The 72089-nt window shown below is 34.4% G+C and overlaps 1 long non-coding RNA gene across 1 annotated transcript; it reads right to left on the bottom strand.

The window, feature by feature from the left end:
• Positions 1 to 33302: 33302 nt before the first annotated feature.
• Positions 33303 to 38271, bottom strand: LOC116640482. Its single transcript, XR_004301031.1, has 3 exons — positions 38014 to 38271; positions 36732 to 37007; positions 33303 to 33391 (listed from the first exon to the last, which is right to left on the bottom strand). It is a non-coding gene; the product is annotated as an uncharacterized LOC116640482 (long non-coding RNA).
• Positions 38272 to 72089: the final 33818 nt, after the last annotated feature.

Here is a 72089-nt window from a genome sequence, read left to right as displayed (position 1 = left end):
AGATAAAAATAAACCGGAATGAAGGAAGGGTTCAGTATAATAGAGAACTTGAAGATTGATCAACAGAAACTTCTCATTCTGAACAAGAGAAAAAAAAATAAAAGTTTAAAAGGAACAGAACCTCAGTGATCCCAGGGAAATAATCAAAAGGTCAATATTCATGTCTTTGGAGTACCAGAAAGTTAGGAAAAGGTGATTGGTGCAGGAAAATATTTGAGAAAATAGTGACAACTGTCCAAATTTAATGAGATATAAATATGATCACCCCAGAAGTGTAATGAACCCCAAACATATAAATCAAATAAAACTGCCTTCAGACACACAATATAGAGAGCATTATTTAAATTAATGTGAATTTCTCATCAGAAATGACAAGAGGCCAAAAGAAAGTAGTAAACCAAAAGAAAAAAACTGTCAACCCAGAATTCTTTGTTCAACAAAAATATCTTTCAGAAATGAATGAAGGAACATTAAGGGAATGTGACTTTTTAAAAAAAATGCCAAAAGAAGTTCTTCAAGTAAAAAAAGTGATAGGAATTTGGAACATCAGAAATGAAGAGCTACTTAAGTGATATCCTTTTAAAATTTATAATTACATATATGTTTTGTATTATAGATATCATTACCTTTGTGTAATAAAAAATATACCTAAGGGGCACCTGGGTGGCTCAGATGGTTAAGTGTCTGTCTTCCACTCAGGTCATGATCCCAGGGTGCTGGAATCGAGTCCCCACATCGGGCTCCCTCCTCAGCAGGGAGCCTGCTTCTGCCTCTCCCCCTGCTCATTCTCTCTCTCTCTGTCTCAAATGAATAATAATAATTATATATATATATATATATATATATATATATATATATATATATATATAAAATTCATGTTGACATGACCATCCAGGCAGGGAATGCAGGGCAAAAACAAACAAACAAAACACAGAATTGATTTTTTTCAAGAAAAATCAAAACCTATCAGAGTAATGTTATGCTTCTTCATTACATGAGAGTAGTACTTAAGTAGACAAAAGAATATATCCACTTAAGGGGCGCCTGGGTGGCTCAGTCGTTAAGCGTCTGCCTTCGGCTCAGGTCATGATCCCAGTGTCCTGGGATCAAGCCCCGCATCGGGCTCCCTGCTCCGCGGGAAGCCTGCTTCTCCCTCTCCCTCTCCCTCTGCTTGTGTTCCTTCTCTCTCTGTCTCTCTGTCAAATAAATAAAAATTAAAAAATCTTTAAAAAAAAAAAAAAGAATATATCCACTTAAAACAATTTGAAAACTGAAACTATACTTAAATACTGTATTTATAGAAGGAGAACATGAGTCTATCTTTTCCTCCACTCTTATCTGTTCTTAGCTGTGCTTTGGATGCCTATGTGTGCCCAGCAGAACCAAACAGGAAGGAGGGGAAACGACCATGCATGTAAGTATACAGACTACTGCTATCTAACTGAAGGGAAATAAAGTTAGTGTCTGTACGTAAAACATTTAGATATTAGAAACAAAAAAAGACTTCCCAAAATAGTTAAAAGTGTAATAGAAGATAGAACTGGAAATACACAGGAGAAAAGGGACTCAAAATAAGTATCAATATGAGACAAATAAGGGATTTTAGTGCAGTCTGGTTCATACTGTGCCAAAAGGTTTTGTTTTTTTAACTTCACCAAGAAAAATAATCTTGATGAGACGACTTTGCAAACTAAAATCCTCTGAAAGTAAAAATTAGTATTGTTATTACTATGCTCCTAAATTTAATTCTATTTTTTATGTTTGTGTTTTTAAGTGGAAACTGTAGATGGGAAATAAAATTATTATATTGTTACATTGCAAATGTACTTAGGTTACGGTAACAAAATAGTATAATGGTCATTAAAACTCTAGCTTATAGTATTTCCTTATCTGAGAGAAAAAATACAAATTTCATATAGTACATTGAGAATGAATAAATGCTTCTTTTTATTCAAGGCTATGTTTTTGCTTTTTTAAAGACAAAACATTATTTTATTTAAAAACCAGGAAGCGTATCCCACTTGATTAGCAGGCAACTTTTAATCTTTCTTCTTTCACATTTTAACTGAAATGCTTTGAATGAGGATTGAGAATAGATATTTGTTATCATTTATCACATTGGGCTCATAATGCCAATGCTCAGAACTCTATTTTCTCATTTTCTTTTTAAATCTTCAATTAGGGTATGATGCCTACAAGTAATAGATAGTAAAAGTCTCATGATTTGAACAGCTAGACAAGTTTTTTTTATTATTATTATGTTATGTTAATCACCATACATTACATCATTAGTTTTTGCTCATGGATTGGTAGACATGTTTAATTAAACCAAAGAAGAAATAATAATTTTATATTTAGTTTGGCTGCTTTCCATTAAAGTAAATAACTTTATTAAAAGTATTAAAATCTAAATTTAAATACTATAAACTAATTAGTCCATCAATCATAAGATTATAGATGCGATTAATACATCCATTATTAATGTGATAGCAATCAAAGTTCATTCAAATGTTTTAGATGACATTTGGACTGTTTTTCACCTTTATAAGAGGCAGATAATATTATATACTTTTTTCCCAGATAATTATAAAGGTTGTAGTGGTGTCAACCCACCAGAAGTCTTAGCAACTCCCATACTGAGCCTTGTTAGTGTCTGTGGCTAATGTGTTACATTTCCCCATTTTCTGGCCAACTGGTTCTAACCAAGAACAAAAATCAGTGCTAACACTAGCACCTTCAACCCTGCATAGCAGAAAGAATGGACTAGATTTTAAATTCACTACTTTTGAGGGGCACCTGGGTGGCTCAGTTGGTTAAGCATCTGCCTATGCTCAGGTCATGATCCCAGGGTCCTGGGATCGAGTCCTGCATCAGGCTCCCTGCTCAGCGGGGAGTCTGCTTCTCTCCCTCTGCCACTCCCCCTGCTTGTGATCTCTCTAATAAAATCTTAAAAAAAAAAAAAGATTTAAAAAAATAATTTCACTACTTTTGAAACATTTCTTGTCACTATCCTATTTTTCTCTGATTTTACCTAGTCTTGAGAGTTACATTTCTATCCAAATTATCTTAAGTGATTTTGGGCTTATACCTATCAGAATGTCCACATGTGTCAGCTAAAAGTATAAAACAAGAAAAAAATAAAAATCTAATAGGGATTTTTCACACTAGTTTGCCAAAATGTGTCTTTCAGGGACATATTACTCACGTTGTTAGAAAGGAAAAATTCCTTGTTCCTTGTCTTTGTAGAACATCCTGTTGTTTCTTGCTGAGGCTATTCTTTCTTTCACCTTCATGTCAAATAGTGAAAGGCAAAAAAAACCCCACAATGATACAGCAAGTGAACCTTAAATATATCAGACCTATTCATGAATGCTTTCTTCCAGCTACCAAGTGTCTTTTTTACTGAGTAAAAAGTTAGTATTTTGACCTAATTACTGATGGCAGTAATGGTTACCATTAGCCTATTTTTAATATTTAAAAATATCACACCAAAATTGTTTTGTTTTGTTTTTTGTGGGGGAAGGAGAGGGAGAGAGAGTGAGTGACAGAGAGAGGGAGAGAGAATCTTAAACAGGCTCCACACCCAGTGCAGAGCTTGATCTCACAACCCTGAGATCATGATCTGAGCTGAAATCAAGAGTTGGATACTTAACCGACTCAGCCACCAGGCACCCCCCACAATTGTGCTTTTATTACTAATATGGTTGTGGTTGGCAGATATTTAAAATAATTACATTTTCAACATTTCTTTTTTCTTCAGGGAAGTCTCTAGTATTCTTCCAGCTTATAATCAAATATGACTATGTAGCAGTATGCTTATATTGGATTTTTCCATTTAGAGTTGAAAACATCAAGTTTTAAGCAAACCAAAAGAAAAATTATAAAAAATTCTAAATTTTTATCCTTATATAACAATAATATATTACTATACCTGCCATATTTAAAGCTTTTATTTAAAGATGATTGCATAGACTCAGTCCTCTTCGTATGGCTCCTCCTCTCCTCCAACATAAACAACAGTATCGCAAGCATTATTTGGTAGCAAATATCCTTATTATGCATTAAATATAAGAAAATCATAAGATTTTAGATTTTGAAGAAAATGTAGAGAACACCAAGTCTCATAGTCCTTGATATTTTTTTGGCTAATATATTCCTTTATGAATCTGATTAATCTTCTGGACCCACTCTATAGAGCAATGCAAATATGGACATTCTTTTAGCTGGTATTAATTAACTGATATTATATACCAGGGACTCTACTGGGCACTGGTGAACAAACAAATACAAACTTTCCTAGTGAAATTTATAATCTGCGAGAATTACATTAATCAAATAATCACACACACGTAATTTTACAAACAGATAAGTACTCTCAACTAAATATTACAAGAAGCTTCGATGTCTGTTAAATCTGTCCAGTGCAATATTAATACCTGTAAACAATTAGTAATTTTGTGAAATCCAGGCACAGGGGGGACTTATGATTGTGTCCTCCCAAAAGCCATGTTTAAAGTACCAGTAGAAGTACCAAATAGAAGTACTTGGAGGTAAGACCTTTGGGAAATAATTAGGCGATAATGATGGAAATCCTCATGAATGGGATTAATGCCTTTATAGAGACATGAGAGAAATGATCTCTTACTCTCTACCCTATGAGGACATAATAAGATCGCTATCTACAGACCAGGAAGAGGGCTCTCATCTGACATCGAATCTGCTGGCACCTTGAACTTGCACTTCCCAGTCTCCAGAACTGTGAGAAATAAATGTTTGTTGTTTAAGTCATCCAATCTGTGGTATTTAGTTATGGCAGACTGAGACAGGTGGCTAATAATAAGTTAATAAGGGGAAGAGGCATTGTAAAACCTTTCAGGCAAAATCTGTAGAAGCACTAAGGTAATAGAAAGCATGAAAAAGCAAGAAATGAAAGAAGAAGTTCAGTGTGATGGAAATGCTGACCTCAAAGAGAAAACTGCATGAAGAGAGGTCTGAAGGTGTGCGTGTGGGTTGCTGCTAAAGAACTTAAGTCCTTAAAAGCCATTTAAAAAATCTTCAGCTTCATTTTGATTATAATGGGAAGTCATTTTTTTTATGTTTAGAGATGTGAAATGATCAATTTAATGTTAAAATAACACTGTGGCAAGAAGAGTTTAAAATGTTAAGAGGAGACAATCACACTTGTGCAAAAGTTTTTATATTCCTTCCCACCCCAAACTCTGTTACAAACTCTTGTCTTTTTACAGGTCTCATTTATAGATGAGGAAACTAAAGGAATAGTAATGAGTGAGGACAGGACTGTTGCTTGCTGAGGCTAAGCAGGAAGAAGAGGCTAATTAGGAAAAGCTTTGTATAGCAGGAAAAGGGGTTTGAGATTTATTCACAAAGGAAAAGAAAACTACACGGTGACTTAAAATTGGTGAGTCAGTCAAACCTTCACTATGCTTACTCAATATTTTCATTTGGTGCTTATGTAACAGACACTATGCTAGATTACAGAACATAATTGTGACTAAGATAGGCAAAGATTATAAAAATAACCAGAATGCAGAAAGATCAGTCTGTCATCAATATGAATAATTAATTGTATTTCAATACTCCAGATGAATGGATGTCTGGGTGGCTCAGTCAGTTAAGCGTCTGCCTTCAGCTCAAGTCATGATCCCAGGGTGCTGGGATTGAGCCCCACATCAGGCTCTTTGCTCAGCATCTCCCTCTCCCTCTGCCCCTCTCCCCAACTCATGCTCACAGGCTTGCTCTCTCTCTCTCAAATAAATATAATCCTAAAAAAAATAAAAAACATTGCATTTGAAATGTCTATGGAGCACATAAGTGAAGATACAGAGGTAGTAGTTAGAAATGTTGGTTAAAAATTCAGTAAAGATATGGATAAAAATCAAGAATGTTAAAGATATATGTAATGTGGGCACCTGGGTGGCTCAGTTGGTTAAGCAACTGCCTTTGGCTCAGGTCATGATCCTGGAGTCCCTGGATCGAGTCCCGCATCAGGTTCCCTGTTCGGCAGGGAGTCTGCTTCTCCCTCTGGCCCTAACCCCTCTCATGTGCTCTCTCTCATTCTCTCTCTCTCAAATAAATAAATAAAATCTTTAAAAAAATAAAAAATAAAAAATATATGTAATGAGATGCAAATCTAAGACAGAGGGAAAAGAACCAATATTTATGTGTTGCTCAGAGTGCTGACAATCTCATACTGTCTCAATCCCATAAACTGGAATTTTGAAGACAGTTTTATGTTACAACAACAGGCAGGAAGTGTTGAGGCACTGGGAGAATCACAATAGTGGTAAGCTCTTCCAATTGCTAGTCCTAAATGGCTAAGGGTTACAGGTGAGCGGGTAGTACTAGAGCCATGGAAACACAGGTGCCTGATTGGTCGTGCACTGAATAGAGGGAGGATCCCCTGCAGGGAGCCTGGATGACGCAGGTGACAGCCTTCAGGTCAGCGCAGCGGGCAAGGGCAGGGCAGGGGACAGTGAACAGGTTGAGTAGGAACCAACCTGACAATTCCCAGGTTGAGACTAGAACTCTCATATTTAAAAACTGATAAAGGGTTAAAAGAATGAGAATCACTAACTATTGAGGTAGAAGAAGTAACAAAAGAAAGTCTTTGGCAATAAGTGGAAGGTAACTTTTAAGCGGAAGGGGGTAAGAAGGAGTGCCAAATGCTTTTGAAAAGGAGTCAAATAAGAGAAGAGTTGCTTATATAAAAGGAAGAGGCTGGGGATAGGGGAATACTGGAAGTAGTTCAAAGCTAAACTAGGCAAGAGTTAAAGTGGAGAGTTTAGGATACATTCAAGAGGTTTTTCTTGGTTAGAATCTGCAAGACTTGGTAACAATTTGAATATATAAGAAAAAGGTGACAAGAAGTGGAATATATCTCTTACGATTTTAACTCAGAAATATAACAAAATAAGAAACACTGAAAGAAGATGGTTACGAGGGGAAATATAATTTCCTCTGTATTTCATTTTTAAATACACATTACACTTATTGAATATGCAACATGTTCATTGGCGTTGCAAGTGAGCAAAGGAAAATGAGACCTAGAATGCAAGGGACTGGACTGTGTTCAATGACAGACAGTAGAGTGTCATTATTATATTGGATAATATTTGGAAAATACAGCCACCTGTTTGTAATTACTTGGATTTACCATAAACCACTGAGAAAAAGAAAAGCACCCCTGGTAACCACGTGCTGGCCTGGCAATGTTAGCTAAGACTTGTTGCTGGCCTGACATTCATGACTAGGCCATGGTATTCTTCTGATGAACATAAATAATTTTATATTAGACAACGCTCATCTGTGGCCCTGATGGGTTAAGATAAAACCAAGACCAGTACATAATTGTGTCTGAGCACAAATCAAATATGATCATTGTCTAAGCCACAGAAAGGACCAAAATCCCCCCTATCCTGCTAATATGACTGCTACTTTTTTCTCAATTACTGATTTAGCCTAGGGTACACTTCACTGTAGATAAGATCTATTAAGATACCCAATCAAAGAATTAGCCCTGCCCCTAGAACAAAGTGCAGCTTCCTTAAACCTACCCTAAAAATCACCTAACAAAAGCCCCAATCCTACAAGTCCCTTATAACACCTTCTTCATGAGGGGTCTCACAGACCCTCAAGAGGCATTCCTCTGCTGCAAGGAGTATTGTCGAGTGGTACCACTGGTGGTCTTTTACTAGAAAAAACTGGCAAAACTTTAATACCCTTCATGTCTCCCAGTCCTAACCCCAAACCATCCCCCAACACAGACAGACAGACAGACAGACACACACACACACACACACACACACACACACACACACACACACAAAGTAAGAGTAAAAAAAATGCAATGTTCTGGGGGAAATGAGACACAGGGAAAATGTCATAATAGAATTTTGGTTTCATCAGTTGAAAACAAAAATGAGAAGTCTGGATCTTTTCAAAACTCCTTCAAGCAATTCTACACCTTTTTCTTCTTTCTTTCTTTCTTTTCTTTTCTTTTTTTTAAAGCCTGGGGTTTCAGATATTGATCAAACTCATAATAATGCAAGGTATTTATTCTTCATACATACTGGATCACTATTAGATATGTATTCAGTGTATTCAGTGTCTAGAAATGTGATTACCCACACTATGACAATCAAGTTATCTTTATAAATCATTATAAACTTTTTCAATTTGCACTCAATGGCCTTGGTAATCAGTGAAATCCAAGTAGCAGATCTGATTGGGTTATCTCATCAGATAAAACAGAAATATTCTCTCTCTCCCTCTCTCTCAATTTATTCTTCTTGGACCGCCAGGCTGCCTTTCTTTGTAGGCAGTCTCCAACACGCCGCATCCTAACATTTCCGCAAGGGAACAAGGATGTTCAGTAGCTCTTCTCACTTTTGCGCCGAGCTGGTGAGAGGACGTGTTATGTAGATGGATTTGTCCTGGTCTGCGGTCGGTCCCTTGTTTCCCGTTTGCCCACTGACAGGTTTTATGAAGGACACTAAGTGCACAGTGGCCACCTCGTTTAGGAGTTCATCCTGTAACATGGTGCCGTGCGCCTTTCCCAGTTTGAGCTTGTTTGCTGCAGCTTCCTTCTCTGCCAGGAAAGCTGAAGATTATTTTATGGCTGTGCGAATGACTGCCTCTCACTTGGTACCGTCCATATAGTCCCTTAGTGCCTCGTCTAGCTTCTTGAATTATACTTTCCAGTGGTTTTGGACGTCTTCCTCTGCTGTGAGCATTTTGCCATCTGCTGTCCTGGGGCCACTGCAGTCTCTGGGTAAAATTCAATGTTTATAAATCCCTTTGTAGTGTTTCTATTTACCTCTTGTTTTCAGTATTTTTTTATGACACTGATTTTTTTTTTTCATCTCTCATACTTGGGTTTAAATTTTTCCCCAAGCATTTTCTGGCATTTCAGAGGACAGAAATAATTCTGTTAAATGCATCATGCTTACATATGTAGCCAATGCTCTAAGGAATGATGTTCAAAAGTACTACAAATATTTATTGAAAGGAAAGTGATAGCTGGTTTTTATCCACTGGCCTTAAAAGTTCATCGGTCTCCTAAAATTTTATATATTCAGCTCATAAGTAAGCTCTAGGCATCTAAGTCGTCATGCTTTCAGATTTTTTTTTTTAATGCTTTATTTTTCAAATCTTGAATCCATCCCAGGCTACACTGACCATTTTCCTTGTTGCTGTTGTTTTTATTTAGAATGATGTTCAGTGAACATATACTATCAATATCCTCTACATTTTAAAGTATTTAATCATTAAACTACTACCAAAGGAACATAAACGTCTACAAATCTTTGAAAGTAATTATCACTTTATTTACAGTTTTTTCCTCTCCTACTATCACCACTGACAGCTCCCTGGAACATATTTAGACATGCCTGCCAGTTTCATCAGAAAAATCTATTGCTTCAAAATTGGACAAAAATATATTTCTGCTCCTGACAAGATGAATTTATATGCTACCCTTCCCCACATCAGAGTTACACAAAATAAATGTCTTCGTGATTTTTATTACCATCACCTTTACGTATTCTTCTTTTTTCAAGGAGAGGAACCGGTTGTGATGGGGAAAATTCACAGTCATAAATAAAAGTGATGTGGTGACACATGTTACCAAGTATCGTAGAAGTAGTTCACAGAACCCAAGGGAAACTTTCTAAAAGCTCTCAAAATTGCAAGTGATGACAAAACCATCTGGATGAAAATGATCAGATAGTCACTATAAACTAATTTTGTTGTTGCTACAGAAAAGCACTAATTCATGAGAACGGTTCAATTTAACTCACATTCTCCATTTTTCCAAAATTAGGATTTCCTGTTCATCCTGCTTATTAGCAATACTTACTGGACTATTTGTTCTTGCTTAAATATATACAAAAAATAGGGATTCGAAAGGGATATACCTGAGTCATTTAGAGGTACCATACCTTGTGTTAGTACAGTTATCCCTGTCAAAGACCTGAAAACAAAACAAATACAACAAACAAACAAACAAAAAAAAAAAAACTAGAGGTTGACCAAGGCTGACAAGTCACTCTCTCTTCTCTGTCTTCATATACCTTCAGTTTCCGTTATAGTCGAATCAAAGTTCAGACAATATAAAATGTTTTTGTGTGATTTTGTCTTATAATTGGCTGCATTAATATTAGCATCTTTAAACAAGACAGCTAAAGCTAGTATCATCGTTAGAAAAGTTAAAGTTTAACAGGATTAGATCTCATTAAGCACCAAGAGCTTTAAGCATTCTAGTACTAAAACAACCTGGTAAATTCACAGATACCAAGACATCATTCCTCTTTGCATCAAGTAAACTTCCTTCAGTTTCTCAATTTTATTTTTCTCAGTGCTCCCTTGCCCCCAACAGTCATATGCTTTTGTGAAATTTCTGAGGCTATAGGTTTTAGAAATAGCAGTTCAAATGTAACTAAACCAAATGGGTGCAGTCATAACAAGTCATTATTATAGAGTTTAATTCCCAAATAATGCTGATAATAATACTGCATATCATAACATGTATGCTAGGAACATGGGCACAATGTCAATTACCAAATTTTAGTTAAGGATGGAAATAGTCCTTAATGAATTGAAAGTTTAGGTGGAACAAATGTTCAGTTTATACTGAACACGCCTCTAAAAGTTTAGGAAAATAAGAAAGTAATTTAGTGTGTCCATCTGATAATTAAAAGCAATAAAACCACTATCTATTGGAAACATTTTATTGGTTGTTTTTAATATGGTCTATTCATGCTAGACTATGTACACATGAAAAGGCTTCAGATCTAAGTGCTGGTACAGAGCAGACTGCAGACTACACCATTTTGATTAGTTCCTTAATAGTTGGGAGCAAACCAAATAGCATGTTTTATTAAGTGATGTGTCTCATTCACTCTTTTTTCATAGGTGATTTCTTTTGGTAACTGTTATCTAAAATACATGTTTAGCCTATACTGTTGAAACATTTCAAAAGCAAAATGCCAATACCCATACTCCTAGTTGGAAACTTGAAAGTTATTTGCAAATGATATTACATGTAAAGGGCTGGTATCCAAGATCTATAAAGAACTTCTCAAACTCAACACCCAAAAAAACAAATAATCCAGTCAATAAATGCGCAGAACACATGATCAGACACTTCTCCAAAGAACACATACAAATGGCTAACAGACACATGAAAAAATGTTCAACATCATTAGCCATCAGGGAAATACAAACCAAAACCACAATGAGATACCACCTTACACCAGTTAGAATGGCAAAAATCAACAAGACAGGAAACAACAAATGTTGGTGAGGATGTGGAGAAAGGGGAACCCTTTACACTGCTGGTGAGAATGCAAGCTGGTACAGCCACTCTGGAAAACAGTATGGAGGTTCCTCAAGACATTAAAAATAGAGCTACCCTATAACCCAGCAATTGCACTACTAGGTATTTTCCCCAAAGATACAGATGTAGTGAAAAGAAGGGGCACCTGCACCCCAATGTTCATAGCGACAATGTCCTCAATAGCCAAACTGTGAAAGGAGCGGAGATGTCCTTCAACAGACAAATGGATAAAGAAGATGTGGTTCATATGCACAATGGAATATTACTCATCAGAAAGGATGAATACCCACCATTTGCATTAACATGGATGGAACTGGAAGGTATTATGTTAAGTGAAATAAGTCAAGCAGAGAAAGACAATTATCATATGGTTTCACTCATATGTGGAACATAGGAATAGCACAGAGGACCACAGGGGGAGGGAGGGAAAACTGAATGGGAAGAAATCAGAGAGGGAGACAAACTATGAGAGACTCTGGACTCCAGGAACCAAACTGAGAGTTACAGAAGGGAGGGGGTGGGGGATGGGTAACTGGGTGATGGGTATTAAGGAGGGCACGTGTGGTGATAAGCACTGGGTGTTATACACAACTAATGAATCACTGAACACTACATCTAAAACTAATGATGTACTATATGTTGGCTAATTGAACATAATAAAAAAAGTTATTGGCATGTTTTTATCTCCATTACTTCTCACATTTAACCATCTTTTCTTTTTAAAATTCTATCTCCCCAAATGCAGTAAAAGGCTAACTGTTCTTTATTTCCATTGCCATCCTCTCTCTTTAAGATCTCATTACATTTCCCTCCCAGGAGTTTTGTGAACACATTGCCTCTTGGACTCCTCTAAACTGCAGATTTGCCATCCCTTAGTTTAATACGTCCAATTGAAAAATAATAAATGAATAAAAATCCTTAAATTATGAGATCATTCACTGTCTAGTCTTGATCTGTATTTTCTTGCTCCTTCTCTCTCCACATTCCCAAATACAACCTGTAATTTTGCAACTTATGTTCTACATAACGGTATTCCCAGATGTCTCCCACTCACATCTGTATGTTTACATAATGCAATTGTTATCCTGCTTTTCTCTTTCCTTTTCTCTGATACATGTCTTATCTCTTATTTGTTTAGATATTCCTAGGGGCCTAAAGATGTAATTTCATAGCAAATATCTAAACAACTCAATATATCCTTGACACGGTTGCTTATTTTTTAGCTTTACTATTTGCACAGTGGGGAAATATCTCTGTATGGAAATACTTATCAGCAAAGTAAACCTTCTTTCTCTGATTTTTCATCTTAAAGGTAAAATCATCCTACTGTTACCATTAAACTCTTCAACTCATGTATAAACATGCTGTTAATTCCAAACAGCGTGTTTCAAGTAGGTTAGTTCATAGTTGTGAGATGGTTGCACATTTTCAGTATTTTCAGTATTTCTAAAGATTAAGTTCCACACTGAATTGTTTTAACCCACTGCAGAAAACATTAAACTGTTTAATTCATTCCTGGAACACTTTTGTTACAGTAATAACAGTTTAACACCCTGCAGTGGCAATTCTGAAAGGAAAATTAAATATATATTTGTGTTAGCCTAGGTGATTTATATGTTAAATGATACAATCTTGGTATAGAGGATATTGTTCTTCAGACAGATGGATATGCTTTCAAGTAATTAGTTTAAATGCATCAAATCAATACAGGACACTGTTAGGTTAATTTCCTATTTTTCCATTTAATCGATTGAGGTATTTTCAGAACATTTTTTCCCATGAAATTTTAGTGTAAACTATACCAGTATGAACCACAAACAGAATGCATGAAGGCAATAGAAAGGTTCCCATCCATTCTAACTTTGCAAGATCAAACCCGCAAGGAAAAAATCCTAAAGATACAATATCAGTTAAAAGTAGCTATACCAATAAAACCAGAAATGGAACATATGCCCTCATTTTATCTGTCATGAATTAAAAAAAAAAGAAAAAAGTCTTTGTGTATGATTTTAACTGTATGGTTTCATTTAATGCTTTAGGGTGTCAAAAGTTAATTTAAATTGAAATCTATCTGTGTGTTATTTATCGCTATATATCTATACATCTATATAAACTAAATACTAAAATCTACATCTAAATTATAACTGAATCTTCTGATTTTTAAAATCATGATGCTTAGAACATATTCTAAAACTTAATTTTTTTAATCACATGGCAAGAATAAAGCTTCATTGTGATGGGAAATTAAGATATATCTTATTTGTAAAATGATCAAACCCTACAAGGTATATCTGCCTATACCCTTCTAAGTTAGGCTTGTTTGATTGACTGTAGAAATTTATCGTAATTTTAAAAAACTACATTCCTTAGTTCACAGCCTACCTTATATCAGTTGGGCACATTATGTGTTTGTATTTAATTTATGTGAATTTCCAGGGAGGAAAATTTGTTGTTCATCTGTGAGTTAATATAAATGTTGTTCTTTAAGTGAACGTCTTGCCTTGGGAGAACAGAATCAAGAGAATCAATGTACTCCTTACACAGTTACCCGTATTCTAACGCTAGATCCATTTGTTGGGCTATGGAATGGTACAGAATCATTCCTTAATATTCTACTTGTGATAATCTAAAATTGTAAGATAGGAAGACTAACTTCTAAGACAACTTATAAGATAGAGGACTAAGTTTACAAACTGCATGCACCAAGACAAGCGGCACACAAATAACTTTATCATAGATACTGCAGTCCTAATTTGTTTTTTCCACCTTGTTTCCAGTTCTCAGTTGGAAGTTTTGCTAAAAGTCTGACATTAATCATTTCAGACCTCCATTCATCTATCTAGCTACTACCTATGCATCCACATATCATAGATAATTAAAGATCAAATAATGTGTATGTTTTCTCTCATATAGATCTGTTTGAGAAGTCGATTTTTTTTTTCCAGAGTTGTGTACTTAGAAAAAAACGAGTTAGGTGGGTAGGGGGGATGGGGTAACTGGGTGACGGGCATTAAGGAGGACACGTGATGTGATGAGCACTGGGTGCTATATGCAACTGAAGAATTATTGAACTCTACCTCTGAAACTAATGATGTACTAATGTTGGCTAATTGCATTTAAATTAAAAAAAAAAGAGTTAGATAAGTCTCTTTTTCTGCTACCATTTTTAAATAGTTTTGTACAGGTATCTCAACTACTTGTAAGTGAGTGCCCCTCTAAACTGAACACAGCCTTGATATGAAATGATTCCATAAGAAAATGGCAAACTTCTCTCTTTGCCCAGAATATGAAAATGATCAAATCAAATTTCAAGTTATCAGCTTAAACTGCAGCAATTAAACACATTGTCGGTAATGTAAGAAAACAATTTTAGGGCGCCTGGGTGGCTCAGTTGGTTAAGCGACTGCCTTCGGCTCAGGTCATGATCCTGGAGTCCCTGGATCGAGTCCCGCATCGGGCTCCCTGCTCGGCAGGGAGTCTGCTTCTCCCTCTGACCCTCCCCCCTCTCATGTGCTTGCTCTCTCTCATTCTCTCTCTCTCAAATAAATAAATAAATAAATAAATAAATAAAAGAAAGAAAACAATTTTATCATTGGCTTATCAATTATCAGAAAAGATGGTTATTGCTACCACCTCCTTAACTCTTAAACAAGGTCAATGATGGGATTGTTAACTGGGCCCCAAGTTAAAACTTCTCTTTATCAGAGTTTGTCCTCAGGGTCTATTTTGCATTAGGCTTTTACCATTCAATAACCATAGTTGGGGACATTACAAAGAAAAGCAGCCATTGGTGGGAGAACTAAAATAATGCATTTTAAGCTTTGAGGTTCTTACATTCTCCATCAATTTAATTTTTTAATTTCCTATTTCATATGTAGACAAAGTCATAGATTACACAGGCAACTACTGAAATATCTATATATGAGGCTATTCACATAATAAAGAAATTACATGTTCCTATCTCCTTTCTTACACTCCAAATTCAGTCTCTCAGAAGTATATCCTAAGTTTAATTAAATTGTAAATTTGAAATCCCCAGTGAATCAAAAATCTTCTCATCCAAGCTGCAGATTTTATGAGTTTCAAAAATGAACATATTTTCAATTAGACTCAATAATATGTTATTTTTTTCCTATTGGCAAGTATCCAGAATATATGCATTTCCCATTATACATGCATGACTCATAGGAGAGGAAGCAAATTTAATGCAATTGATGTCTTTTTAATGGCTGTGTGGATCCCATAGGATTTCCCTGTTATGTAAGCAAATGGGTAGATGAGTGAGTAAATGGGAATTTGGGGGTAACACTGTGCTGCTCAATACAGGACTGTTGATAGTGATGATAATAAAATAGAGAAAATCTAAATCCTTGTAAAAATAAAGAGATGATAAAAAATACTATTGTTAAGAGTATGAGAAAACAGGCACTATTATACTCTTGATGGGAATTTTAACTGGTACAATTTTTGGACCAAGGGTGGATAATATTTAAAAAGTGCAAATAAACAATAGAAATACTCTTTGACTCAGAAATTTCTCTTCCAGAAATATATTTTAAGATATATTAGCACAAGTACAAAGAGAAATTATTGCAGTATTTTCTGTAATAGCAAAATCTCAGAAACAGGCTGACATCTACCACAGTGCACAGTTGATAGAAAATTAACTCTTAGCTCAGAAGTTCCTAAGTAGGGGCTCCACATCAAAATCAATCAATGGGAGAATGTTTTAATACACTGAGACACATCATTATGTAACCACAACATAACACTGTATTAAGAGACATCTAGGGGCACCTGGGTGGCTCAGTCGTTAAGCGTCTGCCTTCGGCTCAGGTCATGATCCCAGGGTCCTGGGATCGAGCCCCACATCAGGCTCCCTGCTGGGCGGGAAGCCTGCTTCTCCCTCTCCCACTCCCCCTGTTTGTGTTCCTTCTCTCACTGTGTCTCTGTCAAATAAATAAAATCTTTAAAAAAAAGAGAGAGACATCTACATTGTGCTAATTTTATGAGATCACCAAAAGTACATTATAAAGAAAAAGAAAGGTGAATAACAGTCTTTCCCTTTTAAACAAAAGGGGGCATATGCACTGAATCCCTTCCTTTCCTTTTTCCTCCCCTCCTTTCCTCCCCTTTCCTCCTCTCCCTTTCATTTTCTCTAGAAACTATTAACTTCCAAGTTGACTGTAGGGAGTAAGAGTATGGGTTGGTGGGTAGCAAAAAGAATATTTCCATTGTTTTATTTTTTTATCATATGTTTTTATTATTTTTAGTAAGATTATTTTATAATGAAACAGAATTCTGGCAGTCAGCTTTCTCATAATTTCCTAGGATTTTACCGACTCCTCAGACCATACAGTCTATATCTCAGAGTCCAGTGACCCAAGAATGCTGATCAGTCTAATCCCACATCATTCCTTCTTTCTCCCTGGCTCAGCACAATGACATTCTCTACTGAGGACCAGTATGTAGGAATCAGGAGATTAATAAAAAGTTCTCTTAAAGTCATGGTTCCTGGAAAACTGAGACCAAATTCTACAGATTGATACTTAACTATGGGTTCATATTAGAAACACCAGTAGGACATTTTAGAGATAGATATTCATTGGCTTCATCTCTGGAAACTCTGGTTCAGGATGCCTGGGGAAAGCCCAGGTGTCTGTATATTAAAGCTCCATTTCTTTTTTTTTAAGATTTTATTTATTTATTAGAGAGCGAGAGAGAGAGAGAGAAACAGCATGAGGGGGAGAGGGTCAGAGGGAGAAGCAGACTCCCCACTGAGCAGGGAGCCCAATGCGGGACTCAATCCCAGGACTCCGGGATCATGACCTGAGCCGAAGGCAGTCGCTTAACCAACTGAGCCACCCAGGCACCCCTAAAGCTCCATTTCTGATTCTAATCTACAGTCTTGATTTCTATAATGAATAAAATAGAGTTTTAACATTTTGTGGACTATTTATGTACATTGTAACTCTTCAAAATGTCATACCATCTCCTCTAAACACACACACACACGGGAGGTACTGAAGATGACACAGAGGTGTGGCAGCACTTAAGGCCAGGCTCTTCTTTCTTTGTGCTACCCTTCTGGTTCTACTCTGGAGCCCACTGCTATGTGAAAGGAAATCCTTTTTTTTTCCCTGTCAGTCAGTCATGCTAGTCAAGCTAAATCCCCACTATCTATATCTGGGAAGGTAGCACACTAAATTTGTATCAGGATCTCAGTTAATGTCATATTCCTACTAATACTTTTAATATGAAGACAACAAAAGGAATCATTAATTTCTACAATTTCCAAACTGCGCTTCAGAAACAGTGCAACTTGTAAGAGTTTCAGTTAGCACCATTAACACAAAGTATGTAAGATAAGATTTGCTTTCGGCTGTGGTGTGGCCAATGTCAGGAGACAAAATGAGGTAACAGTAGCAGAAAGACAGTATGTGAGATGTGGTAGCCTCTCGATTTGGTTAAGATACACCACAGATGAGGATAAGAATGGCAGACCTTTAGTTACAGGCTCTTACCGTCAAGGAGCATTCCCAGCTGGGCAGCACACGCCCGTAGTGATGGTACTTTTGACACACCCCCTCCTTAGAGGAGGTTAGAAACCTCCTAGAGACTCTAGGATTCAGTGCTCTTCCTGCTAGGGGAGAGCGTTAGGGCAATGTTTCTGTATTTGAGCAGGTGGGTATGAATGGATAAATCTGTTTGAAGAGCAAGTGAGTCTATGAGCAAAGCAAATAATGACAGAAAGGGAAAACTCTTCATAGGGAGTCCTGTCGAGCATTACTGAAACCTCTTGGTACAACAACTGCATTTCATTATGAGATTTCTCCCTCACTGGGATATAGCCCTCTAGGTAATACACGAAGGCACAGCATTTTAAGGGAAATATTTTAGCCTTTTATTTAAAATATATATAATGATGATAGTGTATTATATTTTTGTGGTTCTCAGTATGTATAATATTGTCACATTTATTATCACCCTGAATTCCCAAAAAATATTTTAACAACAAAGTATTCTCATTACCTCCATTTTATAGATGAGTGTGGTTCAAGGAAATCAACTAACTTGCTTAAACTGAAATGGTAGCAACTGGCATACCCATTTTTTTCCTACCCCTAAGTTCAGTGTGCTTCTGGCACAGCACATCTGCCTCCCATTTTCAATAATGAGTAAGTAGGATTTGATTTTCTGAGACTCTATGAATAGTAGGTAATTTTTATTGCTTGTCAAAGCTTTCTGGCCTTGCTACTTCATTCAATCAAAGTTTAATAATGTGACCTCCTTGAGGTATACTATTAGAAAATAAAATTAATTAGTTGAAGCCCAGTGGTGCAGATAACCTAACTACTGAAACAACTAGTTCTCCATGGACTCTATACAGGGCGAATTTTGAAGCACAGATTTCCTTTGTTGTTGTTGTTGTTGTTTTCCTAGTGGGAAAATAATTCACGTTCTTTTAATAGACAACTGCATAAGAAATTTATTTTTAAATACACTCTTTAAAGGTTAAATTGATGGTAAGATGGTTTTCTAAACTAATACACCAGATGAATCTTCAAGACTGGGGACAGCTGTCTGTTCTTTCGCATCACACTCCCGACAGTGCTATCTCCAAGACATGCTGGCAAGAAACAGGAAATCAGTTTCAGCCAAATTCCCACATTTCAGAGTCTTGCTGATGAGAGCAGAAAAATAGTCTCTCAACAAGAAGGTGTGGGTGGGTGATCAAGCCCATGTATACACTACATCACAAACTCACACTTGTCTAATTCTAGAGAAGGAATATTTTTATGTCTAGTTTTTGTGTTTTAGATAAATACCAACTATTTCAGAAGCGAGTGCCTCAAGAATGGAAACAAGTTTACTAAACAGTGAGTTGTGATTTGAAAATTCAGCAATCACATTAAAAACTTTCCTAAGCTCAACTGGTCTTTAGAACTACAGAGCAAGGAAGCAAAAAAGGACATATGTTTTAAATTTAAGGACTTACGCATTTTGTGCATTTCAAACATATGTTTCAGAGTATTTTGTAAGTCCTAAAATGTCTTAGTTCAATAAAAAGCCCTAACCAATGATACTCATGATATATATATAGACAAAAATGGACCTCGCATATTAATTTCTCAAATTTGATCTAAATACAAATAATTTAAATTATGCTATATATTATCATTGGTATGTGTACTCTGAAGGACTATCATTTGGTTTTCTCAGTTCAAACTATGATAAATACAATGTTCCCAATGGTGTTGCAAACCTATAAAACATTTTGAGGTACGTTCACACACTATGCTTTCTTATTAGCCACTCCTAACCCCTACAAAATTTGTTTTCTTCGTGGCCATTTATTGTTTTGGCACATATTATTTCCTCTTTGCAGTGATTTATTTTTTTAAATTATACCTACAAAAAAGAAAGCACAATATTCATTAAGTAAGTTTTTAAAATCTTTGTTGGACTTAATATACCTTTGTGTTTCAATTCCTGGGACCATTAAGATAAATGACAGAAGGGAGGGAAAAGCTTTAGAAACTTCAATATGTATAAGTTATAAATTTTATTTCATATTCTCTTGCCTATTGTTAAAAGTAAATGAAAATTTTGAGGTATTCATTAAAATCAATATATGTCCTAAAATTCATCATCTTTACTCTTTACTGCTTTCATTTTTGAGATAACATCTCTCAAGCAACATATTGTAATCCCACTCACAGTCCCACAAAGATGTCTCTATTTCATTAGAGTATTATCTCTGTCCGACGTGTGCTGAAATCACTTTGTACTGCCCAGAGTATATTGGAAATACTTTGCCCATTTGGTCACCAGATATAGTCAGCTTAAATGGAGATCCTGGAGTTGCTTTATCCTTGTTTTTTTTCTTTTTAAACCACCCAGCCTATCCTGGGAATTCCAGCTCTATCCTGGCTGCTTATGTCAAGATTATAATCAGGTAGGCAGCAACATTTGTACAATACCTTGCTAGAGGGTCACTATAAAGATAAATTTTTCAAATTCTTTAGAGCAAAACATCTAGAGACATAGCCTACAAAGGAAAAAACAAGGGTCCAGACGGAAAAGTTAGCAGAATAGGCTGTAATACATTATCCCTAGCTATGGAAAAGGGGAAAACCTCCGTGAAAGAGTGAAGGCATTTGAAGGCAGTCCCATCTCCGTATAAACATGCTAATGATAGATTTGACAAGCAAAGGACATTTCAGATGGGATTCCTCAATTGGATGCACTTGGTTGCCTAGAATTTCATTTTGAGATATGATTGACATATAGCATTGTATTACTTTCAGGTATAAAACATTCAATATACGTATATATTACAAAATGATCATCACAATAATTCTAGTTAACGTTCATCACATAGTTACCATATTTTTCTTTTGATGAGAACTTTTAAGATCTACTCTCTTAACTTCCAAATATTCAATCTAGTATTGTTAGCTATAGTTATCATCTTGTACATTACAACCCCAGAACTCATTTTATATGTAGAAGTTTGTACCTCTTGACCCCCTCCCACTCATTTTGCACATCCCCACACCCTGGCCACCAAACTGTTGCCTAGAATTTCTTATGGAAAGAAAGAAAACCCTGGGATATATGGATTTATGGCACATGGCTCCTTGGAAAATATCACATAACATATGAAATGAACTGAGTATAAAACAGAGATAGATCATGATGACATAGCTCTCTTACGTACAAGTGAACTGTATATTTGACTTAGAGAGCTCATGTATTAGTTTTGTTGCTGTAAAAAATTACCACAAACTTAGTTGCTTAACAACACAAAGTTTTTAAACTTACATTTTTGTAGGTCAGAAATCTGATACACGTCTCACTGGGTTAAAATCAAGGAGTCAGCAGGGCTGCATCCCTTTCTGAAAGCCCTAGGAAAGGGCTTCATTTCCATTGCCTAGCAGCCTCTAAAAACTGCCTACATTAGCTCACGGTCTCATTCCTCCATATTTCCTCTGATCTCTGCATCCGCCTTCTTCCATTTTTAAGAACCTTTGTGATTACATTGAATCCACCTGGAAAATCCACGCTAATCTCCATATCTTAAAGTCAGCTTGTCAGGAGCTCAGCTGAGCTGGGGGGGCGGGGGGGAGCTGACCTGCCAGGTGTCAGAGTAGTCAATTAAAGACAATGAGCCAAAATAAAGAGTGGAGCCTTTAATCTTTCACTACGATGGTGCAAGCAAGAGTCTAAACCTGGAGAAAGTGCAGACTTCTCTCCCTCCCGTTTCCCTCCATGGAATGGCATACCTGTGGAAGAGTAAGGTGGGTTAGCACAGATGTGAGCGTTGTCCTACTGCCAAGGAAGCCCCAAACAGAAGGTTCTAGCAATTTTATGCCCTTGAGGCCTAGAGAAGGGAAAGGGAGAGCTAGGAGTGAAAAAGTACGGAGTCAGAGTTGTAAAGTGTCCCTTCATAGTTTCCTCCTCCTCCTTCCATAAGGAGGCCTTGTCAGAAGTACCTGAGGAAGTCCTTTCTTCAAGAGACCCCTGAATGCAGTACCTGGGATAGGAATGAGGAAAAAAAAAAAAAAAAAAAAAAGGCAGCATGGTCAGTCAAAGGGGTCTGAGTTCTTGACTGAAATTCTTTTCAGAAACTCCAATGTATTGGCTGTGAGTCAACTATATAATTGCCCATGACTGAGTCTGAAAAATCACACACAGGTTTTTTGGCCAGGAAGCAGACACCTTACAGCTGATTCATAGCCTTGATTCCATCTGCAACAGTAATTCCCCTTTTCTATGTAACCCACCAAATTCACAGATTCTAGGATTAAGGATACAGACACCTTTGGGGACCCATTATTCTGTCTACCATACCTGACATATAAATCTGGACAAGTACATATAACAAGCAGAAATACATAATAAAGAATGAAGCAGATATTAATGAAATTAATGTCATGAAAATCAACAAAGTCAGGAGTTAATTCTTTGTAAAAGTCAACAAAATAACAACGATCTAGATGGACCGAGAAAAAATGAAAGACAAATTATTAAAATCAGGAATTCAAGAGGAAAATCATCATCAATCTACAGAAATAAAACAATTATAAGGGAATACTATGAACAACTGCATGCCAAACAATTTGATTCCTATATAACTTACTAATTTATATTGTTTTGGATGAAATGGACAAATTACTAGAAAGACACAAACTACCAACACTGACTCAAGAGAGAAGGTAAATAGACCTACGACAGAAAAAGATGAGGGATTAGTTATTTTAAAACTACCCACAAAGAAAAGCTCAGGCCCAAATGTCTTCACTCATGAACTTTGCCAAACATTTAAGGAAGGAGGAACACTTCCCAACTCATTCTATGTGGCCGCTAATATACTGATACCAAACAGAAAAAAATTCATCATACACAAAATAAGACAAGTACAGACCAATATCTCTTATGAATAAAGACACAAAAATTCCCATCAAACTATCAAACCAATACAGCAACAAATTAAAAAAGAAATATGCACCATAACTTATTTATTCCAAAAATGCAAGGTTGTTTTACCATTTGAAAATCAATTAATGTGATACAATATATCAACAGAATAAAGGCCAAACACCTCATGATTATCTTAATAGATGCTGAAGGATTTGCCAAATTCTATGTCCCTTCATAATTAAAAATATCAAATAAACTAGGAATTCAAAAGAATCTGTTTGATCTGATAAAGGGATCTATGAAATTTCCACAGCTAACATTATACTAAATGATGAAAGACTGAATGCTTTCACCTAGTGTCATAACAAAACAAAGATGTGTTTTTTTGCCGCTTCTATTAAACATTGTACTGGAGATTTTAGCCAGGTTAGTTAGGCAAGAAAATGAAATAAAGGCAGCCAGATTGGAAAGAAAGAATAAAACTATCTCTATTTGCAGATGAAATGATCTTATATAGAGAAAATTCTAAGGAATCTACTAAAATACTATTAGAAAAAATAAATTCAGTGAGGTTACAGAATATAAGATCAAGATAAGAAATTAATTGTATTTCTATACACTAGCAATGAACAACCCAAAAATGAAATTAAGCAAACATTCTTATTTTCAATAGCATTAAAAATAATAAAATAACTAAGAATTATTAAATTAAAATTAACAAAATAAGTGACAATTCATATTGTGACAATCACAACACAATGTTGAAAGAAATTAAAGACCTAAATAAATGGTAGGACACCCTGTTCTTTCTCCCTGAAAGTATGGAAGACTCATACTTCTTTTTTTTTTCCCTTGGGTTATTTTTTGTTCTTTAAATTCAATTAATTAAATATAATGTATTATTAGTTTCAGATATAGAGTTCAGTGATTCATCAATCCCATATAATACCCAGTGCTCATTACATCATGTGCCCTCCCCAATGTCCATCACCCAGTTACCCCATCCCTTACCTTCCCTGCCCCACAGCAACCCTCAATTTTTTTCCTGGGCTTAAGAGTCTCTTATGGTTTGTCTCCATCTCTGATTTTGGGAAGACTCATACTTCTTAATTTCAAGTTTTATATGGCAAGCCAGACAGTATGGTACTGACATCAGTTTAATGGAATAGAATTGAACATCCAGTGTGGGAATTCACAGAGCCTGGATAGACAAAGTGTGACCTGTATATGCCTCCCTAGATGAGACTAATTGAAAATCAAAGGAAGAGTGTCCGGAACGCTGGGCCTCCTTTGAGGTTTCTTGGCTGCAAGCAGCCAAATTCTTACTGCGGCTCAAGGTTCTCATCGAGGGAGTAAATATTTAAACTTTAAGGGAAAACAGGCACCTGTGGTGGTCACGTACTTTACGAACTCCTTGCCTCCTTGTTTTACGCTTGCGCTTGGTGTATTGATATGACCCCAATAAAAGTGGAGACAAAGCTTGGCTCGAGGCCTTTTGTCACTAGAGCTTCTGGTCCCCAGGCCTCTCCTTTCTCCTACTAAGGTGTCAGGAGTAATCTTTTCATTTGTCGTCTCAGGATGTGCTGGCCAAACTTGACAATCCAGAAATAAACTATTGCATTTACAGAAAATAGAGTTTTGACAAGGATTCCATGGCTATTCAATAGGGACAAATGATCTTTTCTTTTTGAAAAATAAGTGGTGCTCTGAAAATTATATACCTGCATGCAAAAGAATGAAATTTCACCCCTTCCTTACTCCATTTACTCGTATTAACTCAAATTGGATCCAGACATAAAGGTAAGAACTAAAACTATAAAACACTTAAGAGAAAATATAAGGGTAAACCTTTGTGACTTTGGCTTAGGAAAATCCTTCTTGGCTATGACACCAAAACCACAGGCAACAAAAGAAACATAGATAAGTTGGAGTTCATCAAAATAACTTTTTTTTTTTCCTGCAAAAGACACTGTTAAGAAAGTACAGACAAGCCATAAAATTGGAAATAAAAATGTTTGCAAAACATTTATCTATTAAGAAACTTGTATCAATAATATATAAATAATACAACTCAAAGTATATAAACACAAATAATGCAATTAAAAACGGGTAAGGGGCAGGGTGCCTGGGTGGCTCAGTTGGTTAAGTGTCAGACTCTTGATTTCAGCTCAGGTCATGATCTCAGAATCATGAGATCGAGTCCTGTGTCAGGCTCTGTGCTGGGCATGTAGCCTGTTTAAGAATCTGTCTCTGCCTCTGTCCCCTTCCTCCCCCCACCCCACTTGCACACACTCTCTCTCTCTCTTTCTCAAAAAAAAAAAAAAAAAAAAACTGGGTAAGGGCCATCAAAAGACATTTGTCCTAAGAGTATATTCAAATGGCCAATAAACACATGAACGGCAGAAGTAAATAAATCAGAGAAATATAAATACAAAACACAATGAAATACCATTTCATTCCCACTAGGATGATTGCAATCAAAAAGGCAAATAATAATAAGTATTGACAAGGATGTGTAGTAAATGGAATCTTCATATACTGCTGATGGTAATGTAAAATGATATAGCTGTTTTTGAAAAACAGTCTAGCTGTTTTCAAAAGGTTAAACATAGAGTTACCATATGTCCCAGCAATTCTATTCCTGCGTATATATTCAAGAGAAATGGAAATATATGCTCACACAAAAGCTTGTAAGAAATGTTCACAGCTACAATATTTATAACAGCCAAATGGTGGAAACAACCCAAATGTCTATCACCTGTTCAATGGATAAACAAAATGTGGTATATCCATGCATGGAATATTACTCAGCAGTAAGAAAGAATAAAACACTAGTACAAGCCATGAAACAAATGAATCCTGAAAATCTAATGCTAAGTAAAAGTAGCCAGTCACAAATTACCACAGTTGTCCGGTTCCATTTATTTGAGATTTTCAAATAGGCAAATTATAGAGACCAAAAGTAGACTAGTGGTTGCCTACAGCTGAAAGAGTTGGGGGAAATACGGGAGCGACTGATGATGCATATGGAGTACTTTGGAGAAAGACAAACATTTTAAAATTGAATGTTGTTATAATTGTCCAACTCCGTGAAAATACTAAAACTACTGAGTTGTATAATTTAAATAGATGAATTTATTGGTTTGTGAATTATATTTCAATAAATCTATTATCTATAAAACTACAGAAAATAATTCTTATCAATAGATTGCACATTATAGCAACTTGCACCACTTTTAGGCTGAAGCCTTCGATGCCAGTGCAAGACCCAACTATGTGTTCTTATTTATGTCTTGATCAATGAACTGATCAATGATAATACTATGCATAACCCAATGACTAAGTTTTCATATAAAGACTTTTGCTTCTCACTTCCTGAAACTATGAGCCAGTGTGAGATCAGCTAGGCTTGCGTGTTCTTTGTTTTCAGTCTGGGAGCACATAATGAAAGGACGACAGCTCCTGGGGCATGTCTTTCAATAAAAATGGCAGGAAAGGAAGGGGCCCTGCCAAACCACCAAAGTACATGTAAGGCCCATCCTTTATTTACTTCTGCCAATATTCCTTCTGGTAAAGCAAGTCACATAGGCCAAGTTCAGTATTGGTAGGGCCAACTAATCAATTACACAGGAGGGAAGGAAAGCATATATATTGGCTTAAAATAATAAAATCTTCCATACTGTGTTACGTAATTGTAGAGGAGGCCTCGTGTTGCTATGATGGAGGTCCAAGATTGAAGCAGACTCGATTGCTGTGTATAGAAAACTGCTGCCTTGGAGACTTGCTGGAACCCACGTGTTAATTAAGTCTTTACTGTGTTAAGCCACTGAAACTTAGCCATTCTAGCAAATACAAACATTGTCCTCCTCATTTAATTCTTCTTCTTGACATTCCTCCCTGTATTAATTACTTTCCGAAACCTGGACACAAAATACTGGAATATGCTCAAAACATACTTTTTTCTTCTTTATTTATCTTCCCCAAATCTAACCAATTGATAATGCTCAGGTTCCATTTACAAAATATACCTTATTTGGGATCCTTTCTTTCCTTTTCATTTTTCTATCTTACTAGAGGCCGTTTCTTTTTCAACTAATAATTATTGCTCATGTTTATCGAACATTTATTGAATGTTAGAGACTGTCTTAATTGTGTCTATTAAATCTGGACATTATTGTAATTAGACTTCAGAGATGAAATAAATATCTGCTCAAAATTTCAGTGAAAACAAATAGTGCAGATGAATGTTCCAAAATGCACCAACCAACACCCATTAAATAATCTCAAATTTCTTATTCCAACAAAGTCTACTATGAATACTTGCTAAACTACCTTCTACTTCACCCTACATTGAATTGGTGATCTCTCATTTGATACTGTTATTCCTGATTTTTTTTTGTATGTTTTTCATCAAGATGATCACTATGACTGAAATATAGCAGGGCAATTCATGACTACTTAGCATAACAATGTAATTCACATTTCTCCTGTTATGTAAACCACATAGATTTTTTTTCCTTTCTCCCTAGTCCTCTCCTTTCTAATTCATTCCACCTGTCATAGGACAGTCTTTAAAAGGTGATATTTTTTCCAGTTTTATCGATATCTAATTGACAAACAGTACTGTAAAAGTTAAAAAAAAGTAATTTTTATTAGAGTACTTCCCAGGCATGAGCTGTGTATTCTTCCACTAGTGTAGCTCCAGCCACAGTGAGAAGAACCATAAAGAAAAACTAAATCCAAAGATAACACAGAAATATTGATTTAACCAATCATTTTACATAATTTACTATGAAAGATACTAAGTAGCAAATTGTCAAGTGTAATTTTCATCTATTTCTTACCACTTTTTGGTGTAGGTACAAATGAGCAGCAAAAAGAAATGGAGACATGCTTAGAAAGAAGGCAACATGAGATAATTCACAGGTGTGAGTATTAGACTCTGAATAACTGATAAGTGAATAAAATAGTGGCTGAAACTGCAATCAAGAGGATAGTAAATGACATCTGAAGATAAATGATCTTTGCACACGATATTTAACAACATATTTTTTTCTTATGAGTCATTAATTGAGTCTAAGATTTTTCACCCAAACCCATTATACACACACTTACACCACACCACAGATGCGCATCTACATGCACGATGCACACACACACATCTACACATATGGAGAGATCAGTAGCTTTTGTTACTCATGAGTGTCTCCAGTAAAATAATGTATGAGAGTATGATGAGCATTCCATATATAGAGTGAAAAATTTATGAGCATCATCCCCTTAGGTGATAAGCTGTGACTCTTAAAAATTAACTCTTTATTCTAGCTAGAATAATGAATGAAATACGGCTCTTTTAAGCACAGAGAATGGGTTCAAGTGTAATTCTCTTGTGGTTAAGTAACAAGGTCATAGCTTATGAAATCTTTTCACTGGGTTCCATAAAATATTATAATTGTTCTGCCTCTGCTTAACAATTTATTCTTTCTGTGAGACCAATGAGAATAACAAGGAGTAGAGATAAATTAAATACATAATCTCAGAGACTACATTTGTGCTAGTATTTTAAAAGCATGAGAACAGGACTGGCCCAAGAAAAAATGATGAAGTAGGTAAAGTTTTGTCTTTATCACCATTTTGAGTCTTATTTTCTTCATGCTTTCTGTACTGTAGCAGTCGTTTAAATATATATCTTATAAATTGCAAAATATACACATATGTATATATAAAACTATTTGGTACATTTTATTTGTAGACTGAATTTTAAAGAAAATCTGTCACCATGTTTCCACTTTCACCCAGGAAACTATCCTTTTTTGTGAAGTCCCATAGCTTTGTGCTCATACCTATTATAGCATACATTCTATTACTCTGTAAATGCATAATTTTACATATCTCCCCAACAATGCACTCTGCGCTTCATGAAAGCAAGAGATGACTTATGTATCACATCCCTCAATTCTAACATGGTGCCTATTATATAATAAGTAATAACATATGCTAAAAAAGAGCTGTACAAATATGTAGTTTAAAAAGGTGCCTGGGTGGCTCAGACAGTTAAGCAGCTGCCTTCTGCTCAGGTCATGATCCCAGGGTCCTGGGATCGAGCCTGCATCAGGCTCCCAGCTCAGTGGGGAGTCTGCTTCTCTCTCTCCCCTGCTCATACATTCTCTCTCTCTCTCTCTCTCTCTGTCTTAAATAAATAAATAAAATCTTTTTAAAAAATGAATAAAAAGCCATCCTTAAATATGTAAAACACAATTCAGAACATCAAATACAAAAAAGCATTGCTTCTCTGATATTTTCCATAAAATATAATAAAGTAAAATCAGTAGTCATTGATGAATATTTTATTCTAGAATTATTGCCTATGAATTAGTTGCTATAACAATAAAGCCTTACTTTCATCATTTATCCACAATATTTTCACAACTGAAACCCAATGTTATCTAAAATTCATGAAGAATCTAATAATTCACAATTTCTAACACACAAAGATAGTCTTTTTCTTTTCTTCTTTTCTTTTCCTTTCTTTTCTTTTATTGTGGTAAGAACACTTAGCTCGAGACTTACCCATTTTATAAATGTTCAACTATGCACCACAGTGTTGTTAAGTATAGGCACAATATTGCACAGTGTACATCTATAATTTATTCATCGTTATGGAAGGTATTTAAAATGGCCAAACTCATAGAATACGGAATAGAATTTTATATTATGTAATACTTCTCCCAGGTAGCTTCAAAACCTGCGATGATCTTTATCTAGTTCCTCTTCCTTGTAAACGTCTACTCCATTGCCAATTCTCCCTGAAATACACATATGGTCCCCTAGAATCACCCTTTATAATGGCTCTTTCAATATTCCCTTCATAATGGTTCACCATAATTATTATGAAAGACAAAAACAGGATACTGAATATATATTCACTGCACTACATATATCCATTTCTATCTACCACTTCACTCTAATCCACATTATTTTATGCTTTCTAACTAACCTATCAATATTCTCTTAGCCCAATCTCTCTTAAATACTGCTTACAAAATTCTTTAATCATTATCAACTCTATAAAAATACTGTTAATGAATATGCATCACAACAAAACAGAATTCAAATTACTAGGTAGCATATATGTCCTCCATACTCTCACTTCTACCACTTCTCAGTCATGTTCCCCATTTATCCATCATAATAACCCTCTTCACCAGGTTCCTTTGAAAGCACTATTTCCTCCTTTGTGACTATGTAATTATAGCCATTCTTTAAGGCCTCTCTCCATTAAAGTTTTCCTGGTACTCCCTCATATTTAGGGCATTTATTGCCAGCCTGACATATATGGAGTTTTTACATGCTTCTTTGTATTAGATTATTTATTTAACTACCATATTTTCCAATCTGGACTTGATAGCTTCAAAAATGAGAATAATATTGCATATTTCCCTACATTCTCCAGAAGAGAACACATGCATATCAGAGTACTACACATGCATTGCTCATCTAATAAAGCATTGGTGATGGTTTAATTTAGAATTTACATACATTTGAATACTTTTACAGCAATTATTATATAACTAAAATAAGAGTGCAAAGTAAAGAACAGAGATCGGCTTTGAAGCTAGATAAACTTGAATTCAAATCACACCATTGACATATTTATCTGATCTTGAAATAATTAATAAGGTCATATATTTATATAAGCTTGGAATAATTACTAAGATCCCTGTTTTGTCATCTTAAAATGGAGATAACAATACCAACTTTTCAAGTCATTGTGAAATTAAAAGTAAGCAGCAAAGTTGATCCCCCATAAGTGTTCCTGGGTACTCCCTTGAATAATGAAAGAAAGGAAGAAAGGAAAGGAAAGAGAGAGAGAGAGAGAGAGAGAAAGGAAAAGGAAAAGGAAAAGAAAAGAAAAAAAGGAAAGGAAAGGAAAGAAAGGAAGGAATGTAATTGTTACATTGTTACATTTTTATATATTCACAACATGGAAATGAAGGGCTTTTTAATACAATATCAAATTTTATATTAAATAAGTTTCGAGGGGCACCTGGGTGGCTCAGTCGGTTAAGTGTCCACCTTTGGCTCAGGTCATGATCCCAGGGTCGGATGGAACCCCGTGTAGGGCTCCCTGATCAGCGGGGAGCCTGCTTCTCCCTCTCCCTCTGCTGCTCCCCCTGCTTGTGCTCTCTCACTCTCGCTCTCTCTCAAATAAATAAATAAAATCACAAATAAATAAGTTCCTAAAATTTTCCATTTAACAACTACTAGACTAACATCAAAAAATTCTGTGAAATGATTATAGTTATTTAATTTGGTGGCTTCAGTTCTGCAAAAGATTAGACTTTATTATTTAGGCAAGTTAAAATCCTAATTCCATTTGGGAAGCTAGTTTAAAAAATAGATTAACCCAGAATGACTAAAAGCTACCTTGTGTAGAATTTGCCTAACTCAAACTTATATTTTACTCTATGTATGTAGCTTCTCAACTATCACACACATTGTGCAAAAAGCAATAACTTGCATTGGCATTATACACCATGTATGTCTTTATTCAATTACATTCCACCTCAAGCAATTTTTTTTTCTACACTGCATCGATTTGGTTGTTTTTCAACCTTTCCTCATTTCTTCCCTTCAATTCTCTCTAATTCCAGATGGTACATCAAGATGTCTTTACTGATTGTTTTGTAATAAAATCTCTCACAGACAAGGAGAATAGATCTTTGTGTTTATAGAAGAAAAATCCAGCAATAAACTAGAATGCCAGAGGAAAAATTCTTTAAGTATACCCAGAGCACTAGTGTTGGCAATTTGTTGGTAATCTTACCTTGAAGATGCTTCAATGCTGATGTGAATGAATTTCAGGTCACATTTTAGGTTCTGAGAGGCAGATTCCTAAGGAAGATAAAAAATTATTTAGAAACTAGCAGACCTTGATTTGAAGCCTGGCTGTCATCCACTAGTTTTGTGAGTTTGAGTAGGCTGCTTAATCTTTTAGCTCTCAAACTATGCACTTATAAAACAATGGATAGAATTGCAACAGCATTATGGGGATCAAAAATACTGTGAATGATACCACTGCATTCTCTAGGACTATTTCTCAAAAAAACAAAGAATCTGCTGATTTAAAAAACTTTTATAGATATCAAAATTTTAGGGCAAATATTAAATTTGCTGGGAAGAGGGGTGCCTGGTGGCTCAGTCAGTTAAGCGTCTCCCTTTGGCTCAGGTCATGATCCCAAGGTCCTGGGATTGAGCCCCGCATCGGGCTCTCTGCTCAGCGGGGAGCCTGCTTCTCCTTCTGCCTGCCGCTCTGCCTATTTGTGCTCTCTCTCTCCCTGTCAAATTAAAAAAAAAAAAATCTTTAAAAAAAATTTGCTGGGAAGATTATATATTATATGATGTTATATATTATATACTGTAATATATATTTGATTTATGACCACCATTTTATTACAAATTTATATATAATATTGATATTCATAATAAAAAGTAAGACCCACAAAGTGAAGTAAATAATGGCTTATAGGAAGATATATCTTAATGACAAATATGCCAACATAAAAAAAAAAGACTTGATGTAATATGCACAGATATTTTTGTAATGTATATAGGATTTAAACAAACTTATTCTCAAAAATCTTGAGTGCAGTTATTATAATTAGTGTGCACCACACAGGAATTTGCGCTGGCCAATCACTCACATTTGACAAATGGTGATGGTTTGCAACTAGAATAAGCAAAGTTGTTTTATATTTGTCATACATGAGTTTAATGGTTGGCTAATCTTCCTTTATTGGAAATCCATTGTAATCTATACATAATGGATATAAAGTGAGTCCAGGAAATGTTTTCCGATCAGAAGCTCTAAGAAGCAGTACCCTAAGGATTTAAATATATTACAACGCAAAGTAAGCTGAAATTTAATCATTCAATGAGTTAGGAAGCTTCCAGAAACAATATCTAACAAGCCCTCAATGCTGAGATAAGAGAACAGACACTGTGGTAAATAAATATTTGACTCTCAATATTTGATTCTCAATATATATGAAACACAGTGATACAATGGGATTATGAATAATTCTGTCTTATCTATTCTTATCTATTATCATTTTTACCTGGTGCAAATTCCAAATAGAACTGGGTGAAATGCACAAAATTAGATATTTTGCTGAGAATGCAGATTGAAATAATACAAATACCAATACATATGCAGTGATGTTGTTTATAAAGCAAACAGTGTGGAAAGGAATTTAAAAAAAAAAAAAAATTGAAGCCCTACAATCATCAGATAGTCTCCTAAGGGTCTAGTTAAATATTTGTAGTTATTATCTTTGAGGAGTTATGTTACATTGTAATTGGTAAGTTCCATACTATTATTTAGACCTTAGATATGTCTTACCTAACACATTCTTACTTTTTTATATTTTAGATTCAATTTTGAGTTTGGATTCTTCAAATAATTGGAAAGATTTTAGCTCTATAAGTTGAGGAGGTAGCCCACCCAGTTAGTTCTTATCCGTGTTGTCATGTAGTGGCACGTTTAATGCATCTCATGGTGTTCCAGTCAGCCATAAGGAAGTCTGTAGTGCAGACAGATCGATTATCCTGAAAGGGTAAAAGTGAATTTTATGTAACAGGGGATGCATTTTAGAAAAGAAAAAAAAAATTCACATCTGGTGAATTGATGATTTGTAAAGAGAAATTTTCAAGCAGAGCAGCATTTAAAATGGAAGGTGTTTAAACTTAAACACAATTATTGATTCTTTTGAAGGATTGTCATGTAGAGGTCAACCTAGTTTGGGTTTAATAGTCTTTTTGTGACCACACAAATTGCAAAAAAAAATTGGACTATAAAAAGTTCCCCAGTGCTGGATTACCTAAAAGTTGACATTTTTAGTTTTCTTACTTTGAAACAATGGTAAAAATGTCATTAACTACTTTCTTCTTCAATGGTTTCCCTTTGCTGCAGCATATTTTCTTAAAATGATTTATGATGTTGCATGACCATCCAACCTTCTGTCTCTCCAGCTCTATTGTACCTCATACTTCAGACTCAGAATTACAAACCTCTGAGTTTCCAGTACACAATCCTGGCTTGTGCCTCCAAGCTTTTATTCATTTCAATTGCTTCTTTTTGTACTTGTTCACTATACAGCACCATAGACACAAAATAAAACCTAACCCACATGTTATTGTTTCTACTACAAGATTCCTTCCCTTCCTTTCTCTAATCCTCAAAAAAATAAGTATATCTGTACTTGTGCATATGTCTGTTACTGTTCTCACCTTACACATTGACATTTTCAGATTCCACTGGGCTATGGATTCCTTAGAGTATGCTTATTTATTTTTATGCACCTAGTACCTGATATTTGGGAAGTACTCATTTAAAATGTATTAAACTTTTGAAAGGAATGATTCTTTATTTATATCACCCTGCCTTTTTCTTCAATGAAGTTTTCCCCCTCAGTTTTGTGGTTATTTTTTATTTCCTTTATCACTTATCCTATTTATCAGTATCATTTAATCATTTAACCTTATTCACATATCGTTTAGAAATAATACCTTAGACAATACATTTAGAGTAATAGTAAAGATGAATCTTGTAAAATTAACAGTTACTAAAAATTTGAAAAGAGAACTTTTTATTTAAAAATATTTTGGTTCCATAGATCTTATCTTTTATTAATGTGGTGTATCACATTGATTGATTTGCAAATCTGGACTTCAAGCTCTATTACAAAGCTGTATTCATCAAGACAGTATGGTCCTGGCACAAAAACAGACACATAGATCAATGGAACAGAATAGAGAGCCCAGAAATGGACCCTCAACTCTATGGTCAACTAATCTTCAACAAAGCATTAAAGAATTTCCAGTGGAAAAAGTCTCTTCAACAAACAGTGTTGGGAAAACTGGACAGCCATATGCAAAAGAATGAAACTGGACCACTTTCTTACACCATACACAAAAATAAATTCAAAATAAATTCTCCTAGGAGAGAACATAGGCAGCAACATCTTTGTCATCAGTCATAGCAACTTCTTGATGGACAGGTCTCTGGAGACAAGGGAAACAAAAGCAAAAATGAACTACTGGGACTTCATCAAGAAAGCTGTGGGGGCTCCTGTGTGGCTCAGTCAGTTAAGTGTCTGCCTTCAGCTCAGGTCATGATCTCAGGGTCCTGGGATTGAGCCCCACTTTGGGCTATCTGCTCAGCGGTGAGTCTGCTTCTCCCTCTCCCTCTATGATCTTTCTCGCTTTTGCCTCTCTCAAATAAATAAATAAAATATTAGAAAGAAAGAAAGAAGCAAGCAAGCACTGCACAGAGAAGGAAACAATCAACAAAACTAAAAGGAAACCAAGGTAATGAAAGAATATATTTGCAGATGACATTATCTGATAAAGGGTTAGGATCCAAAATCTATAAAGAACTTATCAAACGCAACAACCAAAAAACAAATAATCCAGCTAAGATATGGGCAGGATACATGAATAGACATGTTTCCAAAGAAAACATCCAGATGGCTAACAAACACATGAAAAGATGCTCAACATCACTCATCATCAGGGAAATAGATATCAAAACCATGATGAGATACCACCTCACCCCTGTCAGAATGGCTAAAATTAATGACAGGAAACAATGAATGTTGGCGAGGATGCAGAGAAAGGTGAACCCTCTTACACTGTTGGTGGAAATGCAAAGTGGTGCAGCCACTGTGGAAAACAGTAAGGAGGTTCCTCATAATGTTAACACCAGAGCTACCCTACGACCCAGCAATTGCACTACTAGGTATTTGCCCAAAGAATACAAAAATACTAATTCAAAGGGGCACATGCACCCTTTATCATATAGCAGCATTATCAACAATAGTCAAATCATGGGAAGAGCCCAAACGTCCATCAGCTAATAAATGGATAAAGATGTGCATATATCTGCAATAGAATATTACCCAGCCATCAAAACGAATGAATGGATGGAGCTAGAGTGTATTATGCTAAGTGAATAAATCAGTCAGAGAAAGATAAATACCATATGATTTCACTCATTTGTGGAATTTAAGAAACCAAACAGATGAACATAGAGGAAGGGGAGAAATAAAAAGAGAGGTAAGCAAACCATAAGAAACTCTTAACTGCAGAGGACAAAGTGAGGGCTGCTGGAGGGGAGGTAGGTGGGGATGGGCTAAATGGGTGATGGGTATTAAGGAGGACACGTGTGATGACCACTGGGTGTTATATGTAAATGATGAATCACTAAATTCTACTCTTGAAACCAATATTACACTATATGTTAACTAGAATTTAAATAAAAAGTTAAATTTTAAAAATAATAAATAAATAAATAAATAAAATATTTTGGTGCCATATATGCTAATACGTAATTATGAAATAGGATCTTTGGATATATATTCTGGTGACCAATCTATTTCTATTAAATGTATCAGTTTATCCTTGCAATTTGGGTAGTTTTCAAAATAATTTTTTTTTTCTAAATAGAATAAGCATTCCCTTCTTCCTGAGTTTTTCAACAGTAAAAAAGATACATGTTTAAGGTGTACATTTCAGCTATTCCCCTGTTGTAGCTGTCTTAAGTTACAAATTGATGAATCCAGATTACTGAGATTTTGCCATAGGGCATGTTTTATCTGTATGATGTCTTGGGGGTATTTGCTAAAGATTAATGTAATTTTAAGAACTATACAATTATATTGGGATACATCATAGGCATAGAAAATTAAAAAGGTTACTTTTGGGAAGGAATCTGTGCCATACAATGTATTAATACTAAATATAGATGCCTGGCAACTCGGCTTTATTGAGTTGGAGGCTGGAGAATAGATGACGGTAAAGCCTGCCTGGAGAATTGGGGCAGCCTACAATCAGGCAAGGGAGAAAAGTATACTGGAGATAAACACAGAAACAAAACATAGATTTATACCCATAGGCATCAACTCTGGGAGATGGCAGCAGCCGGCATATCATGCTGTCATCTGGTCATCTCAAATGGGATGGTTCCTTCGGAGCCCATGAAGCATTCAGCATGTGAGGCAAACAAGCTGCTTCTAAAGCAGCACTTGATCATGGCCTTGCGGTGGTGGCTACCATGGCTGAGTATAGACCACATGTGCACACTGGGTGGAAGAAACCTCAGGTAACAAATCAGTCATAGCACACGTAAACAGGATAGCAGCACTGACAGTTCTTCTCATTATTTCTAGGTAGAAAGGATAGCATTATGTGAACTATAATGAGGCACTTTTGAAATTCCCAAATGAGGTAATATTCAGTTTACATATAACTATCACGTAATCTCCCTACAAGTTGTTTTTTCATACTTTTATATTCTAAGAAAAAATTTGTAATAACTTTATGCATTAGAGGAACACAAAAGCATTAAGGTGATTTTTACTAGTAAATTTCCACAAAATTCAATTGTATCACAAACTATGTTTTCTCCAAAAAATCATTGGCTCATCACTATACACAAAGTGGTATGTGCACATAAAATGACATTGACCTGCTCTTTACATATAAGTTTATCAAGCAAAGGGAGTTTGTGTTGGGAACTCTCTGAACTCCAGAGACCATATTCACATAGTCTACAAATAGTGTTTCTGTAATCAATTTTGAGCTATAAAAGCAATTGGGGAATGGTTGTCAATGAGATCTATGAAAAAGATAATTGCTTCTCTTATGTATTTTTAAATTACACTTAGATTTAGGATATGGTCACACTGTATGTTTTGGAAAACTCAGGAAGTATACGATTACTTAGACTTAGCATATAGTCACCACTTGATAAATGTAAATACATTAAAATATTTGCAATTACATTTGTGTAGAATTATCCATAATTAATACAGCTGCTTGTTTACAGGCTATTAAATACTTGACAGAGAGTTTGAAGCAGAAAACTTTACACTGAAATTTTAGCATTCTTTGTCAATTGAGAAATGAAGACAAACACAGCCTTGAAATCATGTACTTTCAACGTAACATTTGATTCAATTTATAAGACATTATTTATATCTGAATTTTCTATGCATTTCATACAAATACCATACTTCTTCATATCAAACAAGGGAGAAAAGGTACCTCAAAAATTTAATAAAAGTGTATTTAATGCACATATATTGGATGCCTATGAAATATGAGGTATTTGATGGCCACAGTAAGATTCAGAAAAAAAAAATAGCAATTCTTTACAGAAGCTTGCTCACTTTTGAGAAGAGCTCTGGCAATAGCTTTGCCTCCTTGGCTTCACTCCTGTACTCACTTCAACCTTAGTTTCATCAGAGCAGACCTGGCCTGGTTCCCATCCATCACAGATGGTCAGGTCCTGGGCTCCAGTCACGGTGCCCCTTCAGTTGTTCTGCCTGTCCTAGGGTTGGTGGAGATCTTATTGTTGCTGATCACAAAGACCTTGTTTGGCTCTCTTATCAACTGTATAACCAATTTCCTCTATTAAGTGTCTTCTGTTAAAAATAGGTTGAGTGGTTTCTGAAATTTTTCCAGAATGAGTAAAACTATTTTCAGCAAGGGTTATGCCACCTGTCACGAGAAAACACCAGTTATTTCTTACAAAGAGCCACCATAAATTTGACAGACTGTTAGAATTGAGGCTTGAACACTAAATATCCAATCTGCTTATTTTACAAATGATGAAACTGAGGTAAATTGGAGTTCTGTTTGCAATTATAGGATAAATCTTTGCCATCTGTCAACGAGATAATTCTTCTTTATTTGAGGTATATTGATTGAGTAGTAGAATCCAAGAATTTAGGAGGTCATTTCTCAAAAGGCAGCTTCATTTCTAGGGGGTGGGGATGAGGGTAAAGCTAATATTGGTAAAAAGTTGTTCACAAAGAAGTTTCATTTTTGTGTGCAGTAGTGTGTTAGGGAAAAATAAGATCTCAATTTTAATATTTCCAAAATGGAATTGGTTAAACAAACAAACAAAAAAAGGTGGCTTAAAAAGCCACAGCCCTGTGTATACTATTGAAATTTAAAATTCATGGCTATATAAATTTTCAATATTTGGAGATTTCATTGGCTTTCATTAAATTTGTTAGAGAATAATTTGGCTGGAAGTGAGACCAGAGCAAGGGCTGTTACAGTCATTTTTCCCCATAAAATTACATCCTATGTATCATGGAGTTTATTCAGAGGGAGTGTATTGACTCTATAACCAAAAGTCCTGTAAGACCCATTACAGGAGGTTGTAATTTTGTATTCAAGGATTCTTCAACAGTGATTATTGACCCATGAAAATGTAGTCATTATAACCTATAAAGATTTCTTCATCATTGTAGTTACAGGTTTTTTCAACAGGGAAAAATAGTGGACAAGGAATTAGAACAGGTATTGACTATAGCTCCAAATATTAGCAGAGATAGAAGTTTGAAAAAGGCATTTAACTCTCTGGCCACCACCATCTTGGGTCTGAGGTCTCTTCTGACAACTCACAGAAATGGCACAAACATAAATTTAAAAATTATATATAGAATTATACATGGAAACTATATAAAGTTGTATACATTATATATTATAATAGTATAAATTATATAGCTATTTTGGAGATATTATTAACATTATTATTTTTTTAAAGTTGCCATCATATTTAGTGAATAGGTTTGGTATCTACATAATTGAAGTAAAACTTTATTTAGCTACTAATTATAAATTTCTATATTCGTGCCCACTCTATGGAAGAACTTTGATTGACTCATGTTGATGTATTTTCCTTTATTAACATAAGTAAATGAATAAAATTATGAAAAAAAAACAACTAAAAGGATGAGTGACTATTGAAATGGATGAATTATGTTCAAAATAGGGGCGCCTGGGTGGCTCAGATGGTTGAGCGTCTGCCTTCAGCTCAGGTCATGATCCCAGGGTCCTGGGATCGAGCCCCGCGTCGGGCTCCATGCTCAGCAGGGAGCCTGCTTCTCCTTCTCCCTCTGCCTCTCTCCCTGCTCATGCTTTCTCTCTCTCTCTGTATCTCTGTGTCTCAAATGAATAAATAAAATCTTTAAAAAAAAAAAAAAAGAAAATTGTTCAAAATAGTAAATCAGTATCAGATGGATGAGGAGTAACTGGATTACACGTATATACTCACTGGTTTCATACAAACCTGCTTTCTGTGATTTGAGTAGTAATAGCTTTTCATTTTCAAGGCATAGATATAGGATCTCAGTGTTACAAGTGGATTTATATTTGGATGCCCATTCTTTAATGTGGTATTTGAACAGGTATTATACATGGGTATCTGAACCCATATGGTGTAAACCGGTTATACACAGTTATTAATTATCCTTTTTATATCAGTTTGATACTGATACCTTAAACATCTCTTATATTCTCCATAACCTTTTTTATGCTTGATTCTTTGATTTAAATAGCATACAAATTAAACAAGATATAATAAAAAATTATAGTACATCTAATCCCTTTCCAGATCTGAGCTGAAGTAGAGATTGGCATTTCAAGGTAATTGTGTAATAATCACATTGGGGAAAATTGTTTTCATTTCTACACAATGAAACTACAGTCTAGAAATTTAGTGGATATTCAGAAAATATTTGGATCATTGTACGCTCCCACATTAAATCCTCTGACAGTACAGCTTCAAGTGAACATAGATTGGTAAAGGGTACAAAGTGATGGCCAATATAAAAACCCCAAATTAGAATATCTGCCATACTTATGTGCCTTTGCCCTAAGGATGTACAATGTTTCTTTTTCCAGGTTTACTGCTTGCCAAATTCTTCTCCAAGAAAAGGAGGAAAGAAAGGAGAGAGGAAGCAAGGAAGGAAAAAGGTAAACATAAAAAGGCAGGTCTAATTAAAACTACAAAGTTTAGAAGATATTAACAACACTATTGTTTCAGTTTCTAACATGTAGGCTCTTATAGCCAAATATAATGTAGTTAGAAACATTTAAGGTAGGTATTCCTTAAGACATCGCATAAGAAATTATTATCCTGATGGATTTACTATGATCAAATTCAAATCTTCAGATGTGCTATTTTAATAAAATAATGAAGTAAAATAACCAAAAGAAAAAAAAATCATTTATTCAGCTACTTCACTAGACCTATTTTTTTTTCCCCTTTTCAATGGACTCTGGTATTCCCCAAAAGACAGGAAAGAAGGTACTGTTTTCAAACAGTTGATGAGATTAAATAACTGGCCTAACTGATCTTAGAATGCTGATATTGATTCAGAAGTCCCTATGATACAAGCTAAAAAAATGTATATACTGGGAAATTGAATAACACATGAGCCCATAAATTTAGCATAGCAAACCAAAACAAAATTTTAAATTTTAGCCATTATTGTTTCAGGACTTTGGGTATTATCTGTTTGCCTACTTTGAGAGGAGAGCTGGAATTTAAGCTGACTTTACTTTTCATTTTATAAATTGGAAATTACGTTATTAATCATCCATAATTAGGTTTAAAGAAAACACATCATTTATATATTCTGTGTGAACTACTGATAATAGATACTGAAGACTTACAAATTATATTGCATTTAAAACTTTTCCTTTTCTCGGATACAAGTAATAGCTTGAAAATACAATAAGGACTTGTATACAATAACTTCAATATAATAATGGTGAATCCAAAAAGAACACAGAATATAATGTTTTTAGTTTACATTTTGTTTAGACACTTTTCAAATAACAAAAACTATTTTAAGTTGTGTTGATAATTTTTTTAAAGTTACAAATCTAACCAGTTTCTGCAAAAACAATGAAGATAATGGACATTATTGAATATATATCTCCACATTTCTGTTTATCAAATCAATTTTATGAATTTATTATTTATCCTTCATTTATTCACTTTAAATTCTCACATGCTTACTCAGACCATCCACTGTTCTTTGTAATGGGAATACAATATCAAATGAAACAGACAAAAGCCCTTGCCCCCATGGACAATAGCTCTTGTCAGAGAGCAGGTAAAGAAACTTTGAAGAAAAATAAAGAAGAGGGAAAAAGTGTTGGGAGTGCTATTTTAGAGTGTTTAACAGTGCTGAAATTTGAGGAGGTGACAATATAAAGACTTAGAATAAATTACGGCAGATAATTTTCATTGTCATTGCTAACAGAAGTCACAAACTGATAACATCAACAACATTCATCCAAACCTACTGAGGTTGCCTTTGATGGAAGGAACTGATAGCTGTACTTGCTCTAATTCTTTTTATTTTTAAAAAAATTTTATTTATTTGACCGAGAGAGAAGAGACAGAGAGAGCACAAGCAAGGGGAGTAGCAGAGGGAGAGAGAAAAGCAGGCTCCCTGCTCATCGATGCAGGGCTCAATCCCAGGACCCTGAAATCATGACCTTAGCAGAAGTCAGATGCTTAACTGACTGAGCCACCCAGGTGCCCCAGTACTTTCTCTAATTCTGAGCACCAAATCACACTGTACAAATGGAATCTAACTGATTACAATCTCAATGCCATGGACCATGATTTTTTCATTTATAAAATTAAGCATTTTTCCGTAAAATATCTATTTTGACTGCCATTGAGATGGTAAAAAACAAAAGCTTTTCAAAAAGAAATGTCTTCATTTTTCTCACCCGTTATTTAAGTAATAAATTATATTATAGCTTTATGATATTTTAAATAAATCAAAATCAGTGACTCTTCATGATAAATTGAAAGTATGAATAGTCTTAGGCAAACTGAGGTACTTTCAACTTTCCATACCTCAAAACAAATATGATAGGTTAAATTTGTTAATGGTTCCCTTCTAAATTTCTACTTTCCAGATTACCTTCTTCTTTACCTTTATTCAAACCTCATGGAAAGAACTGATAGAATGTAGCTAGTAGATAGGAGGCAACTTTGATGAATGTAAAAAAATATGGGTGTGTGTGTGCGTGTGTGTGTGTGTATTTATCTGGGTACCCAGTTTCCATACTAAGATAATCTTTTGGGGGAAAAAAAATGGAAGTATTTTGGCCAATTTTCTTTTTGAAATGAGGAGAATGTCCTAAACCCCTAATTTTTATATATTTATTTTTTCTGAAAATAATTGCCCAAATATTAATGTATTAAATATACCCAAGAAGAGCTGCTCTAGATGACATAGTATAGTTGAGAAGGACCAAAATTACACTGAATTTATCTCCCTGTAGTAGCTTCTTCATCCCATCCCAATGCCTATAAAAACTGTTGGTGAATTTTATGAGATTTTCCTTGAAAAATCTTTTAGCATATATATAACAATCATTGATTTATGGTTCTTCAAGTAACATACATGCTGATTAATATTTCCACAATGCTTGAAATTTCACTTAAACAATTATCATGTAAACAATTACATGTTATGTCTTAGTATCTTAATAAAAAAATTTCTCAGTAGTATTTTAGTAGAAGAAGTAAGGCATATACAACAAAGTTTTAAAAATATTCTATAATAAATACATATTAGTAGGCAATATATAGGGTCAGAAATGTAAATACAGGTATTTCAAAATTGTATAATACAAGAGCCTAGGTTTTACTGTATTTGGTGAGGCACAAGATATGTGTTTTAATAAGTAAACATTTTTAAAATATATTGAATTACAGACTAAATTACTAAGTAAAAGTACAGATATAAAACTTCAATCTAAAGATAATTATTTTAGGCATATTTTTAATCCCTGAAAAACAAATGAAAATACATTTTTATATCTTTAAAATTTTCTCCAGGGTAATATTTTGAGGCAATGAAACATTATCAAAACAGCATTGATATTGATTAAAACATTTCACAAGTCTTAACAGAGATAATAATTTTAATGAAAAATAAATGAAGCATAGCAGGTTCCAGTGAGGAAATGGACTTTATTGCCATTGCAATGGGGGGAAACAATGTTGACTAGACACCTACCATTACAGTGACCAAATTGCTCTTTCATGATGAAGCTGATGATCCAAAGGACTGTTTACAAAAACGTGAATGCATTAAGTGCAGTATTGATCTATTTTTACATAGGCTATCATTTTAAAATTAGAAAAATAATGATTAAAATGCCAACAAAAATCCTTGTTTTCCCTACAAGGTACATGTTTTTAAATTTTAATTTTAGTCTAAAAATTGGGTTGACATAGACCTTAATTACTTCATTGTCATATGAAGGTTTTGTGAATTGTATTTTTTAGAAAAATAAATTATATGATTCTGCTTTTTAAAGTTATGTCTTAGAAGCCCTGGAACATTACTGAACTTTGTATTTCATCATGCATATAAGCACAAAAGCATTAAACTTGAAATCATTAATAGTAATTAATATTTTCCTAGTTTATTATTATAATAACCAATTTTTCTAGTCTATTATTCATATATAAGTAAAAAAAGTTAAGTGCAGCCTAACAGAAACTATGAAATTTCCAAGGTTGCATGTGACTGTGCACATGTCTTTGGAGCAATAAAGATTGCTGTGGACTCCATGGGCATCGGGGGGCAAAATGCCATCCATGGCATGTGTTGCCTCAGAACTACATAATGCTATTTTATGTCTTCTTTTATGTGTCTGATATGCAATTATATTGAATTTCAATATTGAGTAGTTAAAACGTGTTTGAATAGGGGCACCCTGGCTGTCTCAGTCAGAAGAGCATAGGACTCTTAATCTTGGGGTTGTGAGTTTGAGCACCACGTTGGGAGGGCTAGAGATTACATAAATAAATAAATATTTAAAAAGTGTTTGAATAAACTCATCAACTTAAATTTAGTTTGGTTATATTGATTTTTTTTAGAACATTTGTAGTTTACACTCTGTTGATCACAAAACTTAGAAAAAAGGTTGGTCCTTGTTACGTACCTATTTGTTATTTATAGGGTAATGTAATAGGCTTAAGAGCAATAAAAATAATCTATTTTAATTCCCTTTTTTTTTCTTTTGATTTTGAATGTTTTGGGAAGGAGACTCATTGGCCCAAAGTACTGAGAATTGCCCAAATGTTTGACAGTTATCAGGCATGCTCCAGCATATGAAACCTTTCTACTTTTAAGTGGCTTAAACGGTCATTCAGGCACAAACCAATTTTTATCTAGTTACTGGTCTACTATTTATTCTTTACCGACTCCAAAGCCAGCCTTATTCTAGTGCCTTGGAGGGGTATGAGAGAAAAATGTAGCTATCCAGAGGTCTTAGTTTACTCCTTTGTATGTGAACATTATATCATATCTACAAAATTTCTTGGATTGACATGACAAAAAAGTTTCTTACGACATTACTGTACTGAGATACATCAGTATACTTTTTTTTTTTTTTTTCCTTCAGGGAAAAGTCCAGCATATTGTGGTGTTTTTGGATTGTCGCCCTCCAGGAGCTTTTCCCTCTCATGCTAGACCAAATTCAACCCTGGTGATTGTTTAAATTACCACTGAAGTGTTCTTACCAGCTTATGGCTCTGGCAAGGTCTCCTTCCTCTAAGCCTATCTCAGTTGCACTCTCTCTCTAAATGAGCTTGTCTCCAGATTTCACGGGGGTTGGCCTGAAATTTCAGTTCTCCAATGGAGTACTTGTTTTTGTCTCTCTTCAATCTCTCTCACTCTATCTACATATACATATATATGTACATCCCTTAATATATATACATATGTATAAATTTGTGTATCTTAAACAATATGACAATATTGTGAGAATGATATGGTCTTGCGTGTAATGAACTACTCTTGCAAAATCAGAATTTTCTTATTGTATAGTATAATACTTGCTTTTTAGAAGAAAAACTAACCTCATGTTCATACATTACAAAGTCTTTTAACACCTATTATCAAAGAGTTAGACACTAGTTAGTATGAAGAGACCTCAATATGCCTCCTCTTTGATCTCTAAATCCTCCGCTGACTTGTATTAACTTTTCTCCCCACTTCTATTCCACATTAAATAATGTTTCATTATTCAACAATAAGTCTTTTGAATGTCGCTGTGAATCAGATACACATGCTTCTGATACTGTCATCATTAATAGGGATATTACTCGTTGACATCTATGAACTTGAATTCATACAGTGCCCCAGAATATGATGACAACAGCCATGCAAATCATTATGTATTCAAGGCCGCAGGGAAATAAATCTGTCTTAAGATAATTAGTCAGCAATTTCAAGTCCTTCAATCGTTACAGACAGCATTCATAATAAAATCCAAACTCTTTACAGAAGCCCTCTCATGATTTCCACCCCGTCTCTCCAACTTCATCTCGTTCACTTGCTTTCCTTTTTGTCCAGGCTTAAATCAAATTCTCTAATATACCCAAATTCATGGAAATCCATGTGTCTGTGCTTTGCACAATCCTTCCCTCTGCCTGGTTTGTTTCTCCCAGCTTTTATTTCACTTGGACAATTTTTGCTATTTTTTCAAGTGTCCACACAGAAATGAGTATAAGACAGTAATAATAGAGTTTCATATAAATAATTGCACAGCACTAGGGATATGACAATGAATAAAAATAGCTTCTGGTCCTCAAATGGCTATCTATTGGTAAAGCTTTTTGGTTTTTTTTGTTTTTTTACTCTTCAATCTGTGACAGATGACCTTCTTTTGTTTTCTCAGAATAACCTTTGCATATTCCTATGGAAGTACTTAATTCCTTAATTATAATATTCATGTACTTGTAAAAATCTCTATAAACGCTGAGATACATTGTAGTAAAGAAAGTGTCTCATCTGGTACAGGCGCTGGCAGGCAGTAGGCCGACTCCAAATACTTATCGAAAAGACCAATGTATAAATTGAATAAATGGGATGTCACATTAATTAACCAGCATCTAAAGGAGATGGATATATATATATAAACTTTTATTTAAAAAAAACTACCTCATTTCCGTGTCCATTTTTACATTTAACCATTTTGTGTGTAAATATTTATAATTTCCTATCAATGTAATAAAGTGTTTTCACAGTACTGTAATCATAATTTTTATGCCTTTGATTTTCATTTGTGATGATTGTTTCTGTATTCAAACAGTGAAGTCTTTAAGGACATTGGGGTTAGTAGGTTATTTCTATTTCCATTTGTATTCCAGACTATCTTTACTTGTTTTGAGGCACTGATTTGAGATTTTATTTTTAAAATTTCTATTATTTCCACAATCATGATATGAATGTGGCACTTGCTTATCATGCTAATAAATACCTAGCAATCTTCCATGAACTCAAATGTGTGTATTTTCGAGGTTGGTGTTTTTTTTGCTGGCTGAGAAAGCACAAAGGGAAGTACTAAGTGAGGTCTTGAACACCCGTTAACACACTGGGACCGACTCTATTGTATAGAAAGAGTTTTCTCATTTTTTATTCTCTTTATGCTACCTGACATTCTAGAACTACACTTTTAGTAAGATACCTGCTAGCCACATATGGCTATTTACAGTGAAACCGATTAAAAGTAAATCAAATTAGAAATTGAGCTCTTCAGTTACACAAGTCATAGTCCAAGTGCTCAGTAACTACCTGTGACTATTGGCTACTCTGTTGGACAATGCAGAAATAAAACATAATCATATTTTCAGGGGCACCTGGATGGCTCAGTCAGTTAAGTGTCTGACTTCAGCTCAGGTCACAATCTCAGAGTCCTAGGATAGAGCCCCTCCCCCCCGCAATCTGGCTCCCTGTCGGTGGAGAGCCTGCTCCCTCTGCCACGCCGCCCCACTTGTGCTTGTGTGTGCTCTCTCTCCCTTTCTCTCTCAAATAAATAAAATCTTAAAAAAAAAAAAATCATATTTTCATCCTAGTAGACATTTCCATACTATTAAAGGTAGAAGTTATTGGGTAAGTAAAACACTAAGCCATAAACTAGAGCTTATTTTATACATTGAATTTTTATAATAATCTATATGGCTTGGGGCACCTGGGTGTCTTAGCTGGTTGAGCGTCTGCCTTCGGCTCAGGTCATGATCCCGGGGGTCCTGGGATCGAGCCCCACATCGGGCTTCCTGCTCCGGGGGGAGCCTGCTTCTCCCTCTCCCACTCCCCCTGCTTGTGTTGCTTCTCTCGCTGTGTCTCTCTCTCTCAAATAAATAAATAAAATCTTAAAAAAAAAAAAAATCTATACGGGTTGCACTTTTTATATTGTGTATCCATTGTCTTCGTATGGTCATAAAATTTTGTTTGAAACCTTCCATTCAGTAACTCATCCCATAATGTATAATGCATAATAACCATATGCACAGTTAGAAGTTAAGGACTTACCAAATTCAAATGGTTTAAAAGTAAATGTGATCAGATCCAATTAAAAAAAAAAGAAGAGTGAACATATTTCCACTTAACAAAAATAAGTTGTGCTTCAATTATTCTTTCTCTAAGGTTTGCAATTTATTTTATGTTTTGGAAACATAAATCATGCATATATACAGGCTATTTAAAAATGTAGCCATATTGGTTATTTAATTTTCGGTTTATTTTCTAAAATTTTCCAATAATAATATAAAATTGGGTATTCAGTCTTCTAAAATACATTTTCATTATTTCAAATAACAATATGTATTATTTCAATACATATTAAAATATTATGATGTGTATCAGTTAAATTCCTTAGAGTTGCTAGCTATGAAGTAAAGGCAGCATTCGTATAGTTTTCAGAATATTAAGAGAGATCAATATATTTGAGAAGCTGTTTACTGGCTTTTTATTTATTCATTTCATTTAAGAAATATTAATTGATGTGATATGCTTTTTTGCTTATTTGTTTGTTTTGGGGATCAGTAAGGAAATAATTGACATTCTCTTCTAGTAACATTTTAATCATCTCCGAGATACAATCTACTTTTCTTGATCCTTTAAACAAAAATAAAAAGAAAGGAAAGAAAAATATATTCAACAATATCTATCTTACGACTAGTGGAGGAATCTTATTAGAAAAGACTGGAGGAATCTTTTATCAAGGGTGCTGCACCTCTGCCTAATTAAGATTTCTTGATCTTTAAAAGTTCTTAGCATTGTTTGATGTTAAGCATAAATTCATGTTTTTTTGTAAGTAATTCCAAATAGAAGTTGACTTAACTTAAGCTCTTGGCACTAATAAAACCAACTGAGTCAATATATCATGTGAAAAACATAATTATCTGAAATCTAAATAACAATCAGGGGAGAGGCTCACCTTATTGAGTGGATAAATAAAATTATTCATTGTAATCAACACTTCTTTGTTTATACACTAGAAGGATGAACACCACCACCAGCACACAGGTCATTATGACCCTAATGAGCACAACACTGTGGTAGGCCATCATGATCGCCTTCTCATCCTCCTCTTCCTTGTCCTCCTTTTTCTTCATGAAAAATTGATATTCAAAAAAGTTCTGGAAAAAAAGTCATCTTGTTCCTAATCTAAGGATTTGTCAAAGCTTAAATTTGTTCAGTTTGAGGTCTGATATTAGAGAGAAGATGGCACTAATAAAAAATCCTTACACACTTTGTATTTGGGTAGCAAAAACTCCATCCTGACACGACCAGTATGACATTGTGAATACATTATTTGGACATACTCCCCTGTATTCTACTATATCATTACTTTATGGTTGGAAGAGAGGTAAAATGGAAGAAAGAGAATGAGCAAGGAAGGGATAGAAGAAAGAAGGAAGGAAGAAAAAGAAAGAAGAAAGAAAGGAAGGAAAAAGGAAGCAGAGTAGAGGGTGGGAGAGAGAAATGAACAGAGTCTCTGAGAGTAATAAGTTCCTTCATCTGAAGTTGAACCTTTTTACTGGTGATCATGGATAAACTCTCATAAGTCTCCTCCTAAATATGCCCTTAAACAACTTGACAAAACTTGACAGCTTTGATCCTCCCCCTTGCTATATACGTATTTTCAATGAGAGAACCGATGCCACTAGTTCAAACTGCACTTACGCAAGCTGGAGAGAAGTGGCAGCTTGGCATAAAATCAGACAGGGTTAATGATAGTGAAGCTGGTGGGCTGACAAATGTGGGCAATCCTTAAACAGCTCCTTGAAAGGTTGGCTGCTGAAATGGTAGGCAAAGTGATTCATTTGCTAAAAAGGAAAATAAAGTATAATTATTTATACTAAATTATAATTAAGAAAAGAAAACAGCCTTTAGAAAATGGATTCTGTCTTAATTTGTAAATTCCCAGCTTTCAGAAACAAAATAAACTTCTCCAAAGTAAAATTTTATCTTATGGGTTTATCTAGGATAATTAGATCCAGTTTTTTTCCTCTGTTCTATAAATTATATGGTCTTTAATTTGACCTTTAGCTGACTTTGCTACTAAGAATGCCACATAGAAAACAATAAGAAAAAATAGCTTAGTAATTTATATAAATGGGGACATATTTTATTGTTCTGTTTAAACCAGCACACTGTAATGTTTATAATGCTTCACTAACATATATTTGAAAGTAATTGGATAGTTCTACCCAGATGAAATTGGTTATACAAGTGTACCAATGCAGAAACACTGCGGCTCACTTGCTTCAGGCATCCCTAAGTGGGTTAGTTGGGTTTATTCAGTCATGAATCATATGATGTTGCTTCATTTTTATATTATAGGGGAAACATGCTTACAGATATTTGAGCCATGTAAATGAAAAGAAATTAATGTAAATGAAAAGAAATTAATGTAAAATGTATGTGAAAGAGAGAAAAGCAGGATGAAATATCATAAATTTCACCTACCTAAAAGTTGGAAGTAATTGTTCATCTATTCAAGGACACTCATTTCCTATATTTTAGCTTTTGGTGCTATCTTCCAGTCAAAGAATGTCAGCATTAATTATGAAATAACAGCAGTAACTCATTAATAGGAAAACTAGATCTTTAAGAGAACTATATCTTTTTTGTGTTACTTTGCCTCCCATGAAAATTATTAAGTATAAGAATAATTTTCTACTCCATGACCATCATGAATGACAACCATTTTGCCTAACAAATTTTATTTTGCCACTGCGAACAAGGCCCTGTACTACTAATCATATTAAAACTATTAAATATCTTAAAAGGAAGCCAGAGATTGGAATATAAGTTATAGCATTGTATCCCTTTACTTTATCTAAACTCTTAATTGGTAAGTTAATATTTCCAATTCTTCCCAGTATGACAAAATTTGTCAGAGGAAAGATTTGATAGGACGTATTGATTTAAATAGCTTTTGAGGTATATTTTCCCTATAGATATGAATATCCACACCGGAAATTCCAAGAAATACATTAGAGACTAGAGATGAGCAATAAATTAGTGTTTTCAATGGTTTTCAGAAAGGTCAAGTATTATATACCAATAGGTTGGGTAATATCCAGCTTGACTTGAGCAAGAGATTCTAAAATACATAAATACCAAATCTTCAAGTTCATATCTTGGTGGGAATATACTCTTACCAGGTTTCACTAATTTTTAAGGATACCGATGTTCTGTATGCCAAAGCCCAGAAAACAAATGTTTCCAAAACTCTTTGTAGATGATTCAGTTGATCTATTCCATTCTATTCTAATCCTTACATTTATTGTCATTTGATATTCAACAAGGATGCTGAGACAGTTCTGTGGAGAGAGAATAATCTTTCAATAAATGGTACCTGGATGAGTGGATATCCACATGCAAAATAATGCTATTTGGTCCATTCTTTACATCACTCATAAAAAATAACTCAAGGGACGCCTGGGTACTCAGTCCGTTAAGCACCTGCCTTTGGTTCAGGTCATGATCCCAGGGTCCTGGGATTGAGTCCCACTTTGGGCTGCTTGCTCAGTGGGGAGCCTGCTTCTCCCTCTTCCTTCCATTCCCCCTGCTTGTGCTCTTTCTCTCTCTCCCCCTCTCTCTATCTCTCTCTCTCTGACAAATAAATAAATTTTTAAAAATCTTTAAAAAAATTAACTCAAAATTGATCACTGACCTAAATCAAAATAAAACCTAGGAATAAATCTCATAACATTGGGTCAGGTAATATTTTCTTAGACATGAAACCAAACCCCAATCAATAAAAGAAAAATAATGACAAATTATATTTCATCAAAGTTAAAAACTGTTGTGCTTCAAAGGATAAATATCAAGAAATTGAAATGATAACTCACAGAATTGGAGAAAATATTTGTAAATTACATATCTGATAAGAGATTTATATCCTGAATAGGTAAAGAACTCTTGCAACTCAATAGTAATAAAAACAAATACCTAAATTAAGAATGATCAGAGGATTAGAATATATATTTTCCAAAGAGAATATACAAATGGCAAGCAAGCACATGAAAGGATATTCAACATTTGTAGCCATTTTGAAACTATAAATTAAATGACAATGTGATATCACTTCATACCTACTAGGATGGTTATCATCAAAAAGACAGACAATAACAAGTGAGGAGATTGGAATCCTACTACATTTACTTGGGAATGTAAAATGGTATAGGGGCATTGGAAAATATTTTGGCAGTTCCTCAAAAAGTTAAATATAGTCACAAAATGACACAGCAATTTGACTACTGTGTATTTATCCAAGAGAAATGAAAATATATATACACACAAAAACTTGTGCATGAATGTTCATAACAGCATTATTCATAATAGCCAAAACATAGTAACGACACTAATGCTCATCAACTGATGAATGAAAAAGAAAATGTGTTATATCCATACAATGGAATATTATTCTTCTATAAAAGGTAATGGAGACTGATAATTGCTACAATGTGGATGAACCTTGAAAACATTGTTAAATAAAAGAAGCCAGCTGAATCAATCACACATTCCATGATTCAAAATATAATGTATGCCCAGAATATGAAATATAAACATAATATATATAAATATGAATATTTATATATATATATTATTTGCAGTCACATATATTTAACTGTAATTGGTCTTGGTAACTATAGGAAGTAACCAATATATGAATAAAAAGTCATATATATACATACAAAGGGACAGCTAGAAAGAGAGAGATCCCATTGCATTATCCTTCCCATTTTAATATTCCTTGACATTGTTTTTGAAGGTACTTCTTGTAAATAAAATATAACGTTCTAATTAATAGTTTAGACTTCGCTGGATAAAAAATTTTGAAATAAATTTCCTTTTATCTGCTAAAACTAGGCAATAAAATTACTGCCTAGTTTAGTCTCTCTGTCTTTTCCTTCCACCATCTCACTTCTGAAGGAAAATTAAAGGATAAGTTTCCTTATATCCACTGCTTTTATTTCACCCTTTATATCACTTGCCCATAAAACTTTTTGCTAAGTTTCAAAATGCATGACTTTTCTAGTCAAGGTTTAATTGGCCATGACTTCCATTTCTCTCATCATGAGCATACACATCTTTATTTTCATGATTGTAGTCAGTCCTCAAGGAGGACTATACCTTCTGAGGAGTGAATTGGTCAGCTTAAATTTCTGGTTGATGATTTCCTAGCAGGCTGACAGATTTGTCCTTTTTTTTTTTTTTTTAATTTTTTTCATCTCTCAATTTTTAGTTTCAAGTTCCCATCTTACTGGCCATTAAAGGCATGTTAGAAAAGGCAACACATTAACGGCATTAGTGATATCTGCTGTTGAATGAAAAAGCAGTGGAAAAAAATTTGTATTCATTTGGATATTTATTTATTTATTTATTTGAGAGAGAGAGAGAGAGAGAGAGAGAGAAAGCAGGAGCAGGGGGAGAAGCGGAGGGCGAGGGGGAGGGAGGGAGAAAGAATCTCAAGCAGACTCCGCCCTGAGCAGGGAGCCTAACTCAGGCTCAATCTCATGACCCTGAGATCATGACCTGAGGTGAAACCAAGAGTTAGATGCTTAACTGACTGAGCCCGTCAGGCACCCCTGTATTCTTCTTTTGTTTTCTGCCAACAACTGACATGTTTGGTGGGAGACATGCTTATGGTTTTATTTTACTATTTTCCTGATTCTGCCATGACATGATATTCTGCTTTGAATATATTCAGGACAGTAACACATTTTTGCTACATTTAAATATACAAGTTAAATTTTCATGCAATATTTATAAAAATTCTGTTGTATTTAAAATACATTTTAACCTGTACAATGTTTACTTTGTTAGATCAAATAATAATACATACACCATAAGGCCCCACCTGTGAAGTCTTGATGAACTGGAATATTGAAAGTTTTTGTTAGTGATATGTTTATAGTTTTATACTATTTTCAACAATTACTTAATGAGTTTTGTTGTTTGTTTGTTTTTTTTGACAGAGAGAGAGACAGAGAGCGAGCACAAGCAGGGGGACCAGCAGAGGGAGAGAGAGAAGCAGACTCCCCACTGAGCAGGGAGCCTGATGCAGGGCTTGATCCTAGGACCCCAAGATCATGACCCTAGCCAAAGGCAGACACTTCAGCCCCTGAGACACCCAGGCACCCCAATAATTACTTAATGAGTTTTTATCAGTTCAGTAAAACAAACAAGATCCATGCCCACATATAACTTTCATTAGTAGAAAGTTACATATAACTTTCATTAGTAGAAAGTTATTAAAAAATAAAGAAACAAAATATGAAGTAAAGTACTGATTATTATAATAATAAGTAGAATGAAAATATGCACAGGCCTACACATGAAAGAGAATATTGCTCAAAACCACAAAAATATGAGATGAATTTGTGTGTTAACCAGGTGTGGAATGTCTGTGGGTGGACAGGGGAGGTTTGCTGGGGAAGAGGCCAGAGGCAGCCATCATTCATTGAGCTCCTATATCATATGTGAAAATGTTCCTGGCAAGCAAAGCAGCCCAATTGGAAGCAATCTTCTTTTAGAGAAAATAAATGATATTGATTCTCTGAAAAAATAATGTACATGTCAGCAGTATGTATATAAGTCTAGAAAAACATTATACCGAATATAATTTCCAACTCTTTGTAAAATATCTGCCTGTTACTCATGGACTAATGTCTAAATGTCAACTCCTGGGATTTTCTTCCATTTTTCTCTTAAAATATTACCTGCCTGAGTACATTGTTGACTGTGATCTTGTTATCCACTCCACTGTCACAAGAAAAGATCTGATTTAATCTCCAAGTGAAAGGCAGGTTAATTCCCAAACTCATTCAAATGTGTTCTTTTCTAGGCCTTCTAAAAATATGATTATTTATTTCTAGTTTTATAAAGTTAACAGTGAACTTATTTCCTGTGCTTTGAAACTTTTCTTGAGATTTGCTTAAAAAATTTTAGAATATTTTACACCTCATAAAATTCAGAATAAATTTAGGTAAATTTATAATAATTGTTTAAAATAGTTGTCCAAAAATAGGTATTTGAAGACCTTAATTGCCTTCAAACTAAGGAATATTACATTAGGTGTTTTTCAAAATTAAATCCCTGCTAATTGTGAGTTCAACTTGGAAATATTAATTCAAGAGCAATATTGGGCTCTGATATGATGATAGCTCAAGATGTAGGCAAAATATAAAGTAGATGACATTTATTCTCCTTTTGGTACTTACTGCTCCATGAGCCATTTTCCCCCATTAAAGCTTACTAAATTTGTTCTGTATCACTTAACTCTGTAAGACACCAAATAGCTAACTTATACATGAACCCAGGATGATGTATTAATAAAATAAGGCTTGAGATCTGCTTCCCAGGCCCCACGTCATTGTTTATTTTAAAATACCATATTTTTCTAATTATGAAAGTAGTATCTGTTTATTATAAAATATTTAGAAAGCAAAAAGAAACTATAAGAAAAATATAACCGATTCATAATTCAACCAGCTCTGATAACCTCAGTTGGAGTTACCAATTGAATAATTTTTATATGCCTATATAGGAAATTTTTATTTAAAACATCTGTATTTCCCTGCCTATATAGGAAATTTTTATTTAAAACATCTGTATTTCCCTGTATAAACTCCTAGATAACAGTATTTGTGTTGGCATATTTCCATTTAATATCATCCAATGTTATGATTTTTAGTACTTACTTAATATTACATGGCTCTTAAAAACTTTATATAATTAAGAACAGATTATTCCATTCAATGTGGCTCTAAAGCATTTCATATTACTAATTACAGTGATGTTTGTTCTAATTATTTATCCTCATAAATTGCTCAGGGATAAGTACATTATGTATTGACTGTATACGTTGATTTCATATAAGGAATAGAATTGCAAAACTGAATATGTTTTTTATTTTTGATATAAAATGTATTAAGATACTTATGCTTGAGAATACACTATAAACAACACTAAATAATACACTTAACTTAAATCTTTGTCAATATGGAGACAAAACATATTTCTCTGCTCTCCTAATATTAAAATCAATCATTTTTATTGCTTTACTTTTATTGGTTATTTTCTTTTGTGAATTGCTTGTCCATCTAGTTCACCCATATTTCATTTAGGTATCTATTATTTATCGATCTTGAGAAGTCTTTTATTTCATATATTATGATCAGACATATTTCACACTTGTTCTCAATTTAATGTCTCAATTTTACATATGTATCAATTATAGCATAATTGCTAAAAAGTCATATGCAGATGATAATATAAATATATATAAATAGTAGTAGACCAAAAACTATATTGTATATATAATAATGTAGCATATATATTAGAATTGCTTACTTAATCCTGTGTTTATAGCTATCAGTACACCCAAAAATGCTTATCTCTATCTTTATTTTTTCTATCTGTATCTAAAATATCTATCTTGAAAGTGGTATTTGGAAGACATGACCAGTTAAAACCATATAAGTTGGAAGACAAAAAGCTCTGTTAGTGTTCATGATATAACAATAATTATTCACAATACCTACACAGAACATTTATAAAAATATTGGATTATTTAGAATTAATATATATTTAGAAATATATTTAGTCAATTTTAATGTTTGTTTTAATGAGGTGATTTCAGTTATCAGGAAAATAAATGCATATGGTATATCTCATTGCATGTTTACCTTAAGTGGAATAACCAGTTTACAAATAAAATAAAATTATTTTCTTTTATCTCATTTCTGAAAAAAAGTGGAATAAAATCCTTACTGAAAAAAAAAATGGGTTTGAAAGTATAGTTTCCAATGGTTTTAATGCTAATAACCCCTGTATATTGAATTTTTAAAGTCCATTGCTAACTCCATTTTATTTTACTTTTTATACTTACATAATAATAATGAAATAGATCTACATTGAACTTTTATAGCACCCTCTGATTATAACACTTATGTCACCTACTAAATAGAGATAGATTTGATCAGACATTTGTGCCCTTATATGTATTCTTAGAGTTTGTACATGTATCTGTATTAATTAATTCATACATTCGTTCAATAAATATTTAATCAGTATTTTCAAATATCAGTTATTTTGTGTACTTCTGAGAAAAGTGGAGAACAAGAGTGAGGTCTTGTGCTAATGGAATGTATGGATCAAAACTGATAGTAATTATTATTACTATTAATAATCTAATTGCTACTAATAAGTAACATCATATTAACAAATTTTTAGTTGTCAGCTGATAGAATTCCTCTGAAGAAAAGAGGATTTATGTGAGCACATAACAAAGCATTACCTAGACTGTGCAGTAGCTTTGTGTGGAGCATAGGTGATGCTGAGCTTTCAATACTAAGTTCCTCATATGCCAATTATGTTATACTTATCTTTGTATGTCCAATGACAAGCATAGTAGACTAGCATATAGTAAGTAATGAAACCATTTAATCAATTGACTTTGTATAACAACAGCATTTAAATGGCTTTATATGGTCAGCATTATAAGAAAAATAATTATTAAAATTAATTAATAGACTAAACTAAAACTATCAAGAAATAAATTTAGTTCATTGTCGGTAAAATATCTTCTAATTTATAGACTATTCAATAACAAAATAGCATATTCTGTTTCTAAAATGTTGAGGAAATGTTTTTCTTGCCTAAACCTATACAAGCATTAAACACGTGATTTTTGAAGCATGACCAGAAAAAAACTTATTTACCTTTTTTTGCCCAAATTTAAGTAACAAAATTCATTACACTCACCAGAACATTAATTTCCACATAAAAGATTAATTAAAGCCAGGTTGTCCTCTGTGTTTATTCTATGATATTAGTTCATGTAAATAGTAGATGGATTAGTGAAGATCACTGATTACCCTATAAAACACCATAAATAATAATGCTTCACTGCACTCTATTTCTTTGGGTCAGTGTATTCCATTCTGTAAAGGCTGACAAAATAGAACATAGCTAGAGAAAGGCATCTATATCACTGTGGATTGATTTGTTTATTTTGTTTTGAATAGGTAAGTGGTAGAAACTGGATATTATAAATGAGATAACTAGAAGGCTACTGTGATATCTTACTTCCTGCACATCATTTTGATGATCATTTCAGTCATTTAGGGAAATATAGCCACAGTCAGAGGAAGTTAGTAACCACTTAGCTTTGATGGAAAGGATACTCCCTTTGGGGAGAGACCGAGAGAGGTGTGGGAGGGAGTGGGAGAGATCCAGAAGGATTTCTGTTAAGCTGTTAGATTAATGAATATCATCACCTGCAGCCCTCAGGCTTGGAGTCAAGAGCTAATGGACTAAAAATGGGAGTAATTGGTTCAAATGTTAACAAACCTAGAAGATTGTCAGGCATATTCAGGAGTGTATTTTGTAGTACTGCACATTGGTCTTTCGTATCATTTACAAATATTTAGTTGTTGAAAAACATACTATTTACACATTTTGAGATGTTTACAATTGTTCAAAATCTCATCAACATCTTTTATAGCCATGGGAGTGGGATGTACTTCAGTAATATTCACAGTTTAATTTTTGCGATTTCTATTTCAAATATTGTTAATAGGGTGTTAATCCACATTGCACGAATTGTATTCAGTCAAGTCACTAAGGCATTCTTTAAATTTAACTGAAAAGGAAACATTCAAATAGAACAACAAGCAATCACATATTTAAGCAATGGTTCAGTTTTATGCTGGTGTTGACCCAATGTTAATAATGGCGATGATTGATTTAGAGCTGCTTTCTTTGACTTGGGAAATATTACTAATGTGATAAAATATCTGATTTGTATTTAAAAAAAAACAAACTTCAATTGCCATTTATAAGTTTCTATGTGAGTGTTTTAACTTTCTAATCTGTATAGATAGGTTTTGGTGGACACTTAAAATAGAGGGAGGTTTTATTTAGACATATTTATGTTAACTGTTAGATTAGATCTGTAATGAAGCACGACAGGAGATATTTTTTCAGATTTTTTTTGCTATATAAATCTATGAAAAATGTTTGTGAACTTCTGGAATTTCTGATAACTTCTGGATGGTTGCATATAGTCTATGGGAGCTGAGAAATCAGCCTTATTGTCTGCATGAAATATACAGGAGGTTAAGCTTTAGAGTTGGGTAGAAAGGATGGGCCTTTCAGTTTAAATGTGAACAGTAACATTACATTATTTGAGGGGAAGAAACAGACATGGAATCAATAACAATGTATGCCTATCTTTTTCTTCTTTCAATGAGGTTTTTTTTTCCCCCAGAAAAGATTGAAAGTATACTTTCTTTTTCCTTCGACATTTGATACTGTCAAATGGAGATAATTCTGTTGAAATAATGTTATTCTACATGGTTTTCTTGTATCCAAAGTAAATATTAATTTCCAGACCTTTATATTTTTACAAATGGGGCTGTCAGAGTTTCCAGTTATGAACCTTATTCATTCTGCTATAGTTAGAAGGTTTGGCAAGGGTTTTCTAACGAAACATTCTATACCTTATTAGGTTTGTTTTTTTTTTTTTTAACAAAGGGAATCCGAAAAATAAATTAATAGAATGTTTTAAAAACAGTTTAGCAATAAGGACAAAAAAGTATTCGACTTGTTGTAGCACACTAATCACCTTTTTAAAATATGTGAAGATGGGATTGAATATCATTTTAATAAAACTTGAGGTTTTCTAACAGAAACTTTCTCACCACTATAGTTCATATTAATTGTTCCTATTAAAACCAACTGTGAAAAAGACTAGCATGAAATAATTTGTCTTGTAACTGAAATATATTCATTTTCCATATTTTCTACCAATTTGTTCTACTGAAATAAAAGGAATAAAACTTGAAGTTATATTACTTGTGAAGTTGGATACTCAGTGGAAGATCTACCCAGCAAGATTTCTCTGAAATGTCCACCGGGACACCCACCACAGGAATATCTCCTTCCCCTAAGAGCCTTATTTCTATGAAGAGGCTCACTTCCAAAGTGATTAGGCTAGCGTTGGAACTCTCTCCCTGTCCACCTTGCGTTGAGTCAATCAGACTCTCAGGAACAATGGGGGCTCGGAAATTGGAGTTTGCTCTCTCTCTGTGACTGAGTCTATTGCTTGTTACCTTGATGCTAGGGATATGGCCAAGCTTTGGGAAAAAAGAAGTGACTTATTCTAACATTAATGGGATCAGGAGCAAGCCTACTATTATTAAGTTGCATTTTTTCTTGGTTCAGCAGTTGCTGGATTGCTATAAACCTTTGACTATTTTCTTGAGTTATTACAAAATTGATTCTGACAGATTTTGCTCAATATTTAGATGGTTCTGTGGAGGATCAGGTCCCTGGAACTATCTAGTCTGCCATTTTCACTAATGCCATATTGTCTGCTTTTGTACTTTAAAACTTTATCATTAGTTGCATATGCACTGAGAATTAAAATATTTTCCTGCCTAATTTATCATTTTATAATTTCAGAATATATTTCCTCATATGTACCAGGACTTTATAACTGAAAGTCTAATTAGGCTATGATCTATACACCAGATTTTTCTTAGGCTCATGGTTGCATTGTATAGCTAGCTTTTCCCATCCTTTCACATTCAAAGTATCTGTGTTCTTACAGGCAATGTATGTCTTTTACATGTATCATATTGTTTGTAGTGTTTCTTATTCAGTCCAAGGAATTTTGCACTGAAAATAAATTAAAGAAGGCCTGCATATATAGTAGTTTCTGTTATATTGGTAGATTGCAAGATCCAACATTGTAAAATTATTACCTATTTCCAAATTGATTTCGATGTTCAATGTTATTTCAATAATATCTGAGCATGGGAAGAGGAGGTAGATTAAGAAACTGATTTTTTAAGAAGATAGCAGGAGGGGAAGAATGAAGGGGGGGAAATCGGAGGGGGAGACGAACCATGAGAGACTATGGACTCTGAGAAACAAACTGAGGGTTCTAGAGGGGAGGGGGGTGGGGGGATGGGTTAGCCTGGTGATCGGTATTAAAGAGGGCATGTTCTGCATGGAGCACTGGGTGTTATACACAAACAATGAATCATGAATCATCAAAAACCAATGATGTAATGTATGGTGATTAACATAACAATAAAAAATTTTTAAAAACCACTACACAATAAAAAAAAAAAAGAAACTGATTTTTTTAAATATAGCATTTTTTCTTTGGTTCTTGGGAATTTTGCTATGCATATGGAGAGGGATGGTTTCTTTCTTTTTGTATTTATCCTGCTTGGGTTCACAGAACTTGTTATATCTCTGGCTTTATGTCCTTCATCATCTTTAGAAATTCTTGGCCAGTATAACCTCAAGTGTTTTGCTGCCACATTCACCATCTCCTCAGCTTCTGGTCCTCCAATAATGCATCTGTTAGGCCTTTTTTACCGGGTCCCAGATATCTGTTAGAGTATTTTCCATATGTTATCATTTTTTCCACTGTGATTTAAAAGAAATATTTTCTATTGACTTGTTTTCAGACTCAAACATCTTTACTTCTCCTGTTAATCTCCTGTTTAAATGCAATACTTAACTTCAGTAATGATACTTTTTATTTCTAGCACTTTCACTTATTTCTTTTTCCATTTTCCATTTAATTTTCAATCTCCCACTGAGCATTTTGTATGATCCCATTTTCTCTCTTTTCTTAGCATATGAACTATCCTTACTTTTCCACTTTATTTGGTGGTTGCCTTAGAGTTTGCCATCTACATTTACAACTAATTCATGTCAACTCTCAAGTAATACTATGCCACTTCACAGCTAGTACAGGAATAATAGGACTTATTCCTATTCCTCTCTCTCATTCCATGCAACATTGCTGTCATTCATTTCTCTTATTCATAGGCTATAAAATTATAATCACCAAATACATCACCGCTATTATTATTTTGAACAGTTATCTATTACAACAATTAAAAATAAGAACATAAGAACACTAACAAATTTTTACTTTACCTCACTTACGTTTCTTATGCTCTTCCTTTCTGTATAGATCCTCACATAAATCTCTCTCCCTCACTCCATGTCTCAGCAATGATCCAGCTGATAAACTGACATAAGTTAAAATTTGAACTGGTGTGTGACTCCACTGTGTACATACATTATATTTTCATAATTCAGTCTTCATAAAACATTGGGACTTATTCACTTCTCTTACCACTAAGTTAGCAATAAGGGAGTAAACATAATTCTTTAATGTATTTGTTTTCTAGTACAGAATATGCCCAGCTGTGTGAGGAGAGGCTTAAACCAGGTTGGTTAGTTTACTTTCAGTGTCTGTGATATTGGTATGATGGATTTTATTTTTTTAACCCGTAGTTAGGTTCAAATAGAGTCTCTGCCACTTATTAACAATCTCTGCATGTTTAAATAGTTTTGATAACTCTTTAAGCCTGTTTTCTACTCTATAAAAAGAATGATAATATTACCTATCTCACTTGGTTTTGTTTGTATGTAATTAGATAAGCCACATACTGTATTTAGTATACTGCTTGAATGTACTTAGTATACTACGTGGCAAGTAATAAACACTCAGTACATGACCCATTTATGAACAGTACTAGAATGGTATTCATTGTTAATAGTAGACAAGTTTTAGGATCACTTTAATATCATACCTTGGAGAAAAATTTAAACATTACAGCTATATAGGGCTGATCAATTTTACTAACTTAAAGTAAAGGCTATCATTTATTTCTTAGATCTAAAATTATTGCTGAAATTACTCTCAAATAGTCTGCATCTGAGAACATCAGGGATCTTAACATCACAACTTGTGTTTTATATGCCAGCTTGAACTACCATAACTAAGCAGTAACAAATATGTAAATCATTACAGTGTATGCTTATTCTTTTCATTTTCTTTAATTTTTTATACAATGCCAGATTGAATGAGCTATTTCTGTCTAATTGACAAATGTAAGTTTATTGGGCTAAGTACTTAGAGACTTGCAATGAGAGGTTTTTAACTTCAGTGTTGCTGCTGTAGGCTAGTCACCTCTGTTCAGTAGCAATGTGACCCCACGTGTCACCTGCCCTCTTGGATGTGTTAACTTCATGGCAGAAAAGGGGTTTAGAATTCTCACAGCTGGTCAAGAGGGACAAAGTATCTCAATATTCACACACACACAAGTCTGGTTTTGTTTTTATACAGCCGACTTATATCTTCATTTAAACTCATCTTGTTACAACTGCCTCTGCCAATATTTGTCCCTTGGCTGATTGACATGAAAGACCCATGTCTGGATTTCAGCCAGTCTCGGCAGGACATATCCAGGGTATGATTTCAGAGATGTATTGGAACAAAATTTATATAATATTCATCGTCTTTATATTGGCTCACAAGATTTTATTTTTACTCACCCATATGTGTCATCTTCTATTTGTTTACCTTTTGGCTATCTGTACAATTTTCTTCCAACCAAATATATATGTGATCTGCAAAATCCATGTTAAATTTGTCCACTTGGCAAATTCTTACCCCCTTGTCTATTATTTATGTTACAAATATTTCCCACGTGTGATTTTCATTTTATTTTTGGATATGCCTTAACAAATAATGACATTATCATTAATAAGAAACAAGCAGTTAGTAAATGCGCTAGAGATCCAAGAAGTATGATTTTTAGCCGGCACTATCTCATATTTTTACACATGCAGGCTTCAACTGTCTGACTTATAACACAAGTAAATAAGCACAAAATTACATGACAGCTTTAGTTTTACCTGCTTATGAAGACTGGGATACATTTTACTGGCTGTAGACTCCTTATTTTGTGGGTCAAGTTTAAACCATATTGCAGATTCTTAGCCTCTGATATCCCTCCCTGTTTATCCTTTTTGTTATATTGACTCAGGTTGTCACCTTCTATTTCTGCTTCATTTTTCTGTTCCTTAGCAAGATAATTCCTCTCTAACACTATAACTTTCCCATAAACCTCAGCACTAGAGGGAAGAAAATTGAAATCTCTTCCTTTGTGGCATGGTGCAGTTTAGGATTTTCTTGAGTCTTGAGTTGCTTTAGTTTCCCCAAGAGAGGCTCCCCTAAGTTGTGAGAAGAGCAAATCTGGGCTGCAGGCTCAGGATATGACATGAGAGGACACTGGAAATATGGGCTATAAGAAACATTTCAAGAAAACCAAAACCTGGAAACTGATTCAGACTTGTTGACTCTAAGAGAGAAACTAAAACAGTAACAGACAGGGCTCACTCTGGCAGCTTGCTAATTAAGTTTCAGCTTCCCAGTGTTTTCCATGTGTGAACTTTCGGCCCCCCCAGCCCCCCACTCCCGCCCCACTCCTCATAGTTACCGTAGGTACTATTGTTCTCCCAATTGTATAGGGAAGTAAGCCAAGTCACAGAGAGGATAAGTCACTTGTTTAAGTTTACACAACTAATAGGTGATCAAAGTAGAATAGTGCCTTTTTGTGCTATCAAGTGATAGCAAAAATGAATAGGAAATGATGTGGTCTGAAGTGGTGGGGTTCAGAGCCGAAGGCCAAGAAAGAATTCTTGAGATGTCTTTGGTGCATAAAGGTGGTTTCATTAAAGCACAGGGACAGGATCCGTGGGCAGAAAGACCTGCACTGGGGTTGTGAGGGGTGACTAATTATAGAAGATTTTTCTATCCTATGGAGGGGAGGGTGATGTTAGGGGTCCAGGAAATTAAATCTATAGGTTTCTGGAAGTTTGGGATTGATAAGATTGCTTTTTTCTTTCTAAAATCATTAACACAGTTGCAAACTGATGGAGACTCATGTCCTGCAGGACTGTGATCTCTGTCAGTTAACCATTCATTTTTCCCTTTCCTTTGTTCTAGGGCAGTCAGGAGTGCCTGAGGAATGTCACACATATCCCACGCATGGGTTGTGGGGGTTGGAAGGGTCCTTGCAGGGTGTTAGCTTGTGCCTTGCCCTCAGCTTGCCTTCTGCTCCCTCAATCAGAAGGAGACACCTGTATGTGGTGCAACAGTGATCAGACGGAAAAATTACTTGAGATGGTAATTACCAGGCTTAAAACACAGAGGGCTGCAACACAAACCTAAGAATAAAGAGGGTGAAAATACAATTTATCATCCAAACCTGGGCACTTTTGAGGATAAAAAAAAGGGGGGGGGCTATTAATAATTATGCTGAAATTGCAGGCTTCATTTAAGACCATCCCAGGCACTCTGGACATATGATCACTGAATGTAAAAATGCCTTCCTCTGTATCTCAGGTGCTGAAAACAGGGCCAGTGTAGAAGATCGCTACATGGATCTAGCAAGTAGGAGTGAGCCAGGAAATAATGGTTTTCTACCAATTTTTATGTAACCATTTGGTGCCATAGGTGAGTTACCTCCTACATCTGTCATAGGTTTTTGGGCAATAATATTATATACTTTCCAGAATATCCTTTATAAAATTTCATTTTAATGCTGCTTTCTTTGATTTCTATTTCAGGTTATAGGAAATAACCACATTAAATCTCTTATTGCACCTGTTTAAAGATGGTTTTGTGGCAAGTGGGCATTGTATCACCCAGTATCCTTTCTAAAAATGTCCCATATGAAATATTTCATTTCGAAATCAATATTAGAAAACATTATTTCCTTTAAAACTAGATAGGTTTGCTTTTCTATGATTATGAATATTATTTAATTAATTGTTTTAATTTGGCCTGTAAAATATGCTGGCTATTCTAATCTGCATAGTTTTATTCTCATGCACTTGGTCTTCACTTTCTCTTGTGAAGATTTACATTTCTTCTTGTCTGGATTTTCTCTGTGTCTGGATCTTCTATATCAATGTTAATAGTTTTAAAATATTATAAGTACTTTTTTATTTTTTAATTTTAATTTTATTTATTTATGTGCTTATTGCCCACAGCTTTAACTCTTCATGAAATGAGATTAAATAAAATATCAGAGGTACCTCTAAGTTGTAGCAATACAGTAGAATCTCAATACACCTTTCACTGTTATTCTGTAGACAATTGTTGATAACATTATTGTTCTTTTAAATTTCTTTTCAGGGAAGTATCCAAAATAAGGCCCACTGATGACATCATCAGTGTTTCTATTTAGCTAATTTATGTATACTCTGTCCTCTAAACCAAGAAAGTTCAGCCTTATTCAGAAAGGCTTCAATTCTTGCCACTAGCTCCCCTAAGTGGGGAAGGCTGGTAAAGCACTGATCAGAAAACAAGATGTCCAGTGTGTAACACAGAAGCCAGCATGAGTCGAACTACCAAGAGGTCTCTTTTTTATACCGCTCTACATGCTATTTAGATGAAAGTATGGTTGGACCTAGAAGAGAAAAGGTCTTAGTGTATTTAATATGAAAATTTTTAGTTTGTGTCACAAAAGGAATTTTACAAGTTGAAATTGGGAGGAGCATAGACCCCTGCCTAATTGAATGTGTTATATAGTAACGTAGTGAACAAAAACATGTCAACTGCATTTGAGTCTAGAACAACCACAACAGGAAAAGAGTCCGCTCCAGTTTGTCCCTCCCTGACATGCTGAACGACTTTCAGACACAGGAATTTAGTTGATGGGAGTCACTAACATATTTAACATTTTAAGACATGAATATAAAGAACATGATTTTAAACATAACTAGACAGAAAAGAATGGGAGGCCAGAGGAGAGATTAAGGTACTGTCCGACACTGGTTAAAAAAATTAAGGGACTGGATTATCCTTAGTCAAAGGAACACAAATGTTAAAAGATACGCATGGATCCCATAAATAATTTTGCAGTGATTAGAAAAAGAATGCTAGCCCCAGTGGAAAAGCACAATTAAAGAAAGATGTTTTCTGGGCAAACCTCATAATATTATGTTAGTAATATTGTCTTTAAAGATTCCAAGGATCAGGATAAATGGATGAACATAAAGTAAAATGAGAAATATGGGACCCAAACTGTGTAGATTTAAAATATAGATATAAGGAATACAGGTGGTAAAGGTTATTCAGAACAAATGAAGGATTAACAACAATGAAGGGCACAGTAGGACATTTTTATCTTCTAACATGCTTTAAAGATATTTTTATCAAGATATTCAAACTAATCGAAACTTATAGTAACTGACCACATTCATCTTAATTGAAAAGCCAATTTTCATTGTAAAACTAATCACTCATATCAGATTTATGGTAAGAAAATAACTGACTTCATTTTTCAATTTCAATAAACATGCTAATATGTGTCCCTGAGACACTCATCTTTTTTTTTTTTTAATCTAAGTCTAATGCCCAGTAGATTAGATAAAGATAGGTAGTAAGATGGATGGATGGATGGATGGATGGATGGACAAAAGATAGAGAGATAGAGTTGTGGCTTGAATGGTGTTCCCTCAAAGGGTACATTCAAGTCCTAATCCTTAGTAATTGCAAATGTAACCTTATTTTGAAATAAGGTTTTTGCAGATTTAATCAAGTTAAGATGAGGTCATATTGGATTAGAGTGGACTCTAACCCTATGACTGGTGCCATTATAAAAAGAGGGAAATTTGGACATAGACATACAAAGAGGAGCATGCCATGTGAAGACACACAGATATGAACACAGGGAAAAGACCATGTGAAGATGGAGACAGATTGAAGTGATGCTGCTGTAAGCAAGGAATGCCAAGGACTGCCCACAACTGCTAGAAACTAGGAAGAGACAATAAAGGAATTTTCCCTAGTGCCTTCAGAGTAAGCATGGAACTGCTGCCATCTTGATTTTGGACCTCTAGACTCTAGAACTGTGAGAGAATAAATTTCTGTTATTTTAAGCCACCCAGTTTTTGGCACTTTATAGCAGTCCTAGGAGACAAACCCAGAAATAGAAATAGAGCTAGATACAAATTTAGACAGAGGGGGCATGTAGACTTGCCTTGAGTTTGATACCTGGATGAAATAAAGTCCTTTCCCTTTCAGTATTAATGATGCTCTATTGACTCTTCTCCTTTGGAACTCCTCTTGGGGCATAATAAATTCTATGAAATACTTAATAGATAAAGGAAGTGAGATAGTTAAGCAAAAATTGCTATTGCTCTAGCCCCAATCTACATTGTATCCAAACTCAGAATACAACAGGGCCACAGAAAACTCACTGCTCCATTATAATCACACCAACCTGCCTCCCAAACCAGGTCCCTATACCTCCGACAATCATTATTTTGTTCACTAGTTCTATAATTTTGTCATTTAAAAAGTGATTACAGCATGCAACCTTGTAATTAGCTTTTTTTTTCCCCATACAACATAATTCCCTGGGAATTTATACAAGTGATTGTGTATCAATAGTTTGTTCCCTTTTATTGCTGAGCAGTATATTCACAGTATGACCGTATAGTAGTTTGTTTATCCATTCACTCATTGAATGACATCTGTAGGTTTCCCCTAGTTTTTGGCTACTATGAATAAAGCTTCTGTGAACATTTGTGTGCAAATTTCTGGCTGAACATAAATTTTCAGGATTTCAGGACATTTCCCAAGGATAAATGTCCCTGAGTGCATGCTGGATCATATGGAACTTTTTGTTTACTCTTATAAGAAAATTCCAACTGTTTTCCAGATTATCTATGCCATTTTACATCTCCACCAATAATGTATGAGTAAATCAGTTTCTCCATATCCTTGCCTGCACCCTTGCTTATTTTTTTTTTTAGCTAAGATAGCTAAATAGTCATATTTGATGGTAGTTTTAATTTACATTCCCCCTAATGCTTAGTGATGTTGACTATCTTTTTATCTACTTATATGCCATCTGTAAAACCTCATTGATGTAATATCTGTTCATGTCTTTTGCCTATTTTGTAATTGGATTGCTTGTCTTTTAATGGTTGATTTTTGAGAATTTTAAAATACAGTCTAGATCCTCGTTCTTGTTGAATATGTGATTTGCATACATTTTATCCCAGTCTGTTGCTTGTATTGTTATCATCTTTACATGTTCTTGTTCCAGAGAAAAAGTTGTTAATTTTGGATCCGATATATAAATTTTTTTTTAAAGATTTCATTTATTTGACAGAGAGAGCAAGAGAGCACAAGCAGGGGGAGCAGCAGAGGGAGAGGGAGAAGCAGGCTCCCCACTGAGCTGAGAGCCCAACATGGGGCTCGATCCCAGGACCCCACGATCAGGACCTGAGTCAAAGGCAGATGTCAACCGACTGAGCCACCCAGGTACCCCTTCTTTTATAGATCTTGCTTTTGGTATCAATTCTAAGAACTGTTTGGTTATTTTTAATTATTAAAAAATAATTGACATACATCACTGTGTAAGTTTAAGGCATTCATCATGATAGGCTGTTTTACATATATTGTGATATGATTACCACAATAGGTTCAACTAACATCCATCTTCTCATATAGAGACAATAAAAGGAAATTTTTTTTAAAAAGGGGAAAAAAATCTTGTGATGAGAACTCTTAGGATATACTCTCTTAATGACTTTCCAGAAATCATAAAAGAGTATTAGCTCTGAGTTCAGTTTTGTAGCTATCAGTTTGTAGTGCTAAAATCATAGTGTGTTATTCTCAGAGTCATACTGAAAGCAATTTAACCAAGAGATGTAAGGAGTATTTACATGTAAAACCAATAATTTCAAAAGCAAAGAATCAGTACATCAACATATTTGCTAAAAGAATCAGTACAACAACATATTTGAATGAATTTGCAGGAAAATATGAAAAAGAAAAAAATATTCTCTTTTAAGCCTATTTTAAAATAGTTACAAATATGAATGACTATATTGTCAGCAAACGTAATATGGAGTTTAAATTTTGTGTATGAGTATGTTGTAACAATGCAGTTCAATGACAGAAAAACAGTCTGAAGCAGTTATCCAAATTAAGGTTATTGTACCAAGATATAAATCAATGAATCACTTTTGTCACTGAGAAAGTCACAATGGAAAGTATCCGTTGACCTCTATCATGTGTTGAGTGATATAGTTAAAATGGTTAATTATAAAAATCTAATGTATTTTCTGATTATTCTCTTCATGACGTGTTAATATGGAAACCTATTATAAAGTTCTGTTGAGAAAAGTTTTGTTAAGAATAGTTTACTTATTTTAATATTATAATTTTAACAAAACACAACCATATTTGGGTTAGTAATTTTAAACTTTTATCTAAAATGATGTAAATGATGGGGTGCCTGGGTGGTTCTGTTGGTTGAGCATCCAATTCTTGATTTCGGCTCAGATCATGATCTCAGGGTCATGAGGTTGAGCCCTGCATCCGGCTCATGCTCAGTGCAGAGTCTGCTTGTCCCTCTCCCTCTGCCCCTCTTCTCTCTGTCTAAAATAAATAAATAAATAAAATCTTGAAAAAAAAGAATAGTTTACTTATTGGTACTATGAATTCTTACTGATTACACAAGACAAGAAAAGTTTAGTGCAAAACTAGAAAAGTCCTTTCCTTTTGAAAGGAAGATACGGAAGATATTTTCAAAGGGCTAAAAGATCCTTGAAAAAAGAAAGTTTCTACAATTTATAATGGCACGTTCCATAATTTAACAACTGAATGAGGTTGATACTGATACCTGTGTAAAATCATTACCAATCACCTTAAAATTTTGACAGTATTTCTCATTTTATTTACCATCGAAAGATGTTCCATGCATAGGAAATACATGGGACTAGAATATGTTTCATATATAGAAAAGTAATTCAATCATTCAAAGATGATTTTAATTGCAAGTTTACAGGATGACTTGAACTGTCTACTGAGAAAGGATCTAATACTAATTTTGAAAAATCTAAATATAGCATCATTTCCACCACCTTATTTATTTTTTATTTTTTAAAAACTTTTGAAGACTTTATTTATTTGCGAGAGAGGAGAATGAGAGAGAGAGAGAGAGAAACTTCATGCTGAGCATGGAGCCCAACACAGGGCTCGATCCTATGACCCTGAGATCATGACCTGAGCCGAAACCAAGAATCGGATGTTTTAACCAACTGAGCCATCCAGGCGACCCATCATTTACAACATTTTAGATAAAAGTTTAAAATTACTAACCCAAGTGTGGTTATGTTATGCTTAAAATTGCTTTGTCTTCATCAATTCACTTTATCTTACTTCACATCATCTTTTTATTGTGAAACTGACTTCTCTCCTACGACTGTAATAAAAGAAAATGTAATAGTTGAGATAAATATTTTTTTGAGACTAGCATGGTTATCAATCCAAACTACAGTATATAGATCTAGAAGCAGAATGCAAACTCAACTCATATATTTAGGATAAATATGGCAAATCACTAATTCACTCACAGCTTTTGATTAGGTATAAGTGCAAAACAAATAACAGATATAAATTGATTCTGTAAAATAAACATCTATACATACTTTCAATAAAATGCTATACGTTTATGCAATTGTTTTCTTTCTTCCTATATTATGTTTATTCTGAGTATATTTATTGAAATGTTTTATGTCTATTGATTCTAATAGTAAGATTTAGGTTTATATTTGATATACCCTTAATATTTTTATTTTCCCTAAAATAAAATTTCATAGTATTTCATAGTCATTTCATAGTATTTTACAAACTATTTGCACCATAAAATATTGGATACTGGAAAGAAAATTGTCCTCAGCACTGATAGTTTAAAAACTGTCCTAATGACCTCATTAAAGTTACATTTACTAGCAATTATTATACTGTGTGTGTTGGCGACTGTGTTATGCATGCCACTTGAAAATTGAGTCAGTTGGGCATTTGTATTAAAAATTAAGCTTAATCAAAACTATTCAAAAGAGTTTTGGTTCAATTTGTCATTTTTTTAAATATTTATTCATTTATTTTGGAGAGAGAGAGAGCAGAAGCAGGGGGCAGCAGAGGGGCAGAGGGAGAGGGAGAGAGAGAATCTCAAGCAGACTCCTGCTAAGCACAGAGCCCAATGTGGGGCTTGATCTCACAACCCAGAGGTCATGACCTGGGCCGAAATCAAGAGTTGGACGCTTAACTGAATGAGCCACCCAGGTGCCCCTTAATAGTCCTATATAGTTTGTCTCAAGAGGTATATGGACAAATATAGAAAAATATGAAACCTTGAGATTCTGCCCCATCCATAAAAAAGATATTAAAACCCAGGCAACTAAGCTATTTTGTG

Source organism: Phoca vitulina, unplaced genomic scaffold (genome assembly GCF_004348235.1).
Source record: "Phoca vitulina isolate PV1807 unplaced genomic scaffold, GSC_HSeal_1.0 scaffold1, whole genome shotgun sequence".
Taxonomy (NCBI): Eukaryota; Metazoa; Chordata; class Mammalia; order Carnivora; family Phocidae; genus Phoca; species Phoca vitulina.
The sequence above is the reverse complement of the archived record's forward strand: the minus strand, read 5'-3'. Positions and strand labels throughout refer to the sequence as shown.